We start from the raw sequence: 64,982 nt of genomic DNA on the forward strand, positions 1-64,982 counted from the left end.
AATCTTGTTCGTTTTCGTCAGAATGAGCTCATGTATAAAATCGCAAAACCATATGGTAATAATTCAAATGGTTTGAGTGGTATCCATTGTTGTCTAGATGGCACCACTTACCTTGTCAGTGTCAGCTCCCCTTGGGTCCATGTATTAAATCGGGCTGGTCAGGTATTCCAATCACTGCACTGTGTTCAGAACCAGGGAAGAAGTAAAGAGCCCTTTCTACCAGAAGATGTAACTCTGACTAGGACTGGAATGGTGGCAGTTACTGATATGGTGGGTGGAGTCATTCGGATCTTCAATCCCCATTCCAAGTTCTCGGAAGGTGAATGGATAAATATTGGGGAAATTGATTGCCCCAAAGGCATTGGAGTAGACCCTTCTGGAAAGCTCCTGGTGGCTGATTATACGGCGGGCAAAATTCATATTTTTGCCATAGACCACACCTTCAAGCTGCTGAATGTTCAGACCATCACAGGCCTAAGAGGGCCCAGATACATATGTTCGACATATGATGGTGGAATAGTTGTGAGTGAAGAATGTGATGATGTGAAGGTGTACGGAAGCAACCTAAAACTCATGTACTCACTCAGCATAAAATACTGCCACCAATTTGGTAATCCTGCTGGGGTGTGTGTCGATACAGAAGGGAACATCATGGTAGTGGACGAACAGAAAAGAAATGTGATGCTGTTTCCAAAGAGTGGATCTCCTGTCTGCATTGTGTCTGCAGGCCTCAAAAAGCCTACAACTTTGGCTTGCTCTCGCTATGGTGTAGTGTTTGTTATGGACACCGGAGACAACGGCATAAAAGTCTTCAAGTACAGAGCAAATCCATGTTATGGTTCAGCGAAATTTGGGCCATCTAGCCACAGTCCTCATGTAACGCCAAGAGAAAAGGATGGATAGACGCCAGCAAGTTTTGTAAACTTGCAGAAACGCATGTAATAAAATAATTCGGAGCTGGTTCCTGGAACTGTTTATTCCAGGACAATATTAAAAGCCAACTGCGCCATTTAAAAAAAAAAAAAACTTTGAGACGCAAATTAGAACGATTAAACCAAATCTTATGTAAAACAAATTATCAGTGAAAGCCTAGCAATCAGCAAATCAATCAATCTTTGGTAAAATATTTTTCTCTATATGAAGGGCTGCCTTTCTTGATTTGCAAACTATGATCCTTGTGATACTTCGAATAACCTTTCTTAAAGTGCCCATAGGTGCATTACATTCTCCAGTTCTCAGGCCTCATTTACTTAAATCACAAAAATAATTTAAATTTTAGGTCATGTATTTTGATCTACAATCACACTTCAGGATGGTCTTTGTTGTACCATGAATATAAAAAATTAATAGAATTCCCCACTGTTGCCTAAGAAAATAGTATTACATATTACAAATACTGGAAAGTCAACTCCATATCAATATTATCTCAAAGGTACTGACATATTGCAATTAATTCTAGACAGTATTTCAATATACCACTGTGGTAAACCACTGTCATACCTGTCTGTGTCTGTATGTGTATTCCACTAGGTACAGGTCTGGACATGCCTCGGCTGACTCCTCCCACTATTCCAGGTATATAAGTGACTACCTCCCAGTCCCTTAGTATTCTGGACGGGTCGACCACTCGAGACAAGACCTTCATTCTTTAGTTAATAAAAGCCTGATTGTTACTCGCTCAACCTCAGTCTTTTGAGTAATTGATGGCGCATCAATTTTATTAACTAAATTTTTTATAATGGAGAAGATCCTCACACCAGCATGCCTGGACCTGGACAGTCGGGAAGCGGACGCTTCCACCAAGTTTGCTCACTGGCTCACGTGCTTCGAGACATTCCTGACTGCCTCCACTGCGGTCGAAACGGATGCGGACAAACTGTCTGTCCTGTTCTCCAAGGTGAACCACCGAGTGTACTCAGTCATCCGGGACGCGACCTCGTACACAGCCGCCCTCCAGCTCCTCAAGACCCAGTACACGCGCCCTGTGAACGAAGTATACGCTAGGCACCTTCTGGGGAGTCGCAAGCAACAACCTGGGGAATCGACTGAGGAATACCTCCAAGCACTGTCCGTGCTTGGCCGGGCCTGTGGGTGTAAGGCGGTAACGCCCACTAAGTACACGGAGGAACTGATCCGGGATGCCTTCGTAGCGGGCCACAGGTCCAACTACACCCGACAGCGACTGCTGGAGCAGAGTGACCTCACCCTCGACAAAGCCTCCGACATCGCACTAACGCTGGACGCAGCCTTCCGGGGCATGGATGCCTACTCCTCTGCACCGTGGATGCCGCGGGGAACGACAACCTGGGACACGGTAGGACAGCCCCATAGCACCGTGCCACCCCAGCCACAGCCCAACAACGGCCCAACTACCGCAGCAGTGTCCCAAAGCCAGACAGCAGTATCCCAAGGCCAGAAATGCTACTTCTGTGGCCAGGCCAAACACCCCAGAGCGCGCTGCCCGGCGAAGAATGCGACCTGCTCGGGCTGCGGGAAAAAGGGACACTACGCCAGCGTCTGCAAGGCCAAAGCCACCCCGAACGCCAGCAGCGCCGCGTGTGGGCCGTGCGAGCCGCCATCTTGGGCCTCCCCAGCCATGTGCGAACCACCGCAGCAGCAGCCATCTTGGACGACTCCAGCCACATGGGAATCATGGACGCCGCCATCTTGGACACCAGCCGGGACGCAGCAGACCGCCAACCCCCCCCCATCTGATACTCGCAGCGACACACCGACCCCTACGCTGGCCTCTGTGACGCTGGACCAAACGAGACCGCACCAGCTAGCTCGGTCCAAAATGGACGTTAAGGTAAACGGCCATGCAATAAACTGCCTTTTTGACTCCGGGAGCACAGAGAGCTTCATCCACCCCGACACGGTGCGGCGTTGCTCTCTCCCAGTCCTGCCTGCGCACCAGCGGATTTCTATGGCCTCCGAGTCCCAGTCAGCGGACATTGGCGGCTACTGCGTGGTGACACTAGTAGTAGACGGGACTGTGTTCAATAATTTTAAACTCCTGGTCCTGCCCGACCTCTGCGCTGCCGTTCTACTGGGGTTGGATTTCCAGTGCCACCTCAAAAGCGTTACGATGGCATACGGTGGCCCCCTCCCCCCACTCACAGTCCGCAGCCAGCAGCCTCCAAATTGCCCGCCGCGCACCAGATGCAACCTCTCCACACTCAGAGTCCCACCCCCCCCACTGTTTGCTAACCTCACCCCCGACTGTAAGCCCATCGCCACAAAGAGCAGGCGATACAGTGCCGGGGACAGGGTTTTCATCAAAACCGAAGTGGAACGGCTCCTGAAGGAGGGGATTATTGAGGGCAGCACCAGCCCCTGGCGAGCCCAGGTTGTGGTCGTTAAGACCGGCGAGAAACAACGCCTGGTCATCGACTACAGCCAAACAATAAACCGCTACACCCTGCTGGACGCCTACCCACTCCCCCGCATAGCTGACATGGTCAACCAGATCGCGCAGTACCGCGTCTTTTCGACCATTGACCTGAAATCAGCGTACCACCAGCTCCCCATCAGCCCTGAAGACCGCCAGTATACTGCTTTTGAGGCAAACGGCCGCCTCTATCACTTCCTTAGGGTTCCCTTCGGCGTTACCAACGGGGTCTCCGTCTTCCAAAGGGAGATGGACCGGATGGTCGATCAAAACGAGCTGCAGGCCACTTTCCCTTACCTAGATAATGTGACCATCTGCGGCCATGACTTGCAGGACCATGACGCAAACCTCGAGAAATTCCTCCACACCGCCCAACTCCTGAACCTGACATATAACAAGGAGAAGTGCATATTCCGCACAGACCGCCTCGCCATCCTTGGCTGTGTTGTAGAACACGGGATCATCGGTCCCGACCCGGACCGGATGCGTCCCCTTATGGAACTCCCACTGCCCCACTGCCTAAAAGCTCTGAAGAGGTGCCTAGGGTTTTTTTCCTACTACGCTCAGTGGGTCCCCTACTATGCAGACAAAGCCCGTCCGCTGATCAAGTCCACCTCTTTTCCCGTGACGGCAGAGGCCCGCTTAGCCTTCCACCGTATCAAGGAAGACATTGCCAAAGCCACCATGCACGCAGTGGACGAATCCATTCCCTTCCAGGTGGAAAGCGATGCGTCTGACTTCGCTCTGGCCGCCACCCTTAATCAGGCGGGGAGACCTGTGGCATTCTTCTCACGAACCCTCCAGGGCCCGGAGACCAGACACTCCGCGGTCGAGAAGGAGGCCCAGGCTATCGTGGAGGCTGTGCGTCATTGGAGGCACTACCTGGCCGGAAAACGATTTACCCTGCTCACTGACCAGCGTTCAGTTGCTTTTATGTTCAACAACAAGCAGAGGGGCAAAATCAAAAATGACAAGATCTTGAGGTGGAGAATCGAACTTTCCACCTACAATTACGAGATCTTGTACCGGCCTGGGAAGCTCAATGAACCCCCAGATGCCCTATCGCGTGGCACCTGCGCCAGCGCGCAGATCGATAGGCTGAGGGCCCTCCACAATGACCTCTGCCACCCGGGGGTCACCAGGTTCTTCCACTTCATCAAGGCCCGCAACCTGCCTTACTCCATCGAGGAGGTCAGGACCATGACCAAGAACTGCCAAGTCTGCGCTGAGTGCAAACCGCACTTTTATAGACCAGACAGAGCCCACCTGATAAAAGCCACTCGCCCTTTCGAACGCCTGAGCGTCGATTTCAAAGGGCCTCTCCCCTCCTCCGACCGCAATGTGTACTTCCTCAACATCATTGACGAGTACTCCCGGTTCCCGTTTGCTATCCCCTGCCCGGACATGACCAGTGCCACGGTCATTAAATCTCTGAACAGCCTCTTCACCCTGTTCGGTTTCCCCAGCTATATCCATAGCGACCGGGGCTCATCGTTTATGAGCGACGAACTCCGCCAGTACCTGCTCGCTAGGGGTATAGCCACAAGCAGGACCACCAGTTACAACCCCCGGGGGAACGGACAGGTGGAAAGAGAGAATGCAACTGTTTGGAAGGCCGCCCTACTAGCCTTAAAGTCTAGGGGCCTTCCGACCTCCCGCTGGCAGGAGGTGCTCCCCGATGCGCTCCACTCGATTCGGTCACTTCTCTGCACTGCCACCAATGCCACCCCTCACGAGAAAATGTTTGTCTTCCCAAGGAAGTCCACATCGGGGACATCGTTACCGCCATGGCTGACGTCCCCAGGGCCGGTACTACTGAGAAGACACGTGAGGGCCAATAAAATGGACCCCCTGGTCGAGAGGGTCGACCTCCTCCACGCCAACCCCCAGTACGCTTACATTGCGTACCCGGACGGGCGGGAGGACACAGTCTCCATACGAGACCTCGCACCCTCGGGGACCGCTGTAACCCACTACCCATTACCACCCCCCCCCACGACCCGATATCCAACCCCAGCAGCCGGCTCGCCTTGGACCATCACCCACGAGGACTACACTCCAGGGCCCCAGCCTACACGGGACGCGACGCCGGAAGCTCCACCACCCCTGCCGTCGCCACGTCGATCACAGCGGCAGACAAGACCTCCGGAGAGACTCCAATACACGAACTTTTAAATACACTTCACCCCGCCGGACTCATTTTTAAACAAGGGGTGAATGTGGTAAACCACTGTCATACCTGTCTGTGTCTGTATGTGTATTCCACTAGGTACAGGTCTGGACATGCCTCGGCTGACTCCTCCCACTATTCCAGGTATATAAGTGACTACCTCCCAGTCCCTTAGTATTCTGGACGGGTCGACCACTCGAGACAAGACCTTCATTCTTTAGTTAATAAAAGCCTGATTGTTACTCGCTCAACCTCAGTCTTTTGAGTAATTGATGGCGCATCAACCACTATCGCCTTTCATATGTGCCAACATTTAGAGTCACAGGCCTAGAAATTGGGTTTTGGCGCAGCAACGGCTTTAGCGCCGGAAGTTAGTGCCGGAGCTAAGTCGCGCTGGTCGGGCCAAAAATTCACTACTTCTGCGCCCAAACGGCTGCCGGCGCTGCTGAAAGCTGTTAGCGCCTGAAAACTGGCGCTATGCGCTGAATTTCGGCGCTATTCCGGCGCTGCGGCGCCCGCTGCGGTGCGGCAGGTTCGGGAAGTGCAGGCCTCCTCCTTCCCTTAAGGAGGACCTGCCTGCACCCGGCCGCGGCCCGCGATAATCTTATTAAAAATGAGCCCGGCACCTCGGACAAGTGCCGGGCTTGCTTCTGTTCCGGGGGGGGGGGGGGGGGAAGTCCGGGGAGGGAGCTGCGGCCAGGCGGGCGGCGGGAAAGCGGCCGGCCGCCGCGGGGCCTTTAATGCGCCGGCGCAAACTTGTGCAAGGCACCTCTGCCAGAACGTTGCTTGCGGCTGCCACGGGCGAGGCGGCCGCAAGTCAATTTCCCAGTTCGGGTGGGTTACCATGGCAACCGGGACGCTGCGCACACCGATGACGTCATCGGTGACGGCGCAGCGCTACCGGTCTACCGCGGCGGAAGGGCCCCAGGCAATTTAGGCGCCGGCGCCAATTGCAGCGCTAGGCCCTCTAGCGCCGCAAAATCGGCGCTAAGGGCACTGAATTTCTAGGCCACAGAGTCATAGGCCTAGAAATTCAGTGCCCTTAGCGCCGATTTTGCGGCGCTAGAGGGCCTAGCGCTGCAATTGGCGCCGGCGCCTAAATTGCCTGGGGCCCTTCCGCCGCGGTAGACCGGTAGCGCTGCGCCGGCACCGATGACGTCATCGGTGTGCGCAGCGTCCCGGTTGCCATGGTAACCCGCCCGAACTGGGAAATTGACTTGCGGCCGCCTCGCCCGTGGCAGCCGCAAGCAACGTTCTGGCAGAGGTGCCTTGCACAAGTTTGCGCCGGCGCATTAAAGGCCCCGCGGCGGCCGGCCGCTTTCCCGCCGCCCGCCTGGCCGCAGCTCCCTCCCCGGACTTCCCCCCCCCCCCCCCCGGAACAGAAGCAAGCCCGGCACTTGTCCGAGGTGCCGGGCTCATTTTTAATAAGATTATCGCGGGCCGCGGCCGGGTGCAGGCAGGTCCTCCTTAAGGGAAGGAGGAGGCCTGCACTTCCCGAACCTGCCGCACCGCAGCGGGCGCCGCAGCGCCGGAATAGCGCCAAAATTCAGCGCATAGCGCCAGTTTTCAGACGCTAACAGCTTTCAGCAGCGCCGGCAGCCGTTTGGGCGCAGAAGTACTGAATTTCTGGCCCGACCAGCGCGACTTAGCTCCGGCACTAACTTCCGGCGCTAAAGCCGTTGCTGCGCCAAAACCCAATTTCTAGGCCATTGAGTTTTACAGCACAGAAAGAGGCCCTTCGGCCCATCATGTCTGTGCCGTCCATCAATCCCTGTCCAGTCTAATCCCATTTTCCAGCATTTGGTCCATAGCCTCGTATGCAATGGCATTTCAAGTGCTCATCCAAATGCTTCTTGAATGTTGTGAGGGTTCCTGCCTCTACCACCCTTTCAGGCAGAGAGTTCCAGATTCCAACCACCATCTGGGTGAAAAAGATCCTCCTCAAATCCCCTCTAAATCTCCTGCCCCTTACCTTGAATCTATGCCCCCTTGTTATTGACCCCCCTACTAAGGGGAAAAGTTCCTCCTTATCTACCCTATCTATGCCCCTCATCATTTTGTACACCTCAATCAGGTCCCCCCTCAGCCTTCTTTGCTCCAATGAAAACAACCCCAGCCTGTTTAGTCTTTCTTCATAGCTGAGGCGCTCCATCCCAGGTAACATCCTGGTGAATCTTCTCTGCACCCTCTCTAAAGCAATCACATCCTTCCTATAGTGAGGCGACCAGAACTGCACACAGTACTCCAGCTGTGGCCTCACCAGCGTTTTGTACATATTAGATGATCAGGATTAACCTTATTGTGTGCTCCATTAGTAAAGAAGTCTTAAGGAAAGGGTCTTATATCAGAGATTCACAATATCGCAATAATGCTTACGAATAGAGTATGTGAACAGCTCACCTGATGCCTTAGTCGGTTAAGGTAGTGAGTGTCTGAGACATGCAGACCAAGAAGGTCCCGAGATCGATCCTAGTCTGCTATATTAGTATTATTATCCAAAGCAGCAGTAACTGTGCTACAATTGCCATCAAAGCCCCTGGTTTAAGGAGGGAAACATGAACGAGTGTTGCAGTGCTGATCATTATCCAGTGACCCTGCTGGAAGTGTGTGTGGACATCAGGTGAGGATAGATCAGGCTGGGCTGAGATGCCTTCACAGTCAAATGGCCTGACTCATTCTCAATGCTCACGCAATAATTATAACCACCCAGCAGGGAGTCAACACCTTCAGGAAAGAAGGAGAAGGGAGAAAACTATTGACAAAAAGAAATTACATAAAAACTACGAATGCTGGAACAAAAACAGAAATGCTGGAACTGCACATCAGGTCAGTGAGCATTAGAAAAAGGAAAGGATTTTAACATTCACTGCTTAGATTCACACATGAAGAATGGCCAGTTGAATAAGGAGTAGAGGACGACCATACCCTGTGGAATCATAGCCCAGGAGAGAGTCAACTACCTCAGGAAAGGAAGAGGGCAAGAGCAAAAAATTTCAGAAAAAATTAGAAAGAAAAATAAATCCTAAATATAATAATGGGATATAGTTAGCAGTGAATCGGTCACCTGATGAATATAAATTTTGTTCGGCAAGGCAGTTTACTGGATAATCAAATCACATTTATTAAAAAACTGATAGAAATTATTTTTATTCACATATTGGAGTGTCATGGCTTCTGATCATAACAACAACTTACTATTATACTGTTCCAAAAAGTCCATTGCAATTATTTACTGATGCAAGTTTGTAAATCATTATAAAACAATAATAAACTCAGAGTAAAGCAAAAGGGATTCTTATTACGTGGCTGATTCTAGCAATTCTCTATTTTTTTTACAACATGTTGGTCTATATAATGCATATTTCTGAAACTATTAAAGTAAGAAAGAACTTGTATTTCTATAGCGTCTTTCTCATCCTCAGGACATGCCAAAGTGCTGCATAGACCATGAATTACTTTCTTTGACATGTAGGGGGGAATTTTAACCTGAAAAAATAGGTGGGTTGGGGGCAGGGAGGAAGTTAAAGTATTAAAAATCGAAATCCCGACCCCCAACCCGCCCACTTCTGGGTTTAACGGAGGCGGGTTGAGAGGCGGGCAGCCAACCCGCTCCCAGGAGTTGGCACTTTAAATATGATAATGAGGCCCGGAAGTCTTGGATTTAACCTGCTGTGCAGGTTTAACTGTGGCCAGCCAGGAATCCCAGGCCTCGGGATTCACGGTAGCTGCAGCGAGGTGAGGATAGCCTCATGGAGCACTCCTTGGGGGCCGGGAGGAGCAGGAGTGGTTCCTCCCAGGCCCCCAAGCTCCCTCACCATCAGCCTGCCCCATACAAACACCACCACTCCTTGGGGTCGGTGATCAGACGTCCCCGGATCGGGGATCGGACCTCGGGTTTGACCCCCCTGTCCTGGGAATCGGAACAACCCCCCCATCACCCTCCCCAGGCTCGGAACCGGCCCTGGGGTCGGGGATCTACCAATCTCCCCCCCCCCGGAGATCAGAACTCTCCCCACTGGGCTCGGAACCCCCACCCCCCACCTCCACCCAAGGATCGGACCCCACACCTACCTGTGGTTGCGGCCTCCTGTCCAGTGTTCATAGAAACATAGAAGATAGGAGCAGGAGTAGGCCATTCGGCCCCTCGAGCCTGTTCCGCCATTTAATGAGATCATGGCTGATCATCCAAATTCAGTACCCTGTCCCTGCTTTCTCCCCATATCCCTTGATCCCTTTAGCCTTAAGAAATATATCTAACTCCTTCTTGAATATATTTAATGAATTGGCCTCAACTGCCTTCTGTGGTAGATAATTCCACAGGTTCACCAGTCTCTGGGTGAAGAAATTCCTCCTCATCTCAGTCCTAAATGGCTTACCCCTTATCCTTAGACTGTGACCCCTGGTTCTGGACTCCCCTGCCATCGGGAACATCCTTCCTGCATCTAGTCTGTCTAGTCCTGATAGAATTTTATAAGAAGTCAGCCAGTCAATCAGGCTGGCTTGCATGTGGGGAACCTGTCCGTGACGTCAGACGCACGCAGCGCGCGGTCTACCGGGCCCCCTGCTCCAGGCGAGTCAGAAACTTCAACATTTCGGCCGTAGTCACTGTTGTTTTGTAGGCAAACGCAGCAGTCAACTGCACACTGCAAGGTACCACAAACCACAATGAGATGGATAAAAAATGAATCTATTTTGGTGATGTTGGTTGAGGACTGGATGTTGGCCAAGACACTGGGAGAATCCATTGCTCTTCTTTGAAAAAATACTGACTTGAATCTTGTCATTCATGTAGAAATGACTTATGAAATAATACTGGGCAGCCTGCTGGTGGCGCTGTCCAGGGAGAGTATAAATACTCGGGCATGAGCCCAGCTTGCTCAGGACATTCCTTAACAGGAACTAGTGAAGGACACAACTAGATCTCCATGTTGTAAAACAGTTGATTAAAGCTTTGTTTAACGCTTAGACCAAGTGCCTTGTAGTTTTCTTACGTCAAATACCATGGGATCTTTTAAATCCACTAGGACAGGCAGTTTAACGTTCCGCTAAAAGACGGTACCTCAGACAATTCATCGTTCCCTCAGTACTGCAATAAAGGGTCAACCTAGATTAAGTGCTTTGGGACTGGAGCCCACAACCTCCTGTCAGCTTGGCTCACTCTCATCCTTGAGTCAAAAAGTGGTGAGTTCAGGCCAGTGTTCCCTTTAAGCTGCATGGCCGCACAGTGCTCTGGGGCTCCCGCACAGCCGGCTCACTGGCTTTTAAATGCAAAAACCGCGCATGCGAGGATTTTTGAATGGGCCACGCAGCCCCCCAAAAAATAAGAGGGAACATTGGTTCAAGCCCCACTCCAGTGTCTTGAGTACATAATCTATGCTGATGCTTCTGTGCGATACTGAAGGAGTACTGTATTGTTGGAGGTGCCATCTTTTGGACGAAGTGCTAAGCCAAGGCCTCATCTGCCTGGTGAGATGGACATGAAAGATCACATGGTAATTTTTGAAGAAGAGCAGGAGAGTCCTCCTGGTGTCCTGGCCAACATTTATCCCTCAAGCAACAACAACAACAACTTGTATTTATATAGCGCTTTTAACGTAGTATAACGTCCCAAGAAGCTTCACAGGAGTGTCATAAAACAAAATTTGACCCGAGCCACATAAGGATAAATTAGGGCAGGTGACCAAAAGCTTTGTCAAAACGTAGGTTTCAAGGAGCGTCTTAAAGGAGGAATGTAAGAAATCACACAACACCAGGTTATAGTCCAACAGCTTTATTTGAAATCACAAGCTTTCGGAGCGCTGCTCCTTCTTCACCTGAAGAAGGAGCAGCGCTCCGAAAGCTTGTGATTTCAAATAAAGCTGTTGGACTATAACCTGGTGTTGTGTGATTTCTTACATTTGTCCACCCCAGTCCAACTCCGGCATCTCCACACCATGGCTTAAAGGAGGAAAGAGAGGTAGAGAGGTGGAGAGGTTTAGGGAGGGAATTCTAGAACTTAGGGCCTCGGCAGCTGAAGGCACGGCCGCCTATGGTTGAGCGATGAAAATCAGGGATGCTCAAGAGGGCAGAATTAGAGAAGCGCAGATATCTCGGGGGTTGTGGGGCTGGAGGGGATTACAGAGATAGGGAGGGGTGAGGCCATGGCGGGATTTGAAAACAAGGATGAGAATTTTAAAATCGAGGCCCAATCAACCAACACCAGCAAAAGCAGATATACTGGTCATTTATTTCATTGTTGTTTGTGGGATCTTGTTGTGTACAAATTGACTGTCATGTTTGCCCAGATAACAACAGGGATGTCACTTCAAAAGTAATTTTTTGGCTATGAAGCGTTTTGAGATGTCCTGAAAAACACTATATAAAACCAAGTTCTTTCTTTCTGACTGAGAGGCAAGCTGACATTCACAAGTAGTAATCAAAGCATATCACAACAGTATGCATTTTCAAACTAAAATACATTTAAATCAATAAATTATACTTTAGAAGTAATGGTACAACAATATTTCAGCAGCATCACGACCAGCCAGGATGTGTTCAATGAAAACTACCTGCTGCAATGTGATAAACATTCCATTAGGTGGCAGTATTGAATTACAAACACTAATGGACCCAATCCACTTCTAATTTTAGTATTAGGATAGCAATGATTCTTTAATTCCCATTATACTGGAAGAGAATGTTCTCCAGCTCTGTTTACTCTTTTCTGGCCTTGAATATGATGCAATTCCTGGACTAGAAGGGTTATTCAGCATTTGGAAACTGTTGGACATCTTTTAAGCAACATGTTTATTCATAATTTCCAACTATATTTTCATCAAAACGCCTGCATTGAACTAACAGATGCTTTTTTGACTTGTCCTGACTCACACTAACACAGAAATGAGTGTTTATATAAGTGGTTGGCACTGAAAGCTAATATTATCAGTTTGATCTTTCCGTTGCCCACACCCACAGAACCAGAAGAGCATCACCATTCAATACACCAAATAATCAGCTCAAAAGATCAGCTTAAAAATCTGCAAGTGGTTTTCATCTAAGTCAGTGCAGGTACAATGAAAGCAGAGTCTGAACATATAAAATGCAGTAGAACTTAAGTTAATATGTGGAGCTTTGAAAAGCTCCAAAATATGATAATACAACTGTGACATTCCTATCACACCCTATTGTATCTTTTCACCATTTGCTGTTCCCCACACAGCATTACACCCATCCTATCTACAGCCACCACTAACTGCACAATCATCATGACTCTAATGTTACATACAGATGCAGAAATAATTTCCTGACAAGAAGACACTGGGAACTTGGTGAGTACAGCTCTCTTTTCAGGCTGAGCTTCCTTCATTTACTAAAGATGATTGTACATTGCAATTTCTTTACATTAAAGTCTTCTGGAAAAGATTCAGAAACAAATGTTGGTGCAGCAAGAACTTTCTTTAAAATGTAAGGGAATCAAGGGATATGGGGATAGGACGGGAAAGTAGAGTTGAGATAGAAGATCAGCCATGATGTTATTGAATGACGGAGCAGAATCTGGGGTTGTACAGCCTGCTCCTGCTCCTATTTCTTATGTTCTTATGTGAGCTTAAACCTGCCTCTGTCCATAGTTAGATATTTTTCTTGAACTAACGGCTGTTTTGTGTAGCAAGGTCCGTGCTAGGTTTGGAGTCTTTTCACACTCACTTTTAGAGAACAATAGAACACACTCGATAACGCTGTATGATGAGTCCGAGTCAACTGCTGAATTAAAAATTAAATCTCACTTCAACAATATATTGCCTTCCCACAGATAATTTAGCTACACTGGAAAACTCAGTGTTGAAGTTAGGGGAGTGGTGACATAATATCCAGCACAGTGCAGCATAACTTTCCAACCCATGGCTATCTGAAAATGGGCACAGGAAAACAGCGGCAGGAATCTTGATACACCAGACTGCCGTTGGTATAGAAATAAAATCTAGCTACCAACAGCCATAAGTTTAAACTTACTAGGGTTAGGTTGGTGAACTTTCCTTGAAGTAGTTCTTTAACTACCAATGCATGTTAGATGGACTCTTCATTATTCTTAATTCTCTGATTTCATAATGGCCCAGAATTTGCTGGAGCAGATCATCTCGCAGCATACCCCATTAGTTAGATTTTTTTCCCTCATCCTTCAGCTCAAAAACTTTTTGCACTGTAAATTGCTGGGAGTGCGAGCTGATAACGGGGGGGGGGGGGGCGCGGGGTAACAAGGTATCTGGGACCTCGGTGAACGATGGGACCAAACATCTATCTCCTTAACCAATGAGATCAAAGAATTGAGAAAGAAACTGAGGAATGACGGAGGTGGAAATAGGGTGAATTAGAGTCAAATCAGGTACTGAAAGAGAAATAAAGAGAGGGAAAGAAAGATTGGATTAAGATAGAGAAAAATTGAGACAGAAAGGAAAAGTAAGAAAAAAAAATCAAATTTTAAATTTAAAAAATCTGAGAACAATTTACTACCTGCAGGAATGAGACTCCACAATTTCAATTGTTCCTTTTTTGGACCGGAGAGGTTGAGTGGCATTCAAGGAACATAAATCTTGTCATTAAAAGGGTCCTTCTGCTGTTAAGTACCAGCCCTTTCTGCGGCAAATTTAATTGGTAATTAAGGCACAAATGCAGCAATTCCTTGAAATTCACGGGGAGGCTGAGGGAAAGCTGCCACTTTCACAAAACTAATGGTGGAGTGGCGCAAATCGTCCAGCAATTTGCGACGTGGTATCGCTTCCTCACCACAAATTGCTGGACGATTTAAACACTAAACTCATCAAACTTACCGTTATTTTGCCAGCAAATTCTGGTCTATTGAATTCATGGCAAATGTAGTTCAGATATTTTCTTATATTTTTTATGTTGAAAATTCATTTTAACTTGAAATATCAAATTATCTTGTGCACAAAGTAATGGTTGGGAGAAAGGAGAATTCCTCTTGGGGACCCCAGGAGGAAGAACAGAAAGATCCTATTCAGGGCAGGGGAGCGGAACATGACCCTTTCGAATGGTGTGAGGAGACATGCATATTCTACTGTGAGCATGCAAAGAGAAAGCCTTTTGAGGGTAGAAAATTGTGGTGAAGAAGGGAGAGACACCCTGTCGATGCAGGAGGTTGAGGATATGCCCTGTTCTGTAAGGCATGAGGTAGGATCTCTGTCTCTGCTAATCGAGAGAGACATTGTTGCTCTTGGGGCTTAATGGGTACACATGATAAAACACCTCAACTTCCAACTCACTATGAGTAACGTTACAAGACCTACCATACTGTTAAATAAAAATTAGATCAATTTGAACAGACATGGGCATTTATTACAATCAACGTTAGGAGCCATTGTGTTTCTTTAAATGTTTGATGGTTTTAATCAAATCACAAATAGAAATGTATTTCAAAGCAATAAATTAATATCATTAAATGTTAATAATAGTTGATGATATGTATATGATGATAAAGCATAGGGAATCTTGAAATGCTGATATGCTAACTAATAATAAAAACTTTTCCAAATTGAAAACCAGTTATTCCATCTGCAATAGTAGTTGAGGCAAATAGCATAGATGACTTTAATGGAGTCTAGGTAAGCATATGAGATAGAAGGGAATAGAGGGTTATGCTGATAGAGTTAGATGAGGAAGGATGGGAGGAGGCTCATGTGGAGCATAAGTGCCTGCATGGACTGGTTGGGCCGAATGGCCAGTTTCTGTGCTGTATATCCTATGTAAATATATGTAATTCTATGTAATATTGCATATTCTAAACATGCTGCACAAAGAGTGTGTAATGTGTACCACAATGGCTATTTTATTAATCACTTAAAATCTAAGTGTACATACTAAACCAAGAATGTTTTTTGCTCTACCATGGTTGACATGGCCCTCGACCGTGTCCGTTCCATTTCCCGCACTTCTGCTTTTCCCTCCCTCCCAGAATCACGATAGGGGTCCCCTTATCTTCACCTTTCACCCCACCAGCCTCCACATTCAACAGATCATCGTCCGCCCTTTCCGCAACCTCCAGCGTGATCCCACCATCAAACACATCTTCCCCTCCCCTCCCCTTTCAGCATTCCGAAGGGACCGTTCCCTCCGAGACACCCATGTCCACTCCTCAATCACCCCCAACAGCCCCTCCCCATCCCACAGCACCTTGCCATGCAAGCGCAGGAGATGCAATATCTGTCCTTTCACCTCCTCCCTTCCCACCATCCAGGACCCCAAACACTCCTTCCAGGTGAAACAGCGATTTACTTGTACTTCTTGTAATTTAATATACTGTATTCGCTGCTCACACTGCCGTCTCCTCTACATTGGGGAGACTAAATGCAGATTGTGTGACCACTTTGCGGAACACCTCCGTTCAGTCCGTAAGCAGGACCCCGAGCTTCCACTCGCCTGTCACTTTAATTCTCTGCTCCACTCCCACTCTGACCTCGGCCTTTTACACTGTTCCAACGAAGCTCAACGTAAGCTCAAGGAACAGCTTAGGCACTTTACAACCTTCTGGATTCAACATTGAGTTCAACAATTTCAGACCATAACCTCTGCCCCTATTTTTTCACATGGCAGCTGTTGATGATTCTGCCATTCCTATTTACACCTTTTCTTGACTCATCTTTTGTTTCTTTACTTGTCCCATTACCACCTCCTTTTGTTTTGTACTATCATCCTTTTTGTCGTTTAATCGTCCCTCCCCTCCCCCTTTTGCCTGCCTCTGCACCTGCTTAAAATCTGTTACATCTCTAACTTTTTCCAGTTCTGACGAAAGGTCATCGACCTTGTAGTGTATGTACCCGTCTACCTTTAAGAGAACTATTGTATGTAACCGTTCACCTTTAAGAGAACTATTTTAGGTGTGGCACTACTTTGTTTGGCTTCTGTATACGGTAATACCGACGGTGACCACACCTATATATAAGTGTTGTGCCAGGAGTTATTGGGCAGATTCGCCCTGACCTTCGAATAGTAAAGTCCTGCTTTAAGTTACTCTTGGAGTCTGTGTATTAATTAACTAAACAACCCACAGACTTTACAGACCTGAAACGTTAACTCGGTTTCTCTCTCTCCACAGATGCTGCCTGGCCCGCTGAGTATTTCCAGCATTTTCCGTTTCTAGTTCAGATTTCCAGCATCCACAGTCATTTGCTTTTGTAACGGCTTTTTTGCTCACTGTTCGACCAAAATAATCAAGGTATTCCGAAAGCAAAAAATAGTGCGGATGCTGGAAATCTGAAATATAAAACAGAAAATGCAGGGAACACTCAAGCAGCATCTGTGGAGAGAGAGAGAAAGAGAGTTAACGTTTTCAGGTGTTGTAGGAAGGCTGCAGTTTAAAAAGTAACTGTAGGTTTAGAGGTATTTGACGGTTCTCGTGAAATCTGCCAATTGCAAACCAGCAGTAAATCTCTCCCAGCCTGGCTTCTTAATCTATTTCATTTCCTGTGCTTCTTTAGTCTTGACAAAGGGTTTTCACCCGAAACATTGACTCTATTTTCTCTCCATGGATGTTGGTTGGCCTGCTGAGTTTTCCCAGCATTTTCTGTTATTTCGGATTTCCAGCATCTGCAGTATTTTGCTATCGTACTAGTAAATAAACTGTTTGCGTGCAAACCCGCATACTTGGTTACTCTTTCAATTCTGGAGCGCATGTGCTCCATCGCTGGCCGGGGCCCCGAGTGAGCAGCCGGGCTGGTTTAGAGGTTGCACCGCCTTTCGGCTTGGTTGCCAGGTGCGATGAGACGGGGACGCTTTTCCCGATGCACGCGCGGCGTTCGGTAACCGGGTTGTGGTGTTTGGGTTTTTTTGGGGAGGGAAGGTGGCGGTTCGGTCCCGGCTTGTGGGGGGCGATGTTTGTAAGGAAAGACCGTCATGGGCCGAAAGGGCAAGCCTGCTGTTTCTGTGCGTCACGCAGCCTCGGCGAGCCGGCCCGGGCCGCTCGGTTTCCATAACAACCGGGCCACCAAGGACACCGAGGACAGAGCGTTCGGCAACCCGGGCCCTGGACTGCCGGGGACTCGGCCATCCGTCGTCCCGCTGGATGCTGTAGCGGAAACCTCGCGGCGTGGAGGCGTTATTTTTTGCGGGGGGCTGAAGTCTGAAGCGATGCAGACCACCAAGTAACCCAGAAACCGAGAGGAATGTGCCCGCGCTACAATAAAGTGGCTGTGTCCTTGTAAGTCCATACCAGTGTGAGCTGGCGCAGTGTTAGTCAAGGATTGCTGATTAAGCTGATGCATACATTATTGATTATTGTTTTCGGTCCCTGCCACAAACTCCGTTCCGTAGCCGCCGACTCCATACCCTCTCCCTAACGTTTGTCTGAGGCTGAACCACACTGTTTGCAACCTTGGTGTCATATTTGACCTTGAAATGAGTTTCCGACCACACATCTGCAGCATAACTAAGACCACCTATTTCCACCTCCGTAACAGCGTCCGTCTCTGCCCTTGCCTCAGCTCATCGGCTGCTGAAACCCTCAGCCATGCCTTTGTTACCTCCAGACTTGACTATTCCAACGCACTCCTGGCTGGCCTCCCACATTCTACCCTACGTAAACTTGAGGTCATCCAAAACTCGGCTGCTCCGTGTCCAAACTCACACCGAGTCCCGTTTACCTATCACCCCTGTGCTTGCTGACCTACATTGGCTCCCGGTTAAGCAATGTCTCGATTTCAAAATTCTCATCCTTGTTTTCAAATCCCTCCACGGCCTCGCCCCTCCCTATCTCTGTAATCTCCTCCAGCCCCACATCCCTCCTGAGATATCTGCGCTCCTCTAATTCTGCCCTATTGAGCATCCCTGATTATAATCGCTCAACCATTGGTGGCCGTGCCTTCTGTTGCCTAGGCCCTAAGCTCTGGAATTCCCTCCCTAAACCTCTCCGCCTCTCTACCTCTCTTTCCTCCTTTAAGACGCTCCTTAAAACCTACCTCTTTGACCAAGCTTTTGGTCATCTGCCCTAATTTCTCCTTATATGGCTCGATGTCAATTTTTTTTTGTCTCATGATACTCCTGTGAAGTGCCTTGGGACGTTTTACTACATTAAATATGCTATATAAATACAAGTTTTTGTTGTTGTATGTTTGCTGTTGGCGTCAGGAAAACGTAATCAGTGGAAGTAATGCAGATTTAAACAGACAGAACATGTTTCTTTTTAAGCGTGATAAAGAAAGTCTTGAATTTCTATAGCATCTTTCACGACCTCCGGGCGTCCCAAAGCGCTTTACAGCCAATGAAGAATTTTTGAAGTGTAATCACTGTTGTAATGTAGGAAACGTGGCAGCAAGCTCCCACAAACACCAATGTGATAGTGACCAGATAATCTGTTTTAGTGATGTTGACTGAGGGATAAATATTGGCCAGGACACCTGGGATAACTCCCCTGCTCCTCTTCAAAATAGTGCCATGGGATCTTTCAAGTCCACCTGCAGAGCAGACGTTTAACGTCTCATCTGAAAGACGGCACCTCCGACAGTGCAGCATTCCCTTAGCACTGCACTGGAGTGTCAGCCTAGATCTTTGTGCTGAAGTCTCTGGAGTGGGATTTGAACCCACAACCTTCTGACTCAGGCAAGAGTACTACCAACTGAGCCACAGCTGACACCTTTATATACAGCAGTAGGGAATTTTAAATCAATATGGCTTGTCAGTCCTGATGAATGGTACATCACCGATCTATCATACTAAAATAAAGAAATGGTATTCCCAATTATGCCATTTTAGTCTTTATTTTTGCTTGGCGTCTCAGCGTTTATTGCTGTTTCCTCATGAAGATGTAGAATCATACTAAAGTTTGATGCCATTCTTGTGTGCATATACTGTATATGTATTTATTTATAAATGTTTGTGCATTTTATAGCATATTTTAACAGAAAATGTCCAAAATGCTTCATATAGAGAGTGGACAGCAAACATTGGTGCAAGAGTTGCGATGAACAAAGGCATGGTTTAAAAAAAAAAAACATTTTGAGGAGAGAATTAGCAAAGCAAAGAGGTTTTGGGCAGGAGTTCCAGAGTGTAGGGCTGAGCTGGCTGAAACCTCTGCAACGGATGGAGGAGTGAAAAGATGGAAGTTTGCATCAGAGTCCCGAGTTGATGGATTGGTAGCATACAGGGCTGGATGAGTTTGCAGAGGTAAACTGAGCTGGAGCTATGAAGGAATTTGTAAACCAGTATTATGATTTTGAATTCAGTGGATTGGAGGAAAGAGATCCAGTAGAGGTTGGTGAGTACAGTGTGATGGGTGAGTGGGGCAGAATGTGAACGTTGCAGTTTTCAATTTGCATAGTTCAGGTGTCAGCAAGGAGAGCGTTGGAGAAGTCATCTTAAAGTAATGAAAACGTGGATAAGGATTTCAGAGGTTGTTGGGCGAGGCAGAAATGAGAGTATGGGTTCACAGAATCACAGAATCTACAGTGCAGATAGAGGCCATTTCGGCCCATCGAGCCTGCACCGACACATATCCCACCCTATCCCCGTAACCCCACGTATTTAATCCCCTAACACTAAGGGTCAATTTATCATAGCCAAATCAACCTAACCTGCACATCTTTGGACTGTGGGAGGAAACCAGAGCACCCGGAGGAAACCCACGCAGACACAGGGAGAATGTGCAAACTCCACACAGACAGTCGCCCGAGGCCAGATTTGAACCCGGGTCCCTGGCGCTGTGAGGCAACAGTGCTAACCACTATGCCACCGTGCCCCCCTTGGCAATGGGTAGGAAGGTCAGCTTGGGATCAAACACAATGAGGTTGTGCACTATTGGCTTCATTCTTAATGAGCAGCCAAGAAGGGGGTGTGGAGTTGGGAACAAGATTACAGAATTTATGGCGGGAGCTAAATAAGGTAGATTTAGTTTTCCCAATGTTCAGTTGGAGAAAGTTTTGACTTATCCAGAACTTGAGGTTAGAGAGGTAGTCTGACAAAAGAAAGGTAGTCTTCACCCAGAGAGTGGTGAACCTGTGGAATTCTCTACCACAGAAGGCAGTTGAGGCCAATTCATTAAATATATTCAAGAAGGAGTTAGATATATTTCTTAAGGCTAAAGGAATCAAGGGATATAGGGAGAAGGCAGGGACAGGGTACTGAATTTGGATGATCAGCCATGATCTCATTGAATGGCGGAGCAGGCTCGAGGGGCCGAATGGCCTACTCCTGCTCCTATCTTCTATGTTTCTAAAGATGGTGGTGGTAGCGGCAAGGTAAATCTGCTATCATCAGCATTTAAGTTGGAGCTGATCTCATGCTTCCAGATAATGCTTCCACGAGGCAGCATGTAAATGAGGAAAAAGAGGGAACCTTGAGCTATTCCAAAGGTCACTGTATGGGGGTGGGAAAGAAGCTATTGCTGTTGATTAGCTGACTACATTGGGACAGTTAGGAGTGGAACCAAGCGAGAGCAGCCCCTGGAGCTGAACTGCAGTGAAGAGGCGGCAGAAGATAATGAAGTGGTTGACTGTTTTGGATACCATGGTGAGGGGGAATAATAAACCACCGTTGTCACAGAGAATGCCATTGGTGACTTTGATGAGAGCAGTCTTGATGCTGCAGGAAGGATGGAACTGGATAGGAGATTGCAAAGTGTAGATTCACCAGGATGATACCAGGGATAGAAACTATAGTTATGAGGCGATATTGGGACTATTTCTACTGGAACAGAGAAGACTAAGAAGAGATTTTAAATTATGTGGTGTTTTAACCGGGTGAATAGGAAAGACTGTTTCCTCTGTTTGGCGAGTCACGAGTGAGGGGTCATCAATTTAAAATTGTCACTGAGAGTGAGGAGAGGTTAAGAGAAATTTCTTTATGTAATATGTTAAAGCATGGAATGCGTTGCCACGGGGATTAGTTGAGGCAGAGACCATTGCATTTTTTAAGGGAAGAGTAGATAAACATTTGAAGCAGAGGAGGATATAGGGCTACAGGGAAAGAGCAGGGCAGTGGGATTTGTTTTGGATCAAGGGTGGGATTTTTGAGAAGGTGGTGATGGGGAGGGAATGGTGCCATGCTTAGGGAGTTGTTTAAATTGTTGGGGCAAGAAGAGGAAGGTGAGTGGTAAGCAGTTAGTACGGAAAGGAATTGAAGGATAATTCTCATGGAAGGAATGAGTCTGGCGAAGGCTAAGTGGGAGATGGGGAAAAAAGTTGAAGACAATTTGGGGGAAAAAGCTGCATGGGGCAGGGAAAATGGGGGGAGACTTTGGTGAATGAGGGAGCTGCATGGATAGCCTTTGAAATAAAGAAGCTCATCAGCTCCTGGCACTTGGCATTACAGGATGGATAGGGGCTGGAGGAGATGCTTGGTCATTAAGCAAAGGAATCCGAGATTGTCTTTCCCGTCTAGGATGAACTTGGGAGTATATTTTTTAAGAGTGAAGTTGGCAGATTATTTGAGATGCGGTGGAGAGTACAGGCATCACAGCCAAGCCTATTTCTGCCCATACATGTACATGAACTGGGGATCATTGAGTAGCAATCAGGAACAATGACCCAAGCTGATTTACCCCTCCCTAACCCAGGGAACTGAGGCCAATTGAGTAACACCATTACTGCCACCCTGGCTGAGATCAGTCTCTATGGATTGGCTGCACACTGTGTTGACAAATTACGCCATTGGGGAAACGTGCCATTTTAATTATAGTGATTATTATAGATATTGTAGCATGAACTTTATTCAACAAAAAGTGATTGTTAAACACCCAACATTTTCATTAAAGATCAGTGTTTCAGGTACAGCAACTTCAGTAACCCTAGCTCTGATTTTCTTTACAGACACAAAGCCAAGAATTTGTGAAGTCATAACATGGCTTTCAAGGTGTTTTTTCCGAGTTGCTGCCCTGAAGCAGAAAGTGGCCTACTGATCGGTCGCTGGATTCCAGAGCAGAATGCTGCAGTTGTCCTGGCAGTTATTCACTATCCTTTCATCCCTGGCCAAGTGAAACAGTACCTCGAGCAGATTAGGGATGTGACTACAGTAAATGTTTCTGTGCTTGGGTCCTGGAGCAGCCATAACTCCCAGGCAAAAGAAGACCTCAGTCAGTTTCTGGAAGATCTGAGTTCCATCTTTCCGCACGATCTCTGGTTCCAGCTAACGCAGGAGAAAGAAAACAAATCGGTTTTCAACTGTCAAGTGGTTCAACAAGATAGTAAGAGCAACAAGGAAAATGTTATCTTAATCCACTACGATCAACGCAAGGTTATGCTGTCAAAGTTACATGGTCTGGACACTAACATCCCAGGAGACAGCCATAAGGCTGGAGTGGAGTCAGAAGCTATTACTTCAGATTTTGCCACAATATTTGATACTGTCGCTAAATGCGAGCTCTTGTTTCTGATTGATAAATATGATGAAACTCCAATTAAGTTTACTCACTGGCAGTCAGAAGGCCGAGAAGCAAGTATTGTTGTGGAACTTGTGAAGCAAGCGTCAGTACCTGTGTGTGTGGTACTTTTGTTCCTGCTGTCTTTTGTATCTAGTATCTGCAAAAGCAGGTAATTGATATTGGAGAAAATTGCAAAATCGACCCTAATTTTACTTCAGCTTATAGGCAAGGTGGTCAATTGCCACTAGTTTTTTTAAATGTATTTTTAAGTGTAAGCTAAAGTCAAGTGAGTTTGTATTGCAGACTTTGCAGGAACTATGTGTAGACTGCTTGAACTCTTGCACTTTGGACTTTTATTTAGTAGCTGTCCAGCAAGGTAAGGTGCTTATCTGTCAGGGTAGAAGCTCCTGGATGGATAGATTTTTGGATACTAAGGGAATCAAGGGATATGGGGATAGTGCAGGAAGGTGGAGTTGAGGTAACAGATCAGTCACGGTCTTATTATAAATGATGGAGCAGGCTCGACGGGCTGAATGGCCTACTCCTCCTATTTGATTTGTTCTTGTGTTCTAGCTTCACTATTAATGTCACCAGTGAAACTGGAATAATCAGTGTACAGGAAACTCTCGATTTACCGGCACCTAAATAACCGGAAATCTCTGTTAACCGGCAAAATTCAGGAGTAGGTTCAGGTAAGTTTTACTTCATATTAGTGGCAGTTCCTGGATCTGTGGCCGTGTAACCGGGGTTCCTGCACCTGTTGCTATGCAACAGGGACGCCTGGATCTGTGGCTGTGTAACCGGGGTTCCTGCACCTGTTGCTATGCAACAGGGAAGCCTGGATCTGTGGCTGTGTACGGGGCTCTCGTACCTTTTACTATACCTCTCTGTAATCCGGACTTTTTGATAAACCGGCACCACGCCGGTCCCGTCGGTGCCGGATAAAAAAGAGTTTCCTGTAGTTTATAGTGGGCATGAAGATTTCTCAAAACATAGAACCCCTTAAAGCATCTTTCACCCAGTATTTTAATCTAAAGTAACCTTGAATGCAAATATAGTTTATAAAAAAGAATGTTTAGTATATTTTAACACTTTATTTTTTTTTTAAGTACAGTGCTTTATAAGGAGACTGAGCAAGAAATTAGGAAATTGAAGGGAGTGAGAAAGTTAAGGTTCATTGTTGTGGCAGAGTGGAGAAGTTTTACTTTGCATTTAACCTGTGCTGTGCCTAATCAATGGCTGCTGTTGACAAAAATAGAAAAGTGGTATTAAAACAAGACCAAGGTTTAAAAAAAAGTCTCAACCTACTTCACAGCAAACAATGTCTGCAATACAAACTCTCTTCACCTTAGCTTGTACTTAAAAAATAAATAACAAGATTGATCTGTAAAGTGCCAAACCAAGACCTGCTGCTGCAAAGTAAGCTGTCTAGCCTGGTGCTAGCAGCCTGATTGCACCCAAATGAAATAACCTGCTCATGGTCTGGAAAGGTTTAAAGCTCATTTATTTCTGTAATTGTTTTTATCCGTGTGCTTGAAATTTAAAAGTCATACGCACACATTTCAAAGTCACATGATTCCACAAACTTTGACGATATTAATCAAAATGATTAGCTCTTGTAAAAATTTACACTTTAAATCCGAGTACCTTTTTTTGAGGTTTTAAAATAAGTGTTCTGCTTATTATAATGAAGTATGTTTGCCCTGGTAAATGTAATACTTTTTTTAATTTTTGGGCAACTTTTGTCAACAACAGCCACTACCACGTCAGGTACAGCATAAGTTAAACGCAGAGTAAAACTTTCTCTACTCTGCCACAACAATGTGCCTCAGCTCTAGCCTCGGAAGAATATCCTCTGCTGTACCAGCGTAATATCTTAAATTTCCTACATGGGTCTGTTTGAGTGAGAGTGCCAAATTGGAAATAGTTTTATGTTTTTGGCCCAAGCTCCCTACGGCTGCCTTGAGACTGATCCAACTCATTTCATGTCAGACTCTTAAAGCCAGCAAGTAGGAGAATTAGATCCCATAAATTTAAGGAAGATGTATTGATTCGCTGTGCCATACTTTTCAAATATTACAGAAGAAAATTTGCAAAGTTGAAGTAAAGTTAAAAGCTTTTTATTTCTGTGTTGTTCAAGCTTCAGTCTGTTGGTTGTGTAGTTACACTGTTACTAAGGGATTGGTACCAAAGAGGGTAGGGACACCTGTATAAAAGTCATTGGCCCCGATTTGAAAGGTGGGTTGAGGGGGTGGGGGGGGGGGCGGGGGGAAGAATGGTGCACGTGAGCCTCAAGGCAGGCGGCTCATCCCGAGACTCCAGGGATGTTGAGGCCCTGCCTATCTTAATGGCAGGATCTCATTTACATAAATGTTCCCAGAGTCTCACCCAAACCCGGTCATATCCTCTACCAGGTCGGCGGGCAGGAGCAGGAATTTGGCAGCAGGAGGCCACGATCAAGTGGAGATGGAATACTCTCCACTTGCCTGGATGAGTGCAGCTCCAACAACACTCAAGAAGCTCGACACCATCCAGCAGAAAGCAGCCCGCTTGATTGGCACCCCATCCACCACCTTAAACATTCACTCCCTCCACCACCGGCACACCGTGGCTGCAGTGTGTACCATCTACAAGATGCACTGCAGCAACTCGCCAAGGCTTCTTCGACAGCACCTGTCCAAACCCACGACCTCTACTGCCTAGAAGGACAAGGGCAGCAGGTGCATGGGAACACCACCACCTCCAAGTTCCCCTCTAAGTCACACACCATCCTGACTTGGAAATATATTGCCGTTCCTTCATCGCCGCTGGGTCAAAATCCTGGAACTCCCTCCCTAACAGCACTGTGGGAGTACCATCACCACACGGGCTGCAACGGTTCAAGAAGGCAGCCCACCACCACCTTCTCGAGGGCAATTAGAGATGGGCAATAAATGCTGGCCCTGCCAGTGACGGCCACATCCTGTAAATTAATTTTTTTTTAAAGCCCACAGTTGGGGACTTGTGAAAACGGTCCCCGGCAGTCAGTGGGAGGAGGGGGTGGTGCAGTGGCGATCAAACAGGGGTTCTACTTCGATCAGTGGGAGGCCGGGGCTGGGGAGGCCCAAGGATTCCTTGAGGGACCGGGGGTGTTGGGTGGGAGCACTACTGTTCCTGGCCCACAAGGAATTCTGACAAAAGTAATTTTTTTTAAACTTATGTTGGCCTCTTCTGGCCAGTCGGCGCTTCCTGTCATGGTTCTGCTGTCGGGTTCCAAACCGTGCTGGGCTCCCCCGACTTTTCGTTAAGATTACATGTCATTAGGCCACGACTTTGAATTCAAAGTAACCCCTGCCTGCTTGTAGCGGAAACCTCAGCTGACTTGAAAGCGGGAAGGGAGCGACCTCAGGCCAATAAGTCGACTCAGCCTAATTTTAACCCCTGCCACACCATTCTCGCTGGGCGAGGGGGATTAAAATCAAAGCCATTCTGTGATTGACCGAAATTTTTTTGCCATTTGTTCAAATAAAGTGGTGAATTGAAGAAAAACCTATATACTTTTTTTAAAAGCAATGAAATTGTACGTTATGCACTTAAAAAGATGCCTGGAAAAAGATTGCAGAAAGGAACTTTGCCTCAAAAGGGCCGAGCCCATGCTTCAGCCGAACAGATTAGATTTGAGCTTTGAGCTGTTTCGATATATTGAAGGTCATGGAGACCAGCAAACAAACTTTATTGATACTTGAGTGTATAATGACACTGGGACGATCCCACTTTTCTAACTGCAGCAGTCTCCCTCTCTCATAGAATGCTACTATTGATATGCTTGCACTGTGAAAACTGTCTCTGTACCCCTGCATTATCGTGCAGTGTTGGTTTGTTGTTCTGCTCTCTGACTCCTGGTGTGTGGAACAGTCAGCATAAGACTAAATAAGAAAACAGTCAGTACTGTTGCTCTAGTGTGGGCTAGAAACATGTGCAAAAGTTGAGTGGAATCACAATTACTTGGATATATTGACATTTTACTTAATATATTGAAGTAGATGTCAATACAATTTTATGCAAGGGACTAAGATAAAATTTAAACTCTGAAGTCTGGTGTATCAAGTAGCCACTGTATGACAATGGCCCAGATTTTGCTGAATAAAGGCATCTGAATGACGCACGCCGTTATTAATGCGCAAATCGGCTAGCAACTTCTGTTGAGAAAGAGACACCCCATGAATTGCGAATCGCTACAAGTTGCTGGCCGATTGGCACTGATTAGCTTCGCAAAAACAGTAACTCGCCTTTAACCTACCCATGTTTTTCATAAAGTTGCTGCATTTACACATTCATTGCCCATTAAACTCGCCACAGAGATCTAAGTCTAGTAATTAACAGCATAAGTACCCTTTTTACAATGTGATGATTGGCAGTCATTAACAGTCAACTTGCCCAGAAAGTGAACAATTATAAGTGTGGAGTCTCATTCCTTTAGGATGTGAATTGCTGTTGGAGATTTTTTAAATGTCAAATTAATTTTTTTTTAATCTTACTTTTCTGTCTCTTAATCCAACATTTCCCCCTCTTTATTTCTCTTTCTGTACCTGATTTGACATTGAATTCACTCACTCTAATTCACCCTCCTTCTCAGTCCTTCCCCTGTTTATTTCTCAATCCTTTAATCTCATTGGTTAAGGAGTTACGCTGTCCTGTTGTTTACCAAGGTCCCAGATGCCCTGTTGCCTTCGCTGCACCATTATCAGCTCACACTTCCAGCAACTTTGTGGGCAAAATATTTATAAACCTAAACAAGTTTAACTAAGAGCACACCACGAGCTGCCCTGTTCCAGCAAAATCTGGGCCATTATGTGTATAATCTTGGTAAAGTACAAATTTAATCTCTCTGCTACTTTTATTGTCATGAGTAATTAATTCAGTAGCCAGAGAAATTGTTGAGCGCAAGTTATTTTAATCTCTCAATTTAGTTCATTGCTTTTTTAAAATATATCTACAAAGTTCACACCTGTAGTAATCATAAAGTTAACATCCTTCCAACTTTTGACATTTCAAGGACAGGTAAACATCTTAACGCAGAATTTACTGAACTGTGTTTACATTATGGATGTGAGATTAAAGAATGTTATTTTTGTCCTTTTGCTATAGAATATTAAACATGAGGCCTCTACGTTTTTTATGGAGCAAGCTCTCAACCTGTGTGCAGCTTGCACATCGCTTGGATCACTTACAGACAATCGCAAGTACTACAAAAGCACAGAATCACTTGGAGTTTATGAGGTACAGTAGGTTTGCTTTTTTTTTAAACAAGATAAACCTGATACCTAGCAACAACCTTAAAAAAAAAAAAAAAAATTGGCAACTGGTCACTTAGATTTATTTCCAAGATGCCAACTATATCCAATTAGGTTGACACGTTGGGATAGAAAGCCAAACAGAATCCAACCATCAGTTAAGGTGCATTAATTTCTACAATTGTGGATGACAGTTTGCACAGAAAAATATTTAGAAGAGATTTAACGGCTTTACAGGAAAGGAACCACATTGGTTTTGAATTCTATGCTGTTACTTAAGGAAAAAAATGTGTTTTAAATTTTTTATATATATATATATGTTTTAATATGAAAGAAAAGCAAGATTTGCATTTATATAGCACCTTTCTCAACCTAAGGATTTCCCAAAGCACTTTACAGCTAATTAAGTACTTTTTTTAAGTGTAGTCACTGTTGTAATGTAGGAAATATGTGGTTTGTTAAATGTGCTATGTGTCCTCTAGACACTTGTGAAGATATTCTCCAGACTATTAAGGCATGAATAGCTTGCAATTCCACATCTAGCTTTCTTGCTAAATTAAATTACTGGGATTAACTGGTCGATAGGCATACAGTTTGCAAAGTTAAAGAAATTAAAATATTATTTGTAATTCATGTTCCTAAATTGTATGTCAATTTGCACCAATATATTGACATTTTTGGGGAAGTTGGAGGGCCATTTGCCCTCGGACATTGGTAGTTGCTGACTGTATTGGCAGATGCCTAGGCACAGGTCTACACCCCACCCTGTCAGCTGAGAAAGTCTTTGACTTCAGAGGTGTGAAGAAAAAAGGACAAAAATAAACATTAGTGGGAGAATAAATAAGTTTGCAGTGTACTGTTTTCAAGGAGGCCTAGTAGATTCATGACTATGGTCAGAGCATGAAGAGTTAGGGGACAAGTAGCAGAATGGATAGTAAACTGGCTATAAAACAGAGAGTCGGGGTTAAAGGTGGTTACTCAGACTAGCACAAGGTGGGAAGTAGTGTTCCACAGGGATCGGTGCTGGGACCACTGTTTATCATTTACATAAATGATTTGGACTCTAGAAACGGAAGTACAATGTAAATACTAGGAAGACTGTGACAAAATACAAGAAGACCTTAATTAATAAACTTGCAGAATGGGCATGTAAATAGAAATTGAATTTCAATGTCGATAAGAGTGAAGTGGTACATTTTGGTAGGAGGAATAAGGAGGCCACCTGCTTCTTGGAAGATAAGCATCTAAATGGGGTAGAGGCACAAAGAGATCTAGGGTACGGGTTCACAAATAATTAAAAGTAGCAACGCAGGTTAACAAAGCCATAAAAAATGCAACAAAGCAGTGCGGTTAATTTCTAGAGGAATAGAATTCAAAAGCAGACAAGTTATTTTAAACTTGTATAGAACCTTGGTTAATCCACATTTGGAGTGCTGTGCACAAAAGGATATAGAAGCACTGGAGAAAGTGCAAAAAAGATTTGCAAGGATAATACCAGAACTAAAAGGGTATAACTATCAGGAAAGACTGAACAGGCTGCAGCTCTTTTCTCTAGAGATGACCTCATAGAGGTCTTTAAAATTATGAAGAGGTTCGCTAGCGTAGACTCTGTTCTGGTAAAATAATATAATAAACTCTATTTTACAAACTTCTTACAGCAGACTTTTTGTCCTCGTTCTCTCAAAGTTGTTAACACCTGCTGGGGTATGGTTCCACAGCTAACAGTCACGCCCGGCATCTTTCCCAAGTGGCCATTCTTCATGTATGAACGTAGACCGTGATTGTTAAGCTATTGAACTGTGGGGGCATTACTGTCGAGCCTAATCTTGCCCTCACGTGATGTCCACACACATGCACTTTTCAGCATAGGTCATTGTGTACAGCAATCAGTGGTGGGTCCTTGGCTGCCTCTCCCACCCCCCCCCCCCCCCCCCCACTTTTCCCTCCTCCAAACGTAGAGTACTGAGACCAGTTGCAGTACCTCCATTGTCACTACAGCTGAGATCAGCTAACTCAGCACAGACTGGAAATTGTAGCTGGAGTCCTCAGGTCTGTATGGCTCGGATGCAGGCCAACTTTACCAACTGAGCAATCAAGGCACCATGTGGAATTACAATTCTAACATAATTGTATCATTGTTTTAAGATCGTGTGATGAGTTTTATTCAGCAAAAAAATTGGAGAGAAAATTTGGGAAGGGGTAGTATGTATGTGCAGTACTAAGCCATGGTCAGTAAGCAGTTTAATCTTAACTTTGCATCTGCCAACAGCATTGGCATTAGAGGTTTTATTTGGCTCTTGAAAGCATTTAGTTAGACTCCTGAGAATCAGGAGCTCCAAACGCTTGTACGCCTCAGATAATTTTCACGGTTCTGGTAACCAAACATCATCACAGGCCTATTACCATCTCGTCTGGCTTCGAATACCTTTTATTGTCTCTTTTGTTCGATCACAGCCTTGCCTTCGATCTATTTTCTTTTCTTTCCAGTTTTGAAGGAAGTGTTTCGACCCAAAACGTCAACTCAAATTTCTCTCCACGGATGTTGCCTGACCTGCTGAGTTTTTCCAGCATTTTCTGTTATATCGGATTTCCAGCATCTGCAGTATTTTGCTATCGTCATCATTTGGCATTATATTATCAATTAGTCACTAAACTTCTCCAGTTTATGTTTTAATAAGAGCGTATTTGCAATATGCCGGAAAACTCTTTTTAAAATTTTCTTCTAGAAAAGCCAACCTCTTTGTTTCATTCCTAATTGACGTGGGCCTTGGAATGTTGCTGATCTCTTGGCTTTATCAGAAGAATCGGATTGGCCAGTTAGCGGATGCCCTCATTCCAGTTGCTGATGTAAGATATTTTATATCTGTTAATGGTGTGAAAAATGTGAACTTTTGAGAGAAACTTTGATGCCACTTCTATATCCTTTTACAGGTTTTAATAGCTAAACATTTTCTGAGTGGTCCCCAATGGCTCAGCGTGGTTATTGGTAAGTGGCTGAGCCATACAGACCAGGAAGGGTCCAGGTTCAATCTCTGATCTTTACTACATTAACTGACCTCAGGCTGCATAGAAGATAACTTTTGAACTATCAAAGATAGTAATCCTGCTCCAGATTACTATCCAGCAACCCTTGCTGCAAAATATGTGTAGGGACACTGGTACAGGATTAGGTTTGATGGTGATGTCCACCCCATTTCTATGGCCAAGTAGCATGCAGACACTCACTGTAAAAAATTCAGACATAAATAGTGGCCACTTGGGTAAGGTACTTGTGGGTAGCTGGTATCTTTGGAACACTGCATCAGCACAGAGTCATTGCTTTCAGAAGAAGGGAGATAGCAGGGGAAAAAATTCTAGACAGTTTGGCTAGGTTCAGAAATAATAAGCAATTGGGTCCTCAACTAACGAACAAGAGTTTAAATCCCAACCTCTCATCACAGTTGCACGCAGGATTTTACATAGCATTACATAGAATTTACAGCACAGAAACAGGCCATTTGGCCCAAATGGTCTATGCTGGTGTTTAAGCTCCACACGAGCCTCCTTCCACCCTACTTCATCTCACCCTATCAGCACACCCCTCTATTCCTTTCTTCCTCATGTACTTATCTAGCTTCCCCTTAAATGCAGCAAAAACCTTCAAAAAGATTGTATGGGGGCACATATGAATATCCAGTTCATATTACAAAAGGGTTCTATTCTCTTAAATCATATATTTAGATATTGAGCAGTGCAGGCACAGCCCTAAACATAAGATGCTCAGATCACTTGGCAGGAGTGACGAGCATTCCTGCACCCAAGAGGCTAATTTAGAATGTGAGTTTCTCTTGGGTAAATTGCCTGAGTGCTGCTCTGGTAGTGAGCCAAGGAGCAGTCCTGGCACTGTATCTGTATGTGGGCTGTACCTTCCCACCCTCCTGATCAAGGAAAGTAGTTTGAATTTGGGAAGCTTGCTTGATTTTTTGGAAAAGGGAGGAAGAAACATAAATATTGGCTATTTCTTTGGAAAAAAGTGAGTGACCATTTCAATCACTCCCAGTGATTTGTAAGTGGGAAAACGCATGTTGGGTAATAATTACAGTATAGAAGTCATCCTATGGTTTGAGTTCAGCCCATGTTTGTTCCCAGAAGCTGAATTTAGGCCAGAGCAGCTCTAACTCACTGTATTACGGTGTGCAGGATATACATCGATGACGTACGTTGTTTGTACAAGTTTCCAATTTTGGCCATATGACCAGAGCAAGAGAAGTTTCAGCAGCAGAATTGCACTTTGCTGCTTTCATGCATACTCAAGTGGCATTTGTGGTAAAGAGACCGTGCACATGGAAGAAGTAATTAAATTGGGCAAAAACATCAGATATGAATTTTGTGAAGGATATTAAATGTGATTTAGCATCTAAGGGTGTGTTAGACTACATTTAAACTAAAACTGAAGCGATGGTGTGAAACTAAATTGTATTGCAAATGCAGCTAGTTACTGGCCTCGGACAGTACCAGTGGAGTATGATATGTAACTTGCAGCTGTGCATCAAGCTCGGTGGTGACCGACTACTCCCCAACCAGTTAACATTTAATGTTAGAAGAGCCTGGCAGAAACTTTGGTGCTCTGCTAACAGTAAAAGCATTGAAAGTAAGTTAAGTGCTCTGTGTTAGCCAGTCAATCTCCTGGGCATTTTTAAAATATGGCTTCACCTGGCTGGAGTTCTACTACATGCAGTGCAAAATCTAAGCCTGTTAAGTACTTTCCATTCCAAAAATCTGTGAAGATTTATCATTAACATTAAAATATATATATTTTTTGTAATAACAGCACATTGCCAAGGAGTTGCAGGAACTGCTGGAGTGGCTGATGGGAGCTCCTGCTGGTTTGAAGATGAACAAAGCACTAGATGAAGTACTGGGACGTTTCTTCCTTTATCACATCCATCTTTGGATAAGTAAGTCATTCTGTATACCAGTACCTCTGAAATTGCCAGCTGGCCTACATAACAGTGACCGGGTTATTGGTGGGAGGATGTTTCCCCTGGCTTGGGGTGTCCAGAACTAGGGGCCGCAGTCTCAAAATAAAGGGTCGGCCATTTAGGACTGAGATGGGGAGAAATTTCTTCACTCAAAGGGTTGTGAATCTTTGGAATTCTCTACCCCAGAGGGCTGTGGATGCTCAGTCATTGCGTATGTTCAAGACATATATTTTTGGATACCAAAGGGTATGGGCATAGGGTGGGAAAGTGGAGTTGAGGTAGAAGATCAGCCGTGATCTTATTGAATGGCAGAGCAGGCTTGAAAGGCCGAATGGCCTACTCCTGCTCCTATTTCTTATGTTCTGGTTTGTCCTTTCTTGTGTCTAAAGACAAAAATGGTTTAGATTTTTATGGTTGTTGGCTAGCAAAATACAAATTTCCTTGAACAAAAAGCAAAACCTCTCAATCTGAAATAAAAAGCAAAAATGCTGGAAATGCTCAGCAGGTCAGGCAGCATCTGGAGAGAACACCTTTATCAAAACACTTTTTTCTCTCCTCAGATGCTGCCTGACCGGCTGAGGGTTTTCAGTATCTTCTGGTTTTGTTACACATTTCCCTGACATAATTTGAAATTCCTTCCTTCTTAGTGCTTTAAAGTTCGAAACAAGTTCTATTTCATTTGACCAAACCCATTGGAACCTGTGTAGTTTTAGTTGCACAAAATAATTTTTGTTTTAGTTACTAGTGTTTTTAATATGTAATTTTGCTGGGTTTTTCCCTCGCACCATTTTGGTTACTGTACTGGCAATTTTAGTTATAGTTAAAAATAATAATCACACTGATTGTAACCTCATCATCTGTATGGTGATAAAACCAGCAGTTCCATCAAAAGACAAAATTTCAAGAAACTGCTCGTCTTAAGATAGCAAATTTACTATGGCTCCAGAATTCTAAAAGCTAAATTGGTAGCAGGGATAACATTACCAGCTGCAACATTACTGTATTTGTAAGATACAAAGTTGCATGAGGTTTTCATATGACATTCTATATTTGTTAAATTTTGGGGTTAAAATTACTTTTGAACAGTCATAGGGCAAAAGAGCTAATGTTCCTTACCATAGAATCATAGAAATTTATGGTACAGAAGGAGGCCATTCAACCCATCGTGTCTGTGCTGGCCGAAAAGGAGCTATCCTGCCTAATCCCACTTTCCAGCTCTTGGTCTGTAGCCTTGTAGGTTGCAGCACTTCAAGTGCGAATCCAAGTACTTTTTAAATGTTATGAGCATTTCTGCCTCTACCACCCTTTCAGGCAGTTCCAGACCCCCCACCACCCTCTGGGTGAAAAAAGTTCTCAACTCCCCCCTAATCCTTCTACCCATTATTTTAAACCTGTGCCCCCTGGATATTGACCTCTCTGCTAGGGGAAATAGGTCCTTCCTATCCACTCTATCTAGGCCCCTCATAATTTTATACACCTCAATCAAGTCCCTCCTCAGCCTCCTCTGTTCCAAAGAAAACAACCCCAATCTATCCAATCTTTCCTCATAGCTAAAATTCTCCAGTCCTGGCAACATCCTCGTAAATCTCCTCTGTACCCTCCCTAGTGCTTATGATGTCAGGAAGACTGGGGAGTCTATTCAGCTTGTTCTTGGTGAACTCAAAAGGAAGCAAAAACTTTATTGAAAATTTTAATTGAGTTAAATATTCTCTTCAATTTTTGTTTCCCTGGAGCACTGTTGCTGCTAGGAAATGCACACTGATCACAGGATTTATTGTCTATGGCTAAGTTGTATCCCAAAGTAACTTTTTTTTGGGAAGGATGTGATGAATGTCAATTTTAGTTGCAGAAAAGTGGGATATCGAACCAGGATCTGTATGTACAGGAAGTGGTTAGAGAAGATTTTGATACCCGTGAGAATTCTGATTCACAATTGCCATCCAGTGTTTGCTCGTTTGTTCAGAGCTTTGGCCAAAGTTTGTTTAATCAGTGTAACCACATCAGTTCAGCATGTATTTATGTTGTAGGTTATATCCATCTGATGTCTCCATTTATTGAGATGATCCTGTGGTACGTTGGACTATCAGCATGTCTAGGCTTGACTGTCGCCTTGTCCATTGTTTCAGACATCATTGCTCTCCTGACTTTTCACATCTACTGCTTTTATGTATATGGAGCCAGGTAAGGTGTCAACCTTTTACTAAGGACTTGGAAAAGATTAATGGCTAGTAACATAATAATTGAAGGTGAAGGACAAGAAAATTTCAACTGAGAAAACAAATGTATTTTGTTGTGATCAGAGATGGCAGTTAGTCTTTTACAGCCCAGGTAGACGACAGGCATAGTTTGAGTACAAGAATTAATAGACTCGATATATCTGTATTTTACCAAGTAAAATGGCCAAGAGTACCTCAGAGGTGTCAGCCATGGCTCAGTTGGTAGCATTCTTGTCTCTTGAGTCAAAAGGTTGTGGCCACAAAATCTAGGCTGACATTCCAGTGCAGTACTGAGGGAGTTCTGCACTGTTGGAGGTGCCGTCTTTCGGATGGGACATTAAACCATGCCCATTTGTCCTCTCAGGTGGATGCAAAAGATCACATGGCACTATTTTGAAGAAGAGCATGGGAGTTCTCCCCGGTGCCCTGGCCAATATTTATCCCTCAACCAACACTTTATAAACAGATTATCTAGTCATTATCACATTGCCATCTGTGGGACCTTGCTGTGCGCAAATTGGCAGGCATGTTTTCTACATTACAACAGTTATACTTCAAAAGTACTTCATTGGTAAAGTAAAGCACTTTGGGGCATCCTGTGCTCATGGAAGGCGCTATATATATCTTTAATTTTCAGATCAATTAGGATCAAATACAAACTCCTCATAACAAGTATGTCAGTACAAATGACAAGCAGTATGATCTATTACAGTGAACTCAGTTGTTTCATGTATATTTATTTTTCTCTGAGCAGAGGAATTTGCCAAAGAGAGTTTTGTTTTTATTCGATAAACAATAATGACCAAATTATTGGAAATCACTCCAGTGGCTGGCAATGTTCCCTCTAATCTTTTTTGGGTGCACAGCCCCTTTAACGGGCCACGCAGCCCATTCAAATTTCCGCGCATGCGCAGTTTTTCCATTGTAAAGTTGGCAAGCAGCCTGCGTGGGACTACCAGACCACCGCGTGGTCGCGCAGCTTAATGGGAACATTGGTGGCTGGAGTCATACCTGACAATAGGAGATGTGGGTACTCAGCAATGAGTTGCTCACCTCCTGACCCCTCAAACCTTTCCACCATCTATAAGGCTCAAGTAAGGAGTGCGATGGAATACCAATCACTCGCTTAGATTGGCGCAGGTTGAACAACAGTCAAAGCTCAACACCATCCAGGACAGGGCAGATCACTTGATTGGTGTTTCTACCATTCCACCCTCTCCCATCACCAGTGCACTGTGGCTGCAGTTTGCCCCATTTACACGACAACACTGCAGCGACTGACCAAGATTACTTCGACAGCACCTCCAACGTCTGCGTCCTTTGCCATCAAGGAGGACAATAACAGCAATGTCATGGGAACACCACCTCCAAGCTCTCCTCCAAGGCATGCACCGTCCTGACTTGGACATATAATTCCTTCATATTCACTATCAATACCCAGGAATTCCCTACACAACACCATGGTGGGAGCACCTACATCACAAGGAGAAAGCCCACCTCTGCTGCTGAACTACCACCTCAGGCTAGCTAGAGATGGGCAATAAATGTGGTCTTGCTAGCATCACCCATGCACCAAGAACAAATATTATAAAAGACTCTTTTAAAATCATTTATATTCTTTCTCCTTTTCTAATAACTATCGTGGGCTACACATCATTTGTGCCTGAGCTGACCTTCTCACAGATCTCTCTCAAGGCCATTATAAAACTACTAAGAGATGCAGTAGAGCTTCAAGGGGAAACTCCTTGATTTTTTTTGACCTTTTACTGTAGCAAAGTGCCAGTCCTTTCCTCAGCACCTTTTTGTGGTGTGTTCAGATGAGATCAGGGATCATATAATTCCATAACGTAACATCTGGTGCTTCAATGTGTGGAGCTATCATGTTGACTAGTTTAATTTTAAAATCTGTAGTTTTGGATCATTTGTCCCTTTACATTATGTTCACAACTATGGGGTTAGCATTAGTTGGACACGTTTTCTATATTTTGTGCAAAAAAAAAACATTGTTCCTAACCTTTCCATTCCTCCAAACAAGTCTAAAGCAATAAAATGTTCATTTTGTAAATCCTATACCAAAATTCCAAATGTTTCTAATTAGAATTTACAAGCATTTTGAAGTAGGAACACTGCAGTGTTAAAGATTGTGTTTATGATGTTTATAATAATTTATAATTAATTTCAAAAAGGCATAGGCAGTAGAATTGGAACTACCCATTGTTTTCTTTCTAGGAGTCAGATTACTTTGCCATTTTCTGATTTAAATTTTAAAATCATTCCATATAACCAGTTATCTTGCTCACCAGGTGGTGCTAAAGTGCTTCATTTCTCCGTAGTATATCTGGAGTGCCACTTTGCTCAAAATTAATACTTTCAATTTATGGGTTTTTAGAAACTATATCACTTTTTAAGTGGTTTGTGATGTTTGCCTGTTCTGCTTTATAATTCAGCTATGTAACTGATAGTTAATCAGATCTAAGTGAGAGTGAATTTGTTTTGCATCTATGAAAATGTGACGGTTTTTCCTGTCAGAAAAGTTCTCTGAAAACTGATGCTGAATATTTTTAAGTAAAATAATAGAAAATTGTATAAATTACAAAACAGATTGTCCTCATTTTGTGGACAAATTGCTATTTTATTCCATTTTGGTTGTGGTTGATGTCACTGTTAGGAACTTAGGTTCTGGATACATTTACTCTAACTCTTGAAGATTGTAGTAGTGTTTTCTACATCCTAACTATACATTTTGTAGCATTCGTTCAAAGAATAATGTAAACTAAGACATATTCTGTGATTGAAAGTAGCCTGGAAATCTGCATTGGGAGGTAAGAATTATTAGTTTGGGCCTCAGAATAAATTTTACTCTTGTGTAAATGAGTCTTCAGTTAATGTAGTCCTTGATTGCCTTTGGTCTGTACTTTACCTGACAGAGAATGCTTGATGCTGCCATTATGTGCTAAGTACAGAAACATTTCACTGCAAAGCCATAATCATTTGGTTTGATATGTGCATATGCACAGGGAATACTAAAATGAAAGATTACCATATCTGCCATTGCATCTGCATTAGTCTGGCAATGAAATTTGTTCAGAACAGTAGTTTTATTGCAAATGCAATGAGAGGAGAGTGTCTGCATATAGCTCCATTTATAAATGATATACAGTTGAAGAAGACCACTGCAATAAATTATTTGGCCCTTGATATGGTTCATGTATTTTTTAATTTTTTTTTAGAAATAGTTGAAAGATACTAATTTTATTTATGAAGAAGTTAAGTAGACTACATTGCAGTGACATCTGGAGTGTATCTACTATTCATCATCAAGCTAAGTGATAATTGGTATGTTTCCAGATCAGCTGGAAGTTATGTTAAAACAAATTTCCACCAAATTTAAAATCTCAAGAATGCAAGTTGGAAAGCCCAAATAGTTCACCTTATTTAGGTTTATACTCGAGACTATAAAAACAGTGCACCCAAGTATGGGGTCTTTTTAAAGTGTCAGTGTAATTCCTTGGATGTCTTCTGTGGATCTACTTCTAAACCCTAAAATTGTCTGTCTTGACAACTTCTGCTCCACTGCATGACAACACTTTCACAGAGGGTTGCCTCCATCTAGTATTTGAGTTGGCTGTCCAGAAATGTAAAAAAATGATCAAACCAGATACCTGAAGTCTGGTTTTTAAAAACCAGTCAATTTTTCCCGACTTCTTCTTCTTGTGATGAGAAGTAGTTCTACGTTTTAAAAAAAAAAAAAAATCTTCATCACAAAAGTAAACCATCCCTGTCCAGTTTTGGACTTGACAAAAGCTGACAACAGTACTTGCACAATATTTGGTGAACTAGCATACCTGAATCTCTCTTAGACTGCACTTTATGTAATGATATACCTTCTACAAAATATTTGTACTAACCTGCATAATCTTACATTTCTCTATTAGAAGCCCTTTGGCATCTATCTACTCAGTTGTTTAAAAACCTAGCTTTTTGTAGGCAGTTTTTTTTTCTTGCTATTCATCAAAATGGCAGATTCTTGCTGAGGTATAGTTGCACAAGTGTCAGCATTCCCTCAAGTACCTCGTCCAAGTGGCCATTCTGTAGTTGTGAGTCTAGACCATGACTATTGACAAGCTACTCAACCATAGCGGGCATCGCAGCTGAGCTTGAGCCTGTGCTCCTTCCCTTCTCCCAAAAATCCATATACACACTTTTCAGAGGAAGTGGCTACATAGCAATTGGGAGTAGGAACCTGGCTGAGGCTGAATTGCAGCACTACAATTGCTCACGCAGCAGAAATCCACTAATTCAGCACAAACCATGAATGGCCTTTGCTCACAAGGTCATCGGGAAGAAAGAGCTATCCTGTGCAACTGAATATGGAGTGGGGTTTTTAAATAACTGGCAATCTGGAAGCAGTAATGTCCTATCAAGGCTAGTTTGCAGATCTCACTCTATCCCATTTGCTAAAGTTACCAGAATGCTGTCAAATTCATTTCAGGAGAATGGCTGTCTTCCAAATTCTGTGGAGGAACCTTTCAAATACCTTTTTTTTTTAAATGCATTGAGTCAATAAAAAAATTACCACAATTAACTAAATGAACAGCAAGTACCTTTATATTCAAACTGCTTACTGGTAGAGTTTACATTCCTAGACATTGTCAATAAAACTATGATTACTAATGGAAGACTCAATTATATCAAGAGGAGTGCTTTTTTTTCTTTGATAATTTAATCTTATAAATCATTAATGTTAAACAAATACTGCACTGAAAGCTTGAAATCCTTTTTTGCAAGCTCCCTTGATAGTTCTTTTTAAAAAAAAAAACGTTGCAGATTTAATTCCAGATCTGTGGGTTAATTGATGCAATCCAAGTAGCTGGAAATGGCTTCAGCAGCGTTGAGTTAGAAAATTGGCCAGGGTTCCTGTACCAGTCACTATCCAGTAACTGCTGTTGGATCGTCCATATGTGAATGGGATCAGATTCTGCTACAATTTGATGTATTTTTTTCCTTAACCCCCCCCCCCCCCTCCCATTCCCCTGCTGTTTGTCTAGTCTGGCATGTGAATAATGGTCACTTGGGTGAACTACAGAAGCCACTAGGTGCTCGTGAAACCATATGCCGAAAAGAATCACTGCCCTCTGAAGTGGAGAAGGTGGAAAATGGGCAACTAAAAAGCCTTCCTTGGGCATGACAGCAATTTTAGAAGTGGTTCGCAATAAAAACACATTTGTTTAGCTCCAACAGAACAGCTGGTGATTACATGTATCTCATTGAACATTATTTGCTGCAATATATTATTGAATTACTTTCCAGTTCTATACAGATCCACGTCAAATAGATCTGCTGGTGCTGATCAGAAGCCATTATAAACTGACACTAAACAGCAGGGGGTGCTGTCATTATTTTTCCCACTTCTCCAACATACTGGAAAGCAAGCAAAAACAAGCCTCTGATATCTAATCTAGCAGCATTTTTTAAATCTATATTCAGTGTCCTCCCTGTTACTCCTGCCTTTCAAATTTTATATATAATTAATGGTAAGCAAAAAATAATTCATTAAAAAGGATTGTGAAGCAAGTCTGGATTTACAGCACTCGGTCCCAGCATAAGGATCCTATAACTACAACTTGTATTTATATGGTTATATGATGAACTCTTCCAAATATGTTTCCTTAATGAATGACATTAAGGAAATGATACGGGGGGATATGAGGGAAAATCTTTTTTACGCAGCGAGTGGTGAGGATTGGAACTCGCTGTCGACAGAAGTGATGGAAGTGGAGACACTCAAGGTTTTCAAGGGGAGACTGGATAGGCACTTGAGGGAAATAAACTTGCAGGGCTACGGGGATAGAGCGGGGGAATGGGACTGACTGGATTGCTCTACAGAGAGCCAGCACGGACTCAATGGGCCGGATGGCCTCCTTCTGTGAGTCTCATTGATATTGCTGTAAAAACGTTGGCAAAAAATAAAGTTTTATAGTAATTTTTGGCTTGATTTAACAACAGAAGGATTTTTTTTCATTTACTTCTATTAAATGTTTTAGGAAGCAAAATTGGTTTAAAAGGGTTACTGATGGTTAAATTACCTTTTTAGGTAGAATTGTTCACACTGTTTGGCACCTGTAATATTGTAACTAAAAATGTTCTCGCTATGTTGGCTTCGATTTTAAAGGGGGAGGCGGGGAGGGTACGGTGTGCACGAGCCATGATGAGGGCGGTGCACCCAGGAGTCAGGGGATGTGGAAGCCTCATTTAAATACATTTTCTCTTGACTCCCAGCCTGATCCACAACCTGGCCAGCCGGTGGGAGTGTGAATTTGGCTGCAGGAGGCGGCAGCTGGGGACATGTGAGAACAATTGGGGGGAGGGAGGCTCTGGCTGCAATCGGGATTGGGGGGCGGGGGGGGGCTGGGGCAAGGGAGGCTCAAGGCTTCCTTGTTGGACCTGGGGGAGCACTCCTGCTGCTCCTGGCCCACAAGGAACCCTAAAATAATGTTTTCACTCTTATCTGCTGGGCTTGCTCTGCCCACAGTACCAGCTCCCGGCAAGTCTGGCCTGATGGGGAAGCTGTCACTGCTCCCTCACTCAGTCCTTGCAGATCAGGTCCTGATCCCACCGTCTGACCCAATCTGCATATTTAAGGAAGGATCCTGCTGCCTTCCTGCAGGTGTCTTGCTCGCCTGCTCAAAAGAGCGGGTTAACATTGGGACACAGCGGGAAGGCTGCAGGATCAGTGGGGGTATGTGGCTGGCTGATTTTAATTGCCACCTTGCCCAGTTTCCTCCAGGCAGGGTCAGTTAAAATCAGTGTAGTTATGTCTATTATGAATAGTGACAGTACTAATGTTAGCTATGTTTTCAATAAGCCTTTGTATTTGTTGCATTATTTTGCTATCATGTTGTAAAATACTGCTCACATTATCGCCAAGTCAGCTTGTTCATATTTGTAAAGATGTTGCAAATGCAGCACTTGTAGTTTGTACAATGTGGCTTTTTGTAATTGCAGCCACAAATTAGTGATAACATCAGCCATCATGCTCTGTACAATATTACTATCTTTGTTTTCAGTATTAACATTTCTTTTGAAAGCACTCGTTGTCTTTCTTTAATCTGACCTGGGATGCCTGCTCTGGAGAGCAGAAGGCCATTGTTATTTGCACAGGGTTTCAACCAGTGTGTACCAATAGCTAGGGTTTTTATTTCTTAAACAAAGGTACTTTTCAGTCACTGTTTCCAGGAAGAAAACATATTCATCACAAACCCTTCTCGCATAATATAAAGTGGCACTGTTTCTCAGCTGTTGCAGTGTTAGAAACTTTGTGCGTGTTGAATATTAACGTGCTGTTTGTCACTTTATATTCTGTTTTCCCATGCTGCCTTTGCTTATGGAATTGCAGTGGGTGTGAATATTGAGGATGTCCAAATGTCACACTGTTCAGTTTGATTTTTCTGATTCTTTCCTTCCATTGTACATTTGGCTTCGATTTTCCACTTTGTAACACGCAGACGGTAACCCATTGAAAATGATTAGGTTAGTGTCAGCAATACAACTAGTAAATCTAGGCTGTCGAGTTCTTCAAAACAATTTGTTTTGGGGGGGGTTTCTCCTAAATAGTAAAAACTGTTTCTTTTTATTATGGTTTAATTTTTGAAAAGTTTTTTTCTCTCTTTGAGAGATATCTGGTTTTGTATTACAGATAATGCAGTCGAAGCAGATAGAATAACAGAATACATCATCTGTTAGTCCTGAATAATTATCAATCCATTAAAGACTGAAAGACTTTTTAGTTCCTAAAAAAATTAACTCATCATCTGTCATCCTATCAAATTTAAGGAGGCAAGTATAGACATGGATGATTACTTTTGTCTTTGCAGTTTTTCTTTTTTTTTAACAAAGTGAAAAATTTCAGAAGATTACTGGACTAAGAACTTGATCCAGCTCATGACTAATTGCAGACTGCCTCCAATGTGGCCGTATTAGGAGTATGAGTAGTGATCAACACACACATTTTCTTCCACTTTGTACTTTTGAGCAAAACTAGGAAGAACGTATTTAGTTCCTTCAAGTTACTCCTTTCTGCTATTGTTCCTCATCGAATTCGTTGTTCCTGTGCATTTTCAAATACAACTTGCCCTTTTTTGTTTAAAATGGGTGACCGGTACAACATTCTGATCACATACCCTGAAGAACTGACAATTTTCAGCTTGACAAACCTCATAGCACCATCCTATCACATGCTGAACCTACTCAAGAATTGCAAAAAATCTATTGAATAAATCTGCTAGACTTAACCCGTTAGGGGCTACAGTAACATTTCTGCACAAAATAAAACCGATTGGGGCCAATTTTAACTTTGCACGGACATCAGACAAATGGCGGGTGGAGTGGTTGCACTGCCTGCCGAATGTCCTTGCTGAGAAGCCCAATCCATTTTAATGGTTGGGCCTCATTTACATGTGATTGGCAGACTGTAAGTGCTGAACCATTGATCACAGGCAGCTCGCGGATCACGGGGGTGAAAAATCCACCTCCCGTGTATCTAAACCAGAAGTTGGTGTTAAAGAGGTAGGGGAGGCGATCGTGGAGGTGGGGTGGGGGTACAAAAGGACCATCATCCGGACAGAAGATTTTTGTGAGGCCAGGAAGAACATTTGTGCTCTGCTGGCACCCCAAAAATTAGTCGCATGACTTCTTTTCTGAGCGGCCTCTTTTAAAGATCACTGATTGGGCCGCTCTCCAACGGGAAGAGCTTATGCAGTGCCACTTTTCCCATTGGTACCTGAAAATTGCATTGTTGTCCTATGTGTCCTGATTTACTTTCCTTAATGAGGCGTCCACGTGAAACACATGGGCACTCTGGTCACCTTTCTCTCGAGGCCCCCAACAACATGGCGGCAGGCAAGAACAGGCCAGTAAGTACAGTGCTGCAATTTTCAGATGGGGTAGTGAAAATTGGTCCCGACATTTTATTATTGATCTCCTGTGACATTGCCCATTAATTTTTATTTTTTTTTTAACTAAAACTGTCTTGCAACTATCTACCTCTGCTTGTTCCCCATTTTCTCTCTGTTACTCTTGCTCTCCCTGTCTTTCCCTCTCTTTTTCTGATTCGCGGTTTTTTTGTGGGTCTCGTGGTTGTGAAACTGCTTCCCTCCTTTTTTTTGTGTAAGTCTCACTCTACGTCTTACTCTTTTTATGAGGCCAATTCTCCTGCATCCCTCCCTCCATCCCTTGCCCAGGCATTGTGCAGTCAGAACACACCCGACGTGAGGAGGCAGAGGACAGGCACACAGCCAACACAATAAATGTCATTATAAAGTTTTAGAAAATATTCTGAATTAAGATTTTTTTGGATCGTTCCTGCCAGCTATTCTTTGAAAGAATCAAAAGGCAAAGTTCTTGGTTTTGAAAGTTATAAAGGCCATGTAGTACTCTGCTGTAATAGAGTGTAGACTTTTTGTTTTTACTGAGGTCTGACTAGACTTTTTTTTAAAAACCTTTACAAACAAATGACATGTAATTAAGGTAAGAACTGACTTGAAACCATGGGCTGAATTTTGCCGGCGCTCAGAGTGCGGGTTTGGAGGCGGGTCCGCTGTCAAAATCGAAATGATTGACCGGGTTGGAAACCTGCTCCGAACCCGCCTCCATGTAAGTTTCCAAAGTGTCGGGTTTGCAATTTCAGAACAAACCCGACACCAAGCGGTGGGGGAGGCATTTAAGATAGTTAAATGCTTGTTAACTACAATTTTGCCAGCCTATTTCTATTTTACCACTTTTTTTTACGAGGTTCCCGTCACTCGGGCTCACGTCCGGTAAGTAGGTCGGGTTCTTTATGTCTCCCCATTGCTGTGAATAGGTGACAGCTGCAAAAGTGGTCTGAAAGCTACCATTTCACAGCTGGTCACTTTCCAATGTCAGAAGCTTGACCCTTTAGGACTTGGAAGACACTTTTGAGCTGTATGCAGTTTGGAAATGTTTGGAGTAAACCCTCTATCCACTGTCACCTCCTTGGAGCAAGCTCTCTCACCACTGACAGATCACTTCAGTCATCTCAACTTCAGCTGCCATCTATTCCAGCAACATCGGTGCCCTTCAAAAAGTCTCACCGTGGTCCTCTGAATCCCTCCACGATCAGCCCCAACACCAACATCACCACCAACAACAACACCAGCCTTCTCCGCAATCATCTGATGCTACACAGGGCATCATTACCCAACAACATTGCTGCCCGGGAGGCCAGGAGTGGCATCACCATGGCCAGATTTACTTCACTTGACGCTGTACACCCTGGCTGACACATGATGCGTCAGGTTGACACCACCCCACACCAGCACCATAAAGCATCCCTATAATGTCCAAGCCATTCCTTTCACATCACATTTGGGGGAGAGGAGAGTTATGTCTCAACATTCACTGGAACTCACTAAGCCACTTCTAAAGGTGAGTGCAGATCTGTCCAATAAGGTAAAGTGTTGAAAATATAGGTTTCAATGTTTGACAACACATTAACAGAAACTTCACATGAACATTGGCTAAACCACTCAAGTGCCTACCCTTGTGTGTTGTTAGTTGGTATGATTGGAGTAGGATGTGTGTGAGGGGTGGCTAGTGAGATGGGGAAGTGATGATGTAGATAGAGAGGGATGGGTGGAGATGCAAGGTAAGTTGGTGTGAGTAAAGATGTGCCGGAATACAGTAGGGAAGGCAGAGTGATGTGGATGTGATGGGTGGCACAGCAGGATGAGGTTGAGTGTGGCTTGGCAGTAACATTTCATGATCTGCTCAGACCATTGAAAGGTTTGCGCCACTGCAGCCTTGTCCTCCTGACGGCATCTCTGCTTTTGCCCTCCTGTGCAATGTGCAACCAGGCTGTGTTGGTGTCCTGGGGCGGTCTCCTCCGCCCATGTGAAGGGAAGAGAACCTCCTTGCGTGCTGTAACAAGCATATGGAGGGAGTCATGCGAGAGCCTGGGTGCAGCCATGCACCTTTGTGCAGTGATTGTCGGTGTTTGCAGCACCTCAATGCTGTAGAACATTGACAGAACAACTATCAAAATGAATGTGGACATGACCCCTTGAAGGAAACCAGCTGATGACGCGTCGTCAAATAACGTCATCAGACCCGCTTCCTTTTAATTGGCCGGGAAACGCACAGGGCGGGCTTAACAAGCCCAATCTACATAAAATCACTTGGAGAGCGTGGGCTGGAGCCAGGAGCGAGACCGGGTCCCGCCGTGATCCCGTCCCCGCTGGCGAAATCGGGGGCCCATATTTCTGTATAGGGAATGTGAAGTGTTTTGAGACTTACTAAATTAGTCACCGACAATCTATTTTTTAAATGTTTAAAATAAACTTCACGGTTGGTATAATAGTGTTTTAGGTGGAAGTGGCAGCAGCTGTTGTGATGTCTGAATAAAGCCAGAAACCAACAACTCTTGGAGATTCCAGGGATTTTTTTAAAAACTGCAAAAAAGGAAAGAAAATAAGAAATAAAAACAAAAGATGCTGGAAACACTGAGCCGGTCAGGCAGCACCTCTGGAGAGAGAAACAGAGTTAACGTTTCAGGTCAATGTGCTTGCTTCAGAACTGATGCAACAGAACAAAAGTATGTGTTAAGTGAGAAAGAGTCAGTCTCAAGGGAAAAATTATGGGAAAATATTAAAATAGACAAGGCAGAACAAATGCAAAAGATTTTAACATTAATTGATTTTTGTGCTTTTCAAGAGAAAAACAGGCCTCCCTGCAAACTGGCACAATTCCAGCTTGTTTTTTTAATCTTGCTACCTGAATAGTTGCATCAAAAGGGAAGCTGAATATTTAAAGGCTTTGAATAGAATTCACACAAGGCAGGTGCTTCCTTCCAATGACAATTTCAGAATACATTTTGTGTGTAAACAATGGATATTTGGTGCATAAATGGTGCAATTTGTAGAGTTTGTAAATAGATTTTTTAAAACTGCCTGCATTCCATGAAGATTGTAAAGTCTTTATTTGTAAGACATAACATTTTAATGCATTCCTTGTTATATAGACTCTATTGTTTGAAGATCTATGGCTTATCATCTCTTTGGCGATTGTTCAGAGGAAAGAAGTGGAATGTTCTGCGACAGCGCGTGGACTCCTGCTCATATGACTTGGATCAGGTGGTGTATTTTTTCTGGTGTCTAAAATCCTCGCGTGATGGGGGGGCACCAGAGAATTATGTTTGTATTTTTTTTAATTGTCATCTATATCTACTAGACAAGTCGTAGTACAGCCCTTACCTGGGTGAGTTATGGCGCATATCATTCATGGGACATGTAGGATCACATGACATTCACAAATACATAGAAACAGGACATGTAGGATCACATGACATTCACAAATACATAGAAACAAGTGTACAGATGGCTGTGAACAGTTAGTCAGCTGTAATAGCAGGTGCAGCCAAATGGAGGAGATAGGATTGAGGTGGAATGCTGGAAGTGTAGGATGGACTGAGCCTATAAGAAGGGCACCTATACATTTTGGTGCTTTCCAATCTTCAGGCTAACCATGTATCAGATGAGTCATGTATTGCTTTTCAGACTACCCCACAGATGTCTTCTGTACATACTTGTGGGTTGAATTGCTCCATAATTGGAGTACAAGTCTTTAGACTGTAAACAGTGATAACTGCACAAATCTGCATGCCAGGCAGCAAGCCAGTCACGTGTATGACTGGTCTAGAGAAATGATTAATCTAGTCATGGCCTCTTGTCTAGAAGGACAGGAGATGGTGACATTGACCTGAAAATATGTAGTGGTGTACACTTTGACGCTGTCCGTGCAGCACATTTCTGATAGAATAGGATGAAATTCTTCTACAATGAGGTGGTTAATTGCTGATTTTTGAGCTAAAATATCTCATTTTCCTACAGTTTGAAGTTGTGGTAAAACTCATCCTTTATTGCCAGTCCATTCCCATGAGTGGTAGGTGAAGGCAGGTGAAATCTTGTTTCCCCTGCACTTCATAAATGTCATTGTGACCTGCCATCATAGGGCTCAATATGGAGTAGAGGCCAGGAGATGTCTACGGTTGCTCCAAACTCTGGAGGCTCAGTTCTAAGATCATCAGTTTCTGCTGAACTTTTCCACTATAGCAGGGTGCTGGATCGGGAAGGGGTGCTCTTTTTTAGAATCTAGAAGTTAGCCTGTTACTAAACTGTGCTATACTTTATCTCATTACTTTTTATATTGTCTGCTCGGGAAGTGGAGCTTCTTTTGGTTACTACCTTTCATAGACTCGTAGAATGATACAGCACTGAAGGAGGCCATTTGGACCATCGTGCGTGCCTGTGCTGGCTCTTTGAAAGAGCTATCCAATTAGTTCCATCTCCCTACTCTTTCCCCATAGCCCCTGCAAGTTTTTCCCCTTCAAGTATTTATCCAATTCCCTTTTGAAAATTATTATTGAACCTGCCTCCATCGCCCTTTTAGTATGTGCATTCCAGATCATCATAACTCGCTGCTTAAAAAATGTTTTCCTCATCTCGCCTCTAGTTCTTTTGTCAATTACCTTAAATCTGTGTCCTCTGGTTAACAACCCTTCAGCCCCTGGAAACAGTTTCTCCTTTTTTAACATACTTGTCAAAGTTTTAAACTAATTTTTTTTTAAAAGGCATAGATGATGATCGGCTTCTGAAAGGGGTTGATAAAGAATTTGTTACACCAAGGATTTTCCTACATTTTGAACTTGGCATAGGAGTTGAACAAGAGAAACCTGGGGATGTGCGTACACAAATCTTTGAAGATGGCAGGGCAAGTTAAGAAGGCTGTTTTTAAAAAAAGCACACAGGATCCTTGGCTTTATAAACAGAGGCATAGGGCTCGATTTTCCAAGCCCCGAGGAGGCAGGTTTGGAGGCGGGAGTGGTGGGAAAATTGCAGCATCGGGGGGCAGGAACCCATCCCGCCCCCAACCCGCCTCCGTGCCAATGTCCCAGGAGGCGGGTATCCGTACTGTGCTGGGAGCCGCCTCCCCGAGGCGGGAAGGGGATCAGTGCCAATTAACTGCCTGTTAACAGGCAGTTTTTTGCCTAATCCCTATTTTTAGCCCTGAAGTGTGGGCTGTCCGACGGCTCCGAACCACGCCAAGTTAGCGAGGCGGACAGTTGGTCTGCAGGGGTTGGAGGGGTTGAGATGTCCGTTGTGCAGGTGAGTGATGGGTGCATGTGTGCAGAGGTAAGTGTTTTAATAAGTTTTACTTACCTTTACTTTCTCCTGCAGACTTCCTTCCTTCAGTTCTCGGGAGTCCCTCAGCTCACCGGCACAGAAAGCAGAATGGCCGCTGGACTGTCAAAAGCTGCAGCCTCTGCTTTCTGGTCTGGAGAGCTCTCCGTCTGAGTAGAAGGACTCAAGTTAGAAGACAGGTTGTCAGTGTTTGACAGCTTCACAGAGCTGTCAAACGCTGATTTTTCATCTGTCAAAAGCTCTTGACAGATGAAATGTCAATCGCTGACGTCACCAGTAACCAGGTGTCCATTAATTGGCCTGCTGAGCCCGCTGGGCGGGCTTAACAAGGTCAATCAAGGGAAAATAGCGTGGGTTGGCCACAAGTCGATGGAGGTGGGACTACAACCCAAAAAGTGGGAGTCCCGCCTCCAAAAGCTCCCCATTGACAAAATCGAGCCCATAGAGTACAAAAGCAAGGAAGTTATGCTAAACCTTTTATAAAATCACTGGTTAGGCCCCATGGTGTATTGTGACCAATTCTGGGCACCACACTTTAGGAAGGATGTCAAGGCATAAGAGAGGTTGCAGAGGAGATTTATTAGAATGGACTCAGATGCAGGACTTCAGTTACGTGGAGAGACTAGAGAAGCTGGGGTTGTTCTCCTTAAGGAAAGAGAAAATTAAGGGGAGATTTAATAGAGGTGCTCAAATTATTACAAAGTATTTACAGCTCAGAAATAGGTCATTTGGCCCAACAGGACTACGCTGGTGCTTACGCTCCACACAAACTTCATCTAACCCTATCACCATATCCTTCTAGTCCTTTCTCCCTCATGTACTTATCTAGCTTCCCCTTAAATGCATCTATACTATTCGCCTCAACCACTCCATGTGGTAGCAAGTTCCTCAATCTCACCACTGAGTAAAGAAGTTTCTCCTGAATTCCTTCTTGGATTTATTCGTGACTATCTTATATACCCCTAGTTTTGGACTCCCCTACAAGTGGAAACATCTCTACAGCTGACGTATCAAACCCCTTCATAATTTTAAAGACCACTATCAAGTCACCTCTCAGTCCAATCTTTTCTAGAGAAAAGAGTCCCAACCTGTTCAGTCTTTCCTGATAGTTGTACCCTCTCAGTTCTGGTATATATCTTTTTTGTACTTTCTCCAGTGCTTCTATATCCTTTTTATAATATGGAGACCAGAATTTTGCACAGTAGTGATCGAACCAAGGTTCTATACAAGTTCTTCTCTGCTTTTGAATTCTATTCCTCTAGAAATTAATTCTAGTGTTTTATTTCCATTTTTTTTATGGCTTTGCTAACCTGCGTTGCTACTTTTAATTATTTGTGAATCTGTATCCCTAGATCCCTTTGCGCCTCTATCCCATTTAGACTCTTATTTTCCAAGAAGTAGGTGGCCTCCTTAGTCCTCCTACCAAAATGTACCACCTGACACTTATTTATATTAAAGTTCTTTTGCCATTTACTCACCCATTCTGCAAGTTTATCAACATCGTCTGGTATTTTGTTGTAATCTTCTTCAGTAGTAACTATACTCCGCAATTTGGTGTCCGCAAATTTTGATATAGTGCTTCCGATTCCCGAGTCCAAATCATTTATGTAAATGGTGAACAGCAGTGGTCCCAACACTGATGCCTGTGGAACACCACTTTCCACCTTCCGCCAGTCTGTGTAACTACCTTTAACCTCTACTGTCTGTTTTCTGTTTTGTAGCCAGCTTGTTAGTCATTTTGCTACTTGTCCCTGACTCCACATGCTCTGACGTTTGTCACGAGTCTGCCATACCTTAGCGAAGGCCTTTTTATAATCCCTGTATATTACATCCACTACATTACCCTTGTCTAGTCTTGGAATACTTCGAAGAAGTAACAGAATCAGGTTGATCAAGCATGACGTTCCCTTTTGAAATCCGTGCTGACTTTTTTATTATATTCTCGGTTTCTAGATGTTTTTCTATTGCATCTTTGAGTAAAGATTCCAATATCTTTCCTACCATTGACATTAAACTAGCTGGTCTATAGTTCCTGGATCTGTTCTATCTCCCTTTTTAAATATCCCTTTGTCTTTTCCTTTGGTTAATTTGTTTGAATGATTTTACTGAATTCTATCTCTTCAATGTGTTTTTAATTCATTCACAGATTTTTTTAAAAAGCAAAGGATGACCAAAAAATTGATTAAAAAGGGAGAAAATAGAATATGAGAGTAAACTAGCAAGAAATATAAAACAGATAAAATGGAAGATAGTAGTAAAAGTAAGTGTTGGTCCCTTAGAGGCTGAGACCGGTGAAATTATAATGGGGAATAAGGAAATGGCAGAGACTTTAAACAAATATTTTGTACCTGTCTTCTCAGTAGAAGACACAAAAAGCATACCAAAAATAGTGGGGAACCAAGAGGCTAATAAGAGTGAGGAACTTAAAGTAATTAATATCAGCAGAGAAAAAGTACTTGAGAAACTAATGGGACTAAAAACTGACCAATCCCCTGGACCTGATGGCCTACACCCTAGGGTTCTAAAAGAGGTGGCTGCAGAGATATTGGATGCATTGGTTGTGATCTTCCAAAATTCCCTAGAATCTAGAACAGTGCCAGTGGATTGGAAGGTAGCAAATGTAACTCCGCTATTCAAGAAAGGAGGGAGATAGAAAACAAAGAACAACAGGCCAGTTAGCCTGACATCAGTTGTTGGGAAAATGCTTGAATCCATTATTAAGGAAGTGGTATCAGGGCACCCAGAAAATCATAACATCATTAGGCAGAGTCAGCATGGTTTTATGAAAGGGAAATTGTGTTTAACAAATTTATTAGAGTTTTTTGAGGATGTAACTAGCAGGGTAGATAAAGAGGAACCAGTGGATGTAGTATATTTGGATTTCGATAAGGTGCCACATAAAAGGTTGCTATGCAAGATAAGGGCTCATGGGGTTGGGGGTAATATATTAACATAGATAGAGGATTGGTTAATGGACAGAAACAGAGTACGGATAAACGGGTCATTTTCCGGTTGGCAGGCTGTAACTAGTGGGGTGCCGCAAGTATCAGTGCTGAGGCCTCAGCTATTTACAATCTATATTAATGACTTGGATGAAGGGACCGAGTGCAATGTATCCAAGTTTGCTAACGATACAAAGCTAAGTGGGAAAGTAAGCTGTGAGGAGGACACAGAGAGCCTGCAAAGGGACATAGACAGGTTAAGTGAGTAGGCAATAAGGTGGCAGATGGAGCATAATGTGGGGAAATGAGAGGTTTTTCACTTTGGTCGGAAGGATAGAAAAGCAGAATATTTTTTTAAATAGTGAGAAACTATTAAATGTTGGTGTTCAGAGAGATTTAGGTGTCCTCGTTCAGGAAACACAGAAAGTTAGCGTGCAGGTACAGCAAGCAATGAGGAAGCCAAATGGAATGTTGGCCTTTATTACAAGGGCGTTGGAGTACAAGCGTAAGGAAGCCTTGCTACAATTGTACAGGGCTTTAGTGAGACAACACCTGGAGTACTGTGCACAGTTTAGGTCTCGTTATCTGAGAAAGGACATACATGCCTTGGAGGCAGTGCAACAAAGGTTCACTAGATTGATCCCTGGGATGAGAGGGTTGCCCTATGATGAGAGATTGAGTAGATTGGGCCTATACTCTCTGGAGTTTAGAAGAATGAGAGGTGATCTCATTGAAGCATATAAGATTCTGAGGGGGATTGACAGGGCAGATGCTGAGAGGTTGTTTCCCCTGGCTGGAGAGTCTAGAACTAGGGGGCATAGTCTCAGGATAAGGGGTCTGTGATGAGTTTGAATTCCTTCACTCAGTGTTGTGAATCTTTGGAATTCTCTACCCCAAAGGGTTGTGGATACTGAGTCATTAAGTATATTCAAGGCTGAGATAGATAGATTTTTAGATTTGGGGGAATCGAGGGATATGGGGATCGAGTGGAAAAGTGGAGTTGAGGTTGAAGATCAGCTGTGATCTTATTGAATGGCGGAGCAGGCTCAAAGGGCCGTATGGCCTACTCCTGCTCCAACTTCTTATCTTATGTAATTCACTGCACCAAAATGGGAAGTTTGCGAATATTTAATATAGGACAAAGAATTTCCTTGATAATCAACTGCAGGTTATTCATTCATTTTCAAACCAGCAGTAACTTTATCACGAGCTGTTAACTGCAAGTGCACCGTCCGCTTTGTCAGAAAGAAGCCAAACTTCCACATGCAATTTAAATAATGTTGGGTGCAGAAAAATTGTAATCTGGCCTCCTCATTCCGTAGTTATCCCATTTAGAAGATTAATTACCTGTTATTTTCTGTGAAAAGTTGAATTCTAAACACCATTCATATAGAAATGTAAATTACTGCAATAACCAATTCCCTATATTGCACAGGATTATATCCGTATATGCTAGATTTATTCACTTGTCTAATGTGTATTTTTAAACACTTTTGTTTTTAAAGGAGAAAATATAGGTTTTTATGTAACAGTCATGTCTTCTATTTTTGCTTACAGCTGTTTATTGGAACCCTGCTGTTCACCATTCTCCTCTTCCTCTTGCCAACTACAGCACTCTACTACCTTGTATTTACACTGGTAATGAGCTTTGGTTGTACTTCAGTGAACATGATCAAGATGCACATCATTAGTGCATAATCTATGATAACTCTTCTGTGTTGTTACACAGTGGGCTTCTTCAGCTGCTGTAGTACATGCTTCACTATTTCTGTAGATTAGAGCATGGTTAGAAATTAAATTGTAATGCTGCTTTTTTGTGAGTTTTTTTTTAAGGTTTATAGGGTAGGCGTTACTCTAATCACAAAGTAATGTAAATTGGTAAATTCTTTTATAGTAGTTTTTGTTTGGATCCTATATTCAGCCATAGACCCCATGTTTTTATTTTTATTTTTCAACAGTTACGACTTGTGGTGGTTATCGTGCAGGGTCTCATTCACTTGCTCGTGGACTTCATTAACTCTCTCCCGTTATATGCATTAGGACTAAGACTGTGCCGACCTTATATCCTTGCAGGTAATACTGTAAAAGCTGAATTAATTTGGTTTCGTCCTCGTGGAAACAATGGCCTGGATTTTGCGGTCAGTGGCAAAGGAACGGCACTCGCTGTTCATTATGCTTGCAGCTCCCACAGACTTTTTATGGGCTTTTGAGCGGCAACTTACGGTATTTAGGGATCCTTTTCAGCGTAGCGTCCTCTACAAGGGATCTGTGGTATGTGTGAGCAGGGAAAGCAACAGCGTGACTCTTCAACCAGCCAGATTGAAAAATACTCAGAGCCAAGCAGAGTCTAAACCAGGAAGTATAAGTTAGAATATTTAAGTCATTTTAAAATCGTGTACAGAAAGCAAAATAAAGAGAGGGGGGAGGTGGGATTAAGAGGATGAAATAAAAGCGACAGAAACAAAAAGTAGAAAAAATTTAATTTTTAATTTTTTTTGAAATCTCCAACAATTAAATTCTGAAGGAATGAGACTCCACGCTTGTAAAATTAAATTTTCAATGCCAGTGAAGTTGTTTAGCAGTAATTAAGAATTCTCACGCTGTTAAAAATTCACTTGCACCTGAATGCACCAGTCCTAACTTTTTCTGGTGTGTTAGTGGGTAAGTACCCCAACTTCACACCCCTCATGTATTTTAATGCCGAGTACTGGCGAGGTACCGGTGTAGCGTAGCGTAGATCCTAGAAGTTGCTGTCCAATTTACTCCATAATAACGGTGAGCGCTGATAGCCTCCCCATTATTCTTAATGGAAAATCTGGGTCATTTGTTCATTTGGTTTTATATTTTGGATACTTGCATGAACAACCAGATTTCTCTAATGTTGTAAATATAGGTCCATTAGTATTTCTGTAGACATAATTTAACATACCGCTATTATTTTCAGACCTTTCTGTAGAAATGAGATTCCATTTCCAGACTTCTATGCATGATATTGTGATTAATGCTTAGCTCTCCTAGATGTAGTTTATTGGAAGTCTGATATTATTGCTGGGGGTGTTTAAAATTTCCATCCACAGACTTTCAACCAAGTGCATTGGATCTGACATTATAAAATGTTAATGATTTTTTAATATGTAACTGGATTGATAATTGATAAAAGCTAATGGACTCTGCCTTTATAGAAGCTAGTTGTGGTGTTCATAATTTGGCGAACAAATTGTGTTCTTAAATTTTACTATAAAACTTAAAAATACCACATCAAAATACTTGCTGTATCCTTTTATGGTTTAGAATGGAAAAACTGTATTCCAGAGGTTGATCTCTGTATGGTTTTATCTTTTTGTGCTTTATCTACAGCTGGTGTTAAGTTTCAAGTTTTTCAGAAGGTAGATGGCAAACCTCTTCACTTGTTAATGCAGGTACACATCTCAATATTTTCACTGTGACTGACCTTTATCCTGAATGGCCATCTTAATTTGACTGTCAGTAAGGAAGCTGATGTGACTTTTTAGGATTGTAATGGTATCACAGCGCCTTTTATTAAAAAAAAAAGTTTAGTTTCATGAATTTTATATACTTGGGAATGATCTGTTTTGTTAATTTTTCTAATTTGAATTCACAGTGTCAGCTGTGGCTCAGTGGGTAGCACTCTTGCTTCTGAGTCAGAAGGTTGTGGGTTCAAGTCCCACTCCAGGGACTTGAGCACAAAAATCTAGACTTCCAGTGCAGTGCTGAGGGAGTGCTGCACTGTCAGAGGTGCCGTCTTTCGGATGAGACGTTAAACTGAGGCCCCGTCTGCTTTCTCAGGTGGACGTAAAAGATCCCATGGCACCATTTCGAAGAAGAGCAGGGGAGTTATCCCCGGTGTCCTGGACAATATCCCTGAATCAACATAACAAAAATAGATTATCTGGTCATTATCACAGTGCTGTTTGTGGGAGCTTGCTGTACGCAAATTGGCTGCCACATTTCCTACATTACGACAGTGACTACACTTCAAAAGTACTTAATTGGCTATGAAGTGCTTTGGGACGTCCGGCGGTCATGAAAGGCGCTATATAAATGCAAGTCTTTTTTTTTTATTTCACCAAGATCATCTATCTCCACCTCTGGCTTTTCTATCTCACCCCCACCCCCACTGCTGCTGAAATGCTTATCTTTTGTCACCTCCAAACTTGATTACTTCAATATTCTCTTCCTGAGTTTCACTTTTCATAAATATCAGCTCATCGAAAACTCTACTACCCGCACTAAGTCTCACCTCCGTATCAGCTTTAGCCTCACCAATTTGCTTTGGCTCCCTGTCCTCCAGTGCATTCATTGCTGTCGTTGTCTCCACCGACTAGTCCCCCCATGGCCTAGCCCCTCCCTTGCTTCAGCCCAATATTCCTGCCATTCTCCTAAATCTGGCCTTTTTCTGGAGCCCCCCCCTACTCCCCACTGCACCTTCAGCTGCAGAGGTTTCAGCTGTCTCGGCCCCTCACTCTAGTGCTCACCCCAAACTTGTCTGGCTTGTTACCTCTCCCTCCTGCTTCTTCAAAATTCTTATCAAAAAATACCCCTTTCGTGATGCCTTCTGTCATCATTAACCCTTCTCTGGTCCGTGTGTGGTTAACTTTGCCTCTGTGAAGCACTTCAGAAAATGTCATTACATTAAGGGCACAATGTAAAAGTAAATCATTTTTTTGTAGTGCATGCTACGAAAGCTGCCAAGTATGTCAGGTATTGCAGGTTAAAGTGACCTTCAGTGCTGTTATCTAGGTGACTAGACATAGATTTTTATTAAAACCTTGAAAGCTCATTAGTTATCAAACAACCACTTTGGGCAGGTATGTTAACTCTGGAACAATAGATGTGCTTGCCCCTGCACCAAAATGTTTGTATTTTATCTACCCACAGCAGGCAGTATCATTTATGCCTAAATGGATTTAAAATTATTGGATAGAGTTTTTGATTTTATCACTGGATTCTCGTATTTTTGCATTCTCCAAAGCTTTAAACTGGAGGGAGAAGTATTAAATGGCAGAAAAATAGACTTTGCAAAATAACCAAATGCAAAAAGCTGGGTTTTTTTTTTTGAGTAATCACTGCTGTTCTCATGACAGATTAATCCCCTGACCTGTGGGATGATAATCAGGCATTACAGACTGCCAACCTACAGCTGTTATCCAAAGGACTCGTGGGCAGCGCTGTGCAAGAAACTGTTCCTTGGGGAACTGATTTATCCCTGGAAACACAAAACTGAGAAACAAGACTGAGAAAATGCAGCCTGAAAGCAGCAGTCCTAATGAGTATGTCTGTGTCTAATTTCCTGTATTATGTCTGCATTGCTATTTGCTTTAAGGGTAAAAAGTTTTTCTTTTAAAATAGGTTTGCTTTAATATGGTGAAATGTTTTTTAAAAAGTTATAACTTCAAAATCAGTGATTTTTACTATTGCCAAAATTATGCTGTAAAATTATCAGTGGATTGACATAATACTGCAAAGTTTAAAAAAATATATTAACATTGAGAAAGATTAAAAGGTCCTTTGGGATATTAAAGTATCCATGTCTTAAAGTACAATTTCACACTTTACTTCCTCTATTGTAGCAAATGCACTTTTCCACATTAGGTGCAGTTTTCGCGTTCTGTAAGAATGCACTTCAATTTGCTGTAAAATTGAATCATTATTGCACTGTTTTTAAACAAATCACTTTTTATACTTTAAAGGCAAGCATTTCCTTTTTGTATTTAGTGACATTTTTCATGTGTATTGGTACTTTAATAGTAATTGTCTAATATAATGCTCATTTTCATTTATCAGCTATAGCTGTACCATTGAAAGATTGTCAAATCTAGACACAACCATCTCTAAATTGAAGAAATACTATTTTTGTGTTGATTTCAGAGAAAAATATAAACTGGAAAATCCACCTTTTTTAAAAAAAAAACATCTGATTACTGCCAAGTGTTCAGAAACCTGTGTTGCCCTGTAATGGAACAATCTAGCTAAATATTTTGCATTTTGTTCACTGCCATGGTGACGGTATTGTTTCCTAGAGATTCAGGGATGGGTGACTTCAGTGATTTTCACTGCATAACTGTTGCAATGCTTCTAAACCATGTTTCTGTCTTTTTTTTAAACACAGTATTTTAGTAGTGCATTTGTACTGCACAAGCCTGTTACCATATTCTTCTTTCTAGAATCCATTGTACAGAAGAGGAATAATGGGGTATCCATCGTTCTCAGAACACTTGCCTGAGAGCTGTGTTCTTGGGCAAGTTATTGAAATGTTCTAAACGGGGCTAGATCCCCTTTTGATCTTGTGGGGTATTCAACAAATTGCAATACTGAAAGTTACATTGGCCTGGAATTTCCTGAAAACTTATGTTGAAACAAGTATGGCGTAATGCCGATTTTTGACACAAAATATACACCTGAATTTCCTGAATCTTTTACACCATTGCTGCGAAACCTCTCCCGTAACCCTCTGCCCTTCATTAACATAGCTCCGCCCCCATGCAGAAGTTCAGGTCACGCCAAATTCCTGAATTTTCAACAGTTCTGAACGGCTGTAAACTTGTACCGAACGTTTTTGGCACAACAGGACCCAAAGTCCTATTTCTGGTGTTTAATGGCAACCTTTTTTTATTCCCCTCACTGAGACCTACAATGGATCTTCTGTATCTGTGAATGCATCTTCATGATATCAGATTAATTTGCATTACAAATTGAAAAACTTCCACGATTGCTTTTCCCTAAACATTCTGGGCTGGATTTTGTCAATGGGGATGTGATGGAGGCGAGACTCACACTTTTTGGGTTGTAGTCTCTCCTCCATCGATTTGTGGCCAACCCACGTGATTTTCCCTTGATTGACCTTGTTGAGCCCGCCCAGCGGGCTCAGCAGGCCAATTAAGGGACACCCGGTTACAGGTGACGTCAGGGATTGACATTTCATCTGTCAAGAACTTTTGACAGATGAAATATCAGCGTTTGACAGCTCTGTGAAGCTGACAATCTGACTTCTAACTTGAGTCCTTCTCCACAGACTCGGTTAGAAATCTCTTCAGAACAGAAAGCAGAAGGCTGCAGCTTTTGACAGCTCGCGGCCATTCTGCTTTCTGTGCCGGTGAGATGAGGGACTCCCAAGACCTGAAGGAAGGAAGCCTGCATTGGTAAGTAAAACTTATTTAAACACTTTACACACACCAAACACACTTACCTCTGCACTCATGCACCCATCACTCACCTGAACACCGGACATCTCGAACCCTTCAGCCCGACGGTCTGCCTCGCCAACTTGGCGTGGTTTGGAGCCGTCGGGCAGCCCACACTTCAGGGCTAAAAATAGGGATTAGGTTAAAAACTGCCTGTTAACTAACTGTTAACAGGCAGTTAATTGGCACTAATCCCCTTCCCGCCTCGGGGAGGCGGCTCCCAGCTCAGGTCGGGTACCCGCCTCCTGGGAAACGGGCATGGAGGCGGGTTGGGGGCGGGAAGGGTTCGTGCCCCCGATTCTGCAATTTTCCCCCCACTCCCGCCTCCACGGGGCTTGGAAATTCGAACCCTCTGTGTCTAATGTGCATAAATGATGCTTCAGTGGCTTCAAACTTTAATTTTCATGCATAAAGAGGGACTTGAAGAGGGAATCTGATGTAAGTTTGGCACTTTCCACAGGCCCCGATTGTTTATGTTGATTTCCACTTGTTACATGTCGGTTTTTACATTCCGGCGTATGGTAATGAGATTCTCAGGAAGTTTCAGCATAACTTGCCAACAGGAAGGTCGGCGTAAATTCCGGGCCAAAGCTGTGATTGGAAAAGTTATGTTTTTCTTCTGCTCACAGCCTTGTTACTTTGAGAATTGAGCTACCAGGTTTTTTTATATAGAGGACCATATGTGATGACATGTATGAAAGTTGATTAATATCGTGAATAAAATCTCTTCTGATGCCATTTGTATATATGTTTTTTCTGCAGAAACATTTGCAATCACAATTTTATTAGTAGTTTCAAGTGAAATCCAAGCAAGCTCAACTGCCTTGGCATGCCAGTACTAACTCATTATTTAAATGCCAAGACAACACCAAAGTATGAAGATCACAGTGCCATGAATACCATTTTATTAAATTCTAGTCAACTGCTCTTGATTATATATACAATTCTGATACTTAACCAATCTTGCATTGTACATTCATGACATCTTCAATATATCTTTCAGATTGTAAACTTATTGCTAGCTGCATTTATTTGCTCATCAAGGGGCTTTATTCCAGCTTGAAGCATAAAATATGTCATCTCAAATTCACGTACATTTTAATGAACAATTGGTGCAATTACGAGTGAATTGTTCAGTCTAACCACAAGAATAACAGAGCTCTGTAGTGTCTCTTTTCACTGAAATATTTTTTTGATAATGCAAATGGTTTAAATATTAATAGATTTTTAAAAATCTGATTATTTTTGTGCTCTCTTTCTTCACTGTTCTCTTTACAATTTTTTCCCCTCAGTGCCATTTTTATAACTTTAAATTTTTACTTTATATCTAATCTACCTAAAATTTTATATGTTGTAAACATGTTTCTTGCTTTTCACTTAACGTCTCCCAAATCCTATCCTGCATTTTGAAGGGAGGAGCTACATTGTACAAATGTGCCTCTAACTGCCTGAAGCAGCATTTTGAAGGTACTTTTATATTACTAGATTTTTTTTTTTGTTCCTGTCCAGGGAGAATGATCCCATGCACTACTGTCTCATTTTTATACATTCAGCACTGGGGGGGGTGGGGGGGGTCGGGGGTCAGACTTCACTATGTAACACTGTGTTTGCAAGCACATGGAGCCTGCTCCCCACATTTAGCTTTGTAGAACAGGCTGCTTTAACCCAACAAATAAGTCGTAGGCCCAGATTTTATGGGTGTGTTCTTGGGAGTGCAGCTGAAAGAGAGAGGAGTGGGTGGACCTGTGTGCCTGCAGTCTGCAGCTAAATCGTTAAGTAAAAGCGCCATGACCTAATTACATCACAGGCCAGTTTCACAATTTTCTTATTTCAAATGCAGACTTACTACCACTGGATCAGTTTCCTCACATATGCCGCTGATAGACCAAGAATGCCTAAATTAGATAACACCTCTGGCATTGGAGTTTTAAAAAATTGCTTTAAAAAAAAATTCCCCCCCCCCCCCCGAATGGAAGTTGCTGAGGGTGCTGCCACTCTCAAAAATGACCGGTGTCATTATAGGATTTCTATTTGCTGTTCTGTTTGACTAAGCAAACATTCTGTAGAATGAAAATATGCTTCCAGTTGAAGAATGCTGACATAACTAATCCAAAAGTAAGGGAGTTAGCTACTTTTCAGAATCTTCCTTTCCCTAAAATTGAAGATATAAACTCTCGTGCTTCTGTAATGTACATTGCACTCTTTTATGTCTACAATTTTACATTACAGCTTCTCAACAAATACAAAATGTCATTTGCATTTTTTGCACATTTCATGCAAGTATAAAATGTGTGATGTTGGTAATGACCTGAAACAATGCTTTGTACTCTGGAAATGGATCTGCACAAAGAAACTTAATTCATTGCTTCATCACTTCGCTGGAAGAGGCAACAGGATATTCTAGTTAAATTCCTATGAGATATCAGCCCTAAAGTGTTCATTATTATATTCAATGGCCATTAAAATGGACCTTGTTTCCTTAATTCACAAATTTGCACAATGATCATGCAAAATGGTATCAAGAAATTATTTCCATATATGCAGTGTTTGCTTCTGTCTGTCTTCAACCATTTCATCTTTTAATGTGTCAGGAATGCAGCTGTGCCATGTTTGAGTAGTAATTTTATTTAATCTCTTAAAGATTTTTTTTAATATGGCAAATTATATAAAGCTGCCATCTGAAATGCCAAGCAAATTATTCATTTCATTTGATTATTTGGCGGTCATGCTTTACGTTCCTGAATGATTTGTATATTAGCATTCAAAGGTTTCCTCTGCCCCGAAGATTGCGTAATGTGGACATTATTTAGGAGAGTGTAGCTTTTCTTTTAATCTACAAAGCTGTATTTGCAGTAAATTTCGTATTTGCATAATATATTCTGCTTTCTAAAAGATCATTTGTTTATGAAAATCCAAATTAACGATTTAGTAATGGTCTGAATTAATCAAGAAAAATGATAGTTATAGTTTTTTAAACCCAACAAAGACAATTTCATTACATTATGAAAATTGCACAGAGATGTTTGCAGCATAGTTGAATGATCTGTGGATCTAATTTTATTATAATGGGCCGGATTTTGCAATCTGCAGTGACCGAACGGCACCAGCCGTTCATCATGCTTGCACTTGCCCACAGACTCACTCTATGGGGTTTTGCACCGGAACTTGCTGTGATTAGAAAGTCATTTTAGCACAACACCCTCTACAGGAGATCTGGAGCCTGTGTGAACAGGGCAAGTAACTGTATCTCCTTAACCAATCAGATAGAAGAATTATTACTAAGCAGCGCAGAGTCTGAACCAGGAAGTGCAAGTTAGAACATTTCAATGCCAAATCACGTACAGAAAGCAAAATAAAGGATGGGAAAGAAAGATGGGATAAATAGAGATAAAAGAGAAAGAAAAAGCTTGTTTAAAAATTTACTTTTTTTATTTTTTTAACTCTCCAACATTAATTGTAAATCTGAAGGAGACTCCACACTTGTAAAAGTTAATTTTCAGTGCCAGAGAGGTTGTTTGGCAATAATTAAGACTTATCATGCCGTTAAAAATGTACTTGCAGTGGAATGGACAAGCCGTAACCTTTTCTGCTGAGTTTATTGTGTATCACACAAGTACAGCAACTTCACGCCGTTCTGTGTGTTTCAGTGCCGAGTCTCTCAGTGAATTACTGTTATAGCGAAGCTTCTGGAGGAGCAGGGCAACTTGGACAGCAGCTTCCTGATTTCCGTATTTAACTGCATATGTGCGGTCGCCGGAAGTTGCTGTCCGATTTCCACATAAATAATGGTAAGAACTGTTAGCCTCACTGTTATTTCTATTGCAAAACCTGGTTCATTGAAATGAAAATAAGCTGCTGCAGGAAATAGCTAATTGGGATTTGACCATTTTGCAACCATATACTTGGTTTATAGCCCTGCTTTTGTCTGTCATAGCATTGATAGCATCTTAGCTGTGATTTTTTAAAATTATTTGTTCTGGGATGTGGGTGTCGTTGGCAAGGCCAGCATTTATTGCCCATTGGGCTTATATTTGCTGGAGTTTAGTAGAATGAGAGGGGACCTCATTGAAACTTATAAAATTCTGACAGGACTTGACAGACTAGATGCAGGAAGGATGTTCCCGATGGTCGGGGAGTCCAGAACCAGGGGTCACAGTCTAAGGATAAGGGGTAAGCCATTTAGGACAGAAATGAGGAGGAATTTCTTCACCCAGAGAGTGGTGAACCTGTGGAATTCTCTACCACAGAAGGCAGTAGAGGCCAATTCATTAAATATATTCAAGAAGGAGTTGGATATATTTCTTAAGACTAAAGGGATATGGGGAGAAAGCTGGGACAGGGTACTGAATTTGGATGATCAGCCATGATCACATTGAATGGCGGAGCAGGCTCGAGGGGCCGAATGGCCTACTCCTGCTCCTATCTTCTATGTTTCTATTCCTAATTGCCCTTGAGAAGGTGGTGGTGAGCCGCCGCCTTCAACCGCTGCAGTCCTTGTGGTGAAGGTACTCCCACTGTGCTGTTAGGGAGGGATTTCCTGGATTTTGACCCAGCAACAATAAAGTGATGACGATATATTTCCAAGTCAGGGTGATGTGTAACTTGGTGGGGAACTTGCAGGTGATGGTGTTCCCATGCGCCTGCTGCCTTTGTCATTCTAGGTGGTAAAGGTGCTGCCGAAGAGGCCTTGGCGAGTTGCTGCAGTGCATCTTGTAGATGGTGCACGCTGCAGCCACTGTGCGCCGGTGGTGGAGGGAGTGAATGTTTAAAGTGGTGGATGGGGTGCCAATCAAGTGGGCTGCTTTGTCGTGGATGGTGTCGAGCTTCTTCAGTGTTGTTGGAGCTGCACTCATCCAGGCAAGTGGAGAGTGTTCCATTACATCTTCCAACCATCTTCAGCTGCTTCATCAATGGCCTTTCTTCCATCAAAAGGTCAGAAGTGGGGATGTTTGCTGATGATTGCAGAGTGTTCAATTACATTTGTAATTCCTCAGATAATGAAGCAGTCCATACCCGCATGCAGCAAGACCTCGACAACATCCAGGTTTGGGCTGATAAGTAGCAATGAACATTTGTGCCAAGCAATGACCATCTCCAGTAGGGGAAAGTCTAACCACCTCCCCTTGACAGTCAATGGCATTACCATTGTCGAATCCCCAACCATCAGCATCCTGGGAGTCACCATTTACCAGCCGCATAAATACTGCGGCTACAAGAGCAGGTCAGAGGCTGGTAATTCTTCGGCGAGTGACTCATCTGACTCCCCAAAGCCTTTC

At 43.3% G+C, this 64,982-nt stretch overlaps 2 protein-coding genes across 3 annotated transcripts in view; both read left to right on the forward strand.

Moving 5' to 3' along the window:
* Positions 1-1,136, forward strand: part of LOC147110446 (E3 ubiquitin-protein ligase TRIM32-like) — a 1,358-nt gene extending 222 nt beyond the window's left edge. Inside the window, exon 1 of the mRNA XM_086002260.1 lies at positions 1-1,136. This exon is cut by the window's left edge and continues 222 nt beyond it. Coding sequence (XP_085858386.1) covers positions 1-903 — 903 coding nt within the window. The 3' untranslated portion in view covers positions 904-1,136.
* A 15,775-nt stretch (positions 1,137-16,911) lies between these two features.
* Positions 16,912-60,444, forward strand: pigq (phosphatidylinositol glycan anchor biosynthesis, class Q). 2 transcript variants are annotated; one of them, XM_086000429.1, is made up of 11 exons: positions 16,912-17,304; positions 22,349-23,068; positions 28,027-28,158; positions 30,899-31,019; positions 32,983-33,109; positions 35,161-35,314; positions 47,384-47,495; positions 54,062-54,142; positions 54,463-54,577; positions 55,862-55,923; positions 57,610-60,444. In XM_086000429.1, exons 2-11 carry the CDS (start codon positions 22,380-22,382, stop codon positions 57,760-57,762), a joined length of 1,746 nt encoding a protein of 581 aa, XP_085856555.1. In that variant the 5' UTR covers positions 16,912-17,304; positions 22,349-22,379; the 3' UTR covers positions 57,763-60,444. The 2 variants fall into 2 exon arrangements, with proteins under 2 accessions (XP_085856555.1, XP_085856554.1); XM_086000428.1 differs by lacking the exon at positions 16,912-17,304 and adding an exon at positions 17,311-17,748.
* The last annotated feature ends 4,538 nt before the right edge of the window (positions 60,445-64,982 follow it).

This window comes from Somniosus microcephalus, chromosome 11 (assembly GCF_052327205.1).
Source record: "Somniosus microcephalus isolate GS21.2 chromosome 11, FLI_Smic_1.0, whole genome shotgun sequence".
Lineage (NCBI taxonomy): Eukaryota > Metazoa > Chordata > Chondrichthyes > Squaliformes > Somniosidae > Somniosus > Somniosus microcephalus.

Excerpts from the sequence above, each read along its gene's own strand:
- pigq (XM_086000429.1), top strand. The coding sequence starts at position 22,380 with ATGGCTTTCAAGGTGTTTTTTCCGAGTTGCTGCCCTGAAGCAGAAAGT. Across the intron at positions 35,315-47,383 it reads TTTTATGTATATGGAGCCAG|ACTCTATTGTTTGAAGATCT; the intron begins GTAAGGTGTCAA and ends CTTGTTATATAG. Across the intron at positions 54,143-54,462 it reads ACTACCTTGTATTTACACTG|TTACGACTTGTGGTGGTTAT; the intron begins GTAATGAGCTTT and ends ATTTTTCAACAG.